General features: G+C 39.8%; 6 protein-coding genes and 1 long non-coding RNA gene across 8 annotated transcripts; 5 read left to right on the top strand and 2 right to left on the bottom strand.

Moving 5' to 3' along the window:
- Nucleotides 1–3,612: 3,612 nt before the first annotated feature.
- Nucleotides 3,613–4,533, top strand: LOC139433853 (uncharacterized). Its single transcript, XR_011643259.1, has 2 exons — nt 3,613–3,835; nt 4,344–4,533. It is a non-coding gene; the product is annotated as an uncharacterized lncRNA (long non-coding RNA).
- Nucleotides 4,534–11,942: 7,409 nt separating this feature from the next.
- Nucleotides 11,943–15,564, top strand: LOC117446153 (aflatoxin B1 aldehyde reductase member 2-like). The gene is made up of 7 exons (XM_071203265.1): nt 11,943–12,196; nt 13,326–13,353; nt 13,495–13,599; nt 13,884–13,980; nt 14,486–14,585; nt 14,731–14,860; nt 15,018–15,564. Exons 1-7 carry the CDS (start codon nt 11,973–11,975, stop codon nt 15,177–15,179), a joined length of 846 nt encoding a protein of 281 aa, XP_071059366.1. The 5' UTR covers nt 11,943–11,972; the 3' UTR covers nt 15,180–15,564.
- A 7,876-nt stretch (nt 15,565–23,440) lies between these two features.
- LOC117446489 (aflatoxin B1 aldehyde reductase member 2-like) lies at nt 23,441–26,945 on the top strand. The gene is made up of 7 exons (XM_034082689.1): nt 23,441–23,687; nt 24,445–24,632; nt 24,809–24,913; nt 25,016–25,112; nt 25,397–25,496; nt 25,625–25,754; nt 25,934–26,945. The coding sequence occupies exons 1-7, from the start codon at nt 23,492–23,494 to the stop codon at nt 26,093–26,095; spliced, it is 978 nt and encodes a 325-aa protein (XP_033938580.1). The 5' UTR covers nt 23,441–23,491; the 3' UTR covers nt 26,096–26,945.
- Nucleotides 26,946–27,215: 270 nt separating this feature from the next.
- On the top strand, nt 27,216–30,807 carry LOC117446488 (aflatoxin B1 aldehyde reductase member 4-like). Its single transcript, XM_034082688.2, has 7 exons — nt 27,216–27,723; nt 28,462–28,649; nt 28,830–28,934; nt 29,219–29,315; nt 29,821–29,920; nt 30,066–30,195; nt 30,354–30,807. The coding sequence occupies exons 1-7, from the start codon at nt 27,423–27,425 to the stop codon at nt 30,513–30,515; spliced, it is 1,083 nt and encodes a 360-aa protein (XP_033938579.1). The 5' UTR covers nt 27,216–27,422; the 3' UTR covers nt 30,516–30,807.
- On the bottom strand, nt 30,663–33,554 carry mrto4 (MRT4 homolog, ribosome maturation factor). The gene is made up of 8 exons (XM_034082690.2): nt 33,448–33,554; nt 33,151–33,209; nt 32,484–32,587; nt 32,315–32,396; nt 32,156–32,223; nt 31,914–32,065; nt 31,416–31,492; nt 30,663–31,295 (listed from the first exon to the last, which is right to left on the bottom strand). The coding sequence occupies exons 1-8, from the start codon at nt 33,473–33,475 to the stop codon at nt 31,155–31,157; spliced, it is 711 nt and encodes a 236-aa protein (XP_033938581.1). The 5' UTR covers nt 33,476–33,554; the 3' UTR covers nt 30,663–31,154.
- Nucleotides 33,555–34,241: 687 nt separating this feature from the next.
- Nucleotides 34,242–59,288, top strand: iffo2b (intermediate filament family orphan 2b). Of its 2 annotated transcripts, none has more exons than XM_034082864.2 (8): nt 34,242–35,344; nt 50,370–50,430; nt 52,124–52,219; nt 53,670–53,840; nt 54,383–54,531; nt 54,986–55,184; nt 55,330–55,428; nt 56,001–59,288. In XM_034082864.2, the coding sequence occupies exons 1-8, from the start codon at nt 34,869–34,871 to the stop codon at nt 56,232–56,234; spliced, it is 1,485 nt and encodes a 494-aa protein (XP_033938755.1). In that variant the 5' UTR covers nt 34,242–34,868; the 3' UTR covers nt 56,235–59,288. The 2 variants fall into 2 exon arrangements, with proteins under 2 accessions (XP_033938755.1, XP_033938756.1); XM_034082865.2 differs by having other exon boundaries at nt 34,245–35,344; nt 55,013–55,184.
- A 315-nt stretch (nt 59,289–59,603) lies between these two features.
- On the bottom strand, nt 59,604–67,242 carry terf2ip (telomeric repeat binding factor 2, interacting protein). The gene is made up of 8 exons (XM_034083196.2): nt 67,140–67,242; nt 65,896–66,142; nt 63,827–63,963; nt 63,414–63,655; nt 61,308–61,926; nt 61,103–61,206; nt 60,627–60,914; nt 59,604–59,909 (listed from the first exon to the last, which is right to left on the bottom strand). The coding sequence occupies exons 2-8, from the start codon at nt 66,123–66,125 to the stop codon at nt 59,688–59,690; spliced, it is 1,842 nt and encodes a 613-aa protein (XP_033939087.1). The 5' UTR covers nt 66,126–66,142; nt 67,140–67,242; the 3' UTR covers nt 59,604–59,687.
- Nucleotides 67,243–69,990: the final 2,748 nt, after the last annotated feature.

Here is a 69,990-nt window from a genome sequence, read left to right as displayed (position 1 = left end):
AAAGTTTTTCTGTCGCAATATCATTTAAAGGGGACCTATCATGCAAAATGCACCTTTGTACGTCTTTTATACATGAATATGTGTCCCCGGTGTTCCAGGGAACTCACCAAGTGTCAGAACACAACCCTCTCTATTTTCCTCCTTCGCCAAATCTCTAAAAAAGGGGCTGCAACGGATCTGAAAAAAACGGATCCACATTCCAATACTTTTCTACGTCACAAAGAAGTGCTCCGCTTATTGGTCAACTCTCCACCTATCAGGGGAATGAGCCACGGCCACGTGCATTGCCAAACCTCTCATTCGCATCGGCAGGCTAAATAATCAACACCCCAGTCACATCTGTGTTTTTGCCTGCTCTTGCCAGGATGTCTAAGCCAGTTAAACGTTGTGCTGTTGTTGGCTGCAAGACTCGGGACAGGGGACTGCATGCAATGCCATCAGTGGAAAAAGAAATGAATCTGTGGCTAGACTTCATTTACAAGGTACATGTGCCCGAAGACCACGGAATATTTCTGTTTGTGTGTTCCAAACATTTTACCACGGACATGTTTATTAACTTCTCTCAAGTCCAACACGGATATGCCTCCAAACTAATGCTAGACCCGGGATCAATACCAACCATCCGGGACCAGGCCAGTGAGGACACATCCAATTTTGAAGCTGTACGTTTTTATTTAGCGGTGTTTTTCCTGATAAAGCTATCTCTAGCTTGTAGCATGTAGCTTCGCCGCATCAATGTCGCCTCAAACCCAAATAGTAATCGGTTAGGTGTTTATATATTTTTGTAGCATTTTATTTTGTACGCTCCGCAGTCTTTGCTTTGTCATTTGAATTATCAGGCATTTGCTAACATGTTCAGACATACTGCCGTAATGGCGATCTGTGTGAAGGCTGTACAGCCACGCCCTAGGCGATAACACAAGTATGTATTCTCCTATTTATTAGTATTTTGTATCCTCTACAATCATATTGAGTAAGTTATAATAACAAACGTAATCTTCTGTAGGCAAGTGCCGTTTTTTCCAGCGTTATATGTAAACGCTTTTGTGATTGTAGTCTGTAAGAACGCTCAGATATCATCGATCTGTAAGCTACGCTACGCTAATGAGACATGCCGTGTTTTGCAGCGTTATATGTAAAAGCTTTTGTGTGTTTACTTGTTTGCGCACATGAATATAAATGGGAGTGTGTTAGGATACAACACTGTGTATGTATGCGAGGGGGGACACACACCACGAGTAAAACTGAGCTAAAGCCCCGTCGGTCTGTTGTTGTTGACAAGGCCTTACCTCTAGCAACAGGCTAATTAGTGGCTAGCACTCATTACAGTCAGTCTACTGAGCTCAGCCCCTCTCCAACACATCACCTGCATTGAGTCAGAAACACAGCATGCACGTTACGGTTCAAAACTAACTCAGATTGGAAAAGGCTAAGCAAAGAGCTTTGCTAAATAGAGAGCTTTGCTAAGAAGTTTCAGTTTTTTACATGCATATACTAATCTAAACCACATTTTTTGTTGTGCTTTTTTTACCATTGCACAGCCCTACGTGGCCAACTTGATGGACCTCATCTTCGAGCAAGTCTTTGTGGACCCTGCACCATTATGAGCGACCTGACAGGGAGGAGGTCATCGCCGGGTATGCTACACGGTTCAAATTGTCTGCTGTCTGAACCCAACATCGACATTTCACGGATCAGGAAACTCCCTGCGTATCCTGAGGACAACGCAGGCCGGAATCACCACTCTGATCCTGCGTCCAAGGAAGCCCCAGCACCAGCTCACAAAGCTTCTGTAAAAATATTTAGTGTCATTTATACAAAATACAAGTAGGCTACATTTAGTTTTTTTGTATGGGTTTTTTTTAACCGTTGATTTTGACAATAAAGTTCCAAGTTGATATCAAAATGTGTCGTGATTATTCATGTTTGGATGGGTAAAGAATATTCTGATTTCAAAAGCATAAGGTTGTGTGTGTGTGGACCTTTTTGTCGTACACATGGGTGTGTTATGCCATTGCTGTGTAGTATATAATAGTACAATGACGTCGTGGCGCAATTTGCACAAATAAGTCAATAACTGAGCTTTTAAAAACACATGAAACTACACACATTGCTGACAACTGAGGTGTTGTTGGAGTTATACTTTTTATCATCCTAAATTATTCAACTTTCCAACGGTTGTTGCAGGATGTTGGAAGAAAAGGACTGTAAACTATTAAACGCAATGAGGCCATTGTATATATGCTGAAAATATGAATGTCTCCCTTTATAAATATATATATTTATCGCTGTTTTTGCGTTACAAACTGTACACATTGCATTCTTGCTAATTAGCCAAAATATGAACGGAATAAGGAGCAAGCATCGTAACAGAGTAAAATAAATAGGGACAACAGCTTGTCAGCTAACCATTCAGAAACGTCCTGCTGCAACCGAGATTTTTGCACCTCCACCAAAACCTCCGCTGCTTCAGGGTCAGTTTCTGGATCAAATTGATAGTATGCTTGAACACATGCATTGCTCTGAGATGACATGTTTATTCCACACTCGTAATCACACCAAGCATGGTAACGTGACTCTCGCCGGCTCATGCCTGCTCTTCTGCAGGGGGGCGTGGAATAGAGCGAAAATGAGCGAAACGAGGCATGTCTAAAAAATGATCTGTTTGGTATTTTGAAAAATAAAATGTATAAATATACCTTATATAGGTATGGTCATACACTATATCATTTAAATATAGCATGATAGGTCTCCTTTAAGGAATAGTTGAGCTAGCTAGCTAGCTAGCATACATTGTCACTATCTGCTAACGTTAGCTTTAGCCTTCGTTTTCTAATAGTTTTTTTCATAGGCTATAAACAGAGGAGGTATAAGTATAGATCTTGTACTTGATTAAAAGTAGAAGTACTCAGATCGTGTACTTTAGTAGAAGTAGGCTAATCAGATCTTGTACTTGATAAAAGTAGAAGTACTCAGATCTTGTACTTAATAAAAGTAGAAGTACTCAGATCTTGTACTTTAGTAACAATAGAAGTACTCAGATCTTGTACTTGAGTAAAAGTAGAAGTACTCAGATCTTGTACTTGTACCAGAGTGTAGGAATACTCTGTTTCAGTAAAAGTCCTGCATTCAAAATGTTCCGTAAAAGTAGAAAAGTATTCTCATCAAAATATAGTAAAAGTAGCGACAGTAAAAGTAGTCGTTGTGCAGATTGGTCCATTTCAGAATAATATATATGATATGTTTTATAATGATTGATCATGAAAGTGTTCTCAAAGCTGGTAAAGGTGCAGCTAGTTTGAATGACTTTGTATACTGCAGGGTAGCTTGTGTATTTACTCCAGGTGGAACTAAAGTCTGATTTAACACTTGATTATATTTCACATCATTCATCCAGATGTGTGAAGTAACTAAAGGTATTAAATACATGTAGTGGAGTAGAAGTAGCTACACCATGTACCTCTGAACTGTAGTGGAGTCGAAGTACACCATGTACCTCTGAACTGGAGTGGAGTCGAAGTACACCATGTAGCCAGGGTTGGGTTGTAACCATAGACTGTATATATAAATGGACGTAGGGTCCGTGACGTCACCCATAGGATTCTGCAGAGTTGCCGTGAAGCCCTTAGTAGGCGGAGTCGGCCACTAACGGCTCGACAGCGACGTCAGAGTTCAACTCCCGCCTGTTCCAGCCTGCTCCAAATAAGGGCAAAGAGGCGGAGCCGAGGCGGGACCTGCAGCCACCGAGCTGGAAGTTCCAGAGCTAGCTGAAGCTACCAAGCTAAGCTAACATGCTCCCCATCTGCACACTGCCGTCGCATTTTACGTTTCTAAGGTAAGCGGACATAAAACTATTCAGCAAAACTATAAATAATAATCTAGGTTATTGAGTTTTTAGCATAATACTTCAGAATCTTAAAACCCCTTAACGTTTATATGCAATTGTGCTAAATTCAACACTGGAATCAAGCAAATATTAATATGTTTGCATGACATTAGTTATTTGTATTTTGATATCACTTAATTATACGTTTAAGTCAAGCTAAGGTACATGTGATGGTAGCTAGTTAGTGCTCTTACCTGTGAGGCCTCCTCCAAACAGCATAATAACCAGACTGTATCATTAAAACTAAGTACCAGTTCTAGACTGACTTTAGACAAACAATTCAAAAGACAACATGTATTTAAAGACCAATCTTTATTTGAATGTGCCTCTTAACCTGATATATTAGTTATACAGTAATAGTATTGACAATCTAAAAAAACTGAGCAACTCAACAGTCAACTTTATGTTTCTTATTGTCTAAAGCATTTATTATTTTCATTTCCCCTCTCATATTCAGTGTGGTCCAGAGAGCTGCAGAGACTTCAGGGAGAAACCTCCGTGTGATGGACGTCCAGTCTGTTGGTGTGGAGAGGACTGAGGGTCTTTCCTCAGCGAGGAGGACCAGGCCTGATAGAGGAGCCCATGCTGGGCATAGCTGATACCAACTGCACAGGCCTAGTCTGTCACGTTATTTGACTAAATGTGTTTACTTATAAATGTAATAGGTTTACACCTTCTGTCCATATGTGCTTTTTATTTAAAACATTTGATTAACTTTTGGTTCACATTTCAATAAATTTTATTTGTATTTGCACTCCTTTCGTCCATTATTCTTACTGAAAATGTTAGATTACACATTCACATCTGACTGAAGATTGGCCCCATTAATTTGTGATGTTGCAAACTCTGCGGTACAAGGCACAGGTGATGTGAAGCTCATAAAGTGAGGCAAATAGAAATAATCAGCTGATGGAGTGTCTCATAACATCAGCTTTTAATGTTCCTCTTGGATGCTCTTCTTGACCCTCAGAGAAGGAGAAAATGTCGTGTCTTTCAGGCATGTCCTTTCCTAACAAAAATGACAGGAAACATAAAACATATTATTGCAGAACAAGTGTGTTATTTATGAAAGCGTTGTGTTTGTGTGTTTAGGGGCTGTAGATATAATTATTTTGTAATTGTAATGGTTTTTTGTTTTTTTTAACAGTGAGCAATCAGATTATGAATGAACAGTATGAAGTTCATCAACATTGAAATATATGTTATTATCAAAATAATATTTAACTGTTACAAAACGTAGTGCAACTGTAGAAGCTTGCTCTGTTGTCTCACTGAAAGAATCACTTTTACCACGTTTTTACAGACAATATTGAGAGATAAATAGTAGCAGTTCTCACCGTGTTAAATATCTTTGCCTTCAATACATTAAATTAGAAAGCTGACAAAGTCATATTGCTAAATATCTAAAATGTAACTTTTTGCATGGAAAAAACCCTCAACTTAACTGATGTGTAGGTGATCGAGTATTTAGTATTGTTTAATGGAATACATATCAGTGTATTAAAGTCAATACTTCATTTATTTAAACCAATATCTTTCTTGATTCTTTGTACAGTATGAAAAAAAGAGTCTTTGTACCTGTGCTGAAGTTCACTGCTGTGAGGAGTCCAGTTCTGTCTCTCAGGCTGCGGCCCCACGAGGACGAATTCGGTCGTTTGCGTTACTGTTTAGTGTCATATAGACCGTTCGGCCACACGAGGACGACCGAATATGGCACTAAACGACTGAGGAAACGACAACGGGTCCCAAGGTGGATAGAAATGCATACGCCACTCTCTGGGGGGTCAAACAGCTCCGTGTGTGCGCCCTATACGGACATTTTCAGATCACTGATAGTGATTGCGCAATAGCCCCGCCTCTCCCCACCTCTTCTGCTCACCTCCGCTTACCCCGCGCCAGTGCTGAAGTGTTTCGCCACCAACAACAACAACAATGGCGGATCGCAGAGTTGCTATCGTGCTCCGGACGCTATTGACCATGCTACAGTTGTTTGTGCAACATCTACAGCAATAATGATGAGGCAATAGCCCCGCCTCTCCCCACCTCTGCTGCTCACCCCCACGTCAAAGTAAACTGCATCCTGAATTCAGATTATTTATCTTTCTCTCGCGAGTGAAGTCTAATCTGACAGGACGGAGACACGCAGCTCTGCCCACCTACAGCTCTTCCCGCTGCAGCAAAACACACACTTCAAGTCAGATCATCACCCTTAGCTATTTTAATTACCTCTCAAACTCCCTAAACTAGTTATAAATATGTTTATTTTTTACTGTCGGCCGGGTCACTCATTACTGGATCAGCTGCTGCATGAGACAGACACTGACGCTGTCCGAAGAGAAGGAGGAAAAAGAGAGGCTCCGTGTATTTTATCATTATATTATATAGAGTCGTTATTCATTTGTTTTAAAGCTCAATAAATAACAAAGAAGACCTTTGACCGGCACTTTTATAATTTTGTCCGGAAGATTTCAACTTTAATACACGCTGACTGGCGAAAAACTCTGCCCGGTTCCCTCGGCCCCCACCGCGGAGAATAAACAGAAGGGCAACCATGACAACCATGCTTCTTCGCTGCTTTTGTGGAGGAAGTTACAGCGCCACGTAGAGGCTCCTGCATATGTACTGCAGCTTCTCCAGCGGTTGGAGCTAAACGGAGCGGTCTCGTGTGGGCAGACACTATCCGGATAATTATTGCATGTGGACGGAAGCCGTTTGCGATTGCGTTTGCATTAATCCTATGCGTTTAGCCGTTTTCGTCCTCGTGGGGCCGCAGCCTCACTCTCTGGTCCAGCCTGTCTGCATCACCTGGACACCTTAAACAAACAGATATATGTAAAGTACCATGTGTACAAACAATATGACTGATTCTCTTCTGTTGAACATGTTGGATAGTGTATTGTCCGAGTCAGGGTCCTTTTTATTTTACTGTAACTTTGGAAGTTGTGTTACCAATGCTTACTGTTTATTTGATACCCATTTGGTAATGCAATTAATAAAAACAATAAGGTTTGGGTTCGTTCTTCAGATGACTGACGTTAACGTGTAAGCTCGATAATGAACTCCAGCTCAATCAACCATATTGTAATATCTAAGTAATCATCTTTAAATATGACATTAATAATTGTAATATACACACCTTATTGTGAGGTTGATTTCACATACACGACATTAGCTTGTCTACATACTTGAGCATAGCCAATTTAAATTAACCTTAGATGCATACAGTTCTACCTACATAATAAAATATCTCTAAATTACAAGGATGTAACCTTATTTTATCAACCTCAAACAGAAGCCGTTTGTTCAACAGTATTATCCCACTTAACACTTGTCTATTTCGTTTTAACCTTTATATATACAGTCTATGATTTTAACTTGGAGGCTACGATTAGCATCGTTAGCACCGATGTAGCTACCACTAGCTTACATGCTAACCCAAGCCTTACCATTCATTACGTAGCTGATCATTAACACCAAATCATTAACACATAAATAAAGCACTCGAATTTCACTTACCGCATTCATGCACCGTCTGTGTTAACCGCAGAGCGAGTCACAATAGTCCGATATATAAGCATGAAGAACAAACAACCACGGCCGGCTACAAGTTGTGTTTCCTGGATGAGCTGAGCAGGCAGAGTCCCTGTAGCTAGCTTCACGGAGCAGCTAGCAGAGAGACGAGAAGCTAACAGCGGCAGGCACTTGACAGAGCCGTCACTCAATGTGACCACGCCCTAATTGATGCACAAACTTTAAGACCTAATATAAATAAAAGGGTCGCGTTAGAAAACAATTCACTCTCAGATCCATAATCATGAAGGTGGAATCTAAATATATCGATAATAAAATGTATGGAGCCAGGGGTAGAAACATGTTTTTTTCTGCTGTAAAGTTGGGCATTTTAACATGGGGTCTATGGAAATTGCTCCTTTCTGCAGCCATCGCCTATCGGCCAATATATGAACTGCAGTGTGTGGCACTTCCGTATTGGCTTCCCGGCTCTTCTCCAGAGTTTGCCGCTTGGTTGTAACGGAATACATGTAACGGCGATACGTAATCAGAATACAAAAATCAAGTAACTGTATTCAGCTCGCGTTACATTTGAAAAACGAGTAATCTGATTACAGTTACTTTCGTAAACCTGAAGTGAATACATTTTGGATTACTTATTGGAATTATTGATGGAAAGATTTCCTCACAACATTTAATATTCATTACTAAAGGTACAGCGGAATCATCACAGCGCACAAAACCTATTACCACCGCAGATGGGCCAAAAAAGCGTTTGAAAAAAAATCGCGGTTCTGCTCGCTCTGAAACAATAACAATGAAACATGGAGGAACAAAAGTCTGCGTTTAAATCGCGTGTGTGTATATAGAGGTGTGTGTGGTTAAAACACATCAGCCTGCGGTCGCTCTTTAGCCTTACTAATGATTATTTCTGAAGGTAAACACAGTGAAGGCGGTGCGAAAGGCGGTGCGAGCTCGTCTTCTCAGAGGCTGAGTTAACCCTCCCGCTGCCTCCTGGCGCTACAGAGATGTCATGAAGTGAAGCAGGTTTTCCTTCTATAAAACAGCTGCGGGCAGCAGATACCGTGAGAGTCACAGACAGGAATTCATAGATCAAGGCAGACTGGTGCACACACTCTCCTCTCCTGTTTTGCCGATCAGGTGCTTAAACAAATATAGCTCTACACCCAGGGGCGGACTGGGACTACAAATCAGCCCGGAACTCTCGACCGCATGTAAATACCGCTAGTAAATTGTCGGGGGGGGCAGCAACTCGGTCGGGGGGGGTGCTAGTGACTTACCGCAGAGGTAGACATTAAGGGTAAAATGCCACTGGCCCTCTGTTCATATTTGGTTTATTAAAATAATGATATTGTGGTCATTGTTAACAAAATGTCTGCTATTTTTATGAGTATTATTATTTGTATAATGCGCTTTCTGCCTTCCTGTCATTAGGAGTTAGACATGTAATGGCTATGTAATTGATTTGATTAGAACCTTCATTATCCTAAACTGGTGGGACATTTCGCCAATACCTTTATATTGTCTACTCTTCACTTACTTGTCAGCATAGGTCGGCATTGATGTACAGAGCCGACAGAAGACCTTGTTTATATTGGCATCATATTGAGAGGTGACGCGTCCTAAAACCAGGAAGTAGCTGCTGGTTCCCTCGACAAAAAGCAATGGGATTTCTCCACAGGGTTTTGGAAAATAGCTGGAAATAAGGTCTGTGGAAAACAAACCTATTTCATAAATGCACGTTTTGTTCAGCCGGATAATCTCCACATGTCTACCCTACTTTTATAATTTCCGAATCATAAATCTAATCGATAGATTATAAAAGGGTTTTAGGACGCGTGACCGCACCACTAGAAGCCAACTCCATCGATCAAGCTGAAACTTTCTCTCCCTCTTCTTCTCATGCTCCCTGTCACTCTCCTTTAACTCCTCCAGTGACTTGAAGATTGTTTTTTGCCCGGCGCTTGGCCGGTTACCGCTGGTATTAAAAACATTTTGGCGAATGGTTAGGTGGCGCGATAGCCTTTAGTGAAGGAGCACACTCACAGGAGCCTGCTCGCGCTGCGCTCCGCAGCAAACAGCAGTTTGCTTTTCACCCAACAACGATAACCGACTCACGGAACGCTATGTTGTAGCGTTGATAAACGAAACAATTTAACTAAATTGCTAGTCAAAATACCAATACCACAGGACAATTTTTTTAAGGCAATATTTTTAGTGGCCCGAACGCGGGCAAGTGGAAAGTACGTTATGCTGGCCTGGGGTGTCTTAATAGTGCTTCAGGGCCAGCGGGCCATTTAATGTCGAGCCCTGCCGGTTACCGGCCGGCCCACATCGTCCGACCGGCCCACTTCAATACCGGCCCATCGGGATTCGTCCCGAACGTCCCGATGGCCAGTCCGCCCCTGTCTACACCCCTGGCCGAAATGTCCTTAAAATGAAGTCCGAGTTCGACATTTTAATTCATGTCCTGCCAACACTGGCAGGACAGAAGGCAACACGCCCTTTCTAAGCCGTGTCCCTCACTCACTCCTCACATCCCAAGCTGCATCCCCAACAAGTGTATTATGTTGTTAAATCGTTTCAGATGTGATGTTTCAGTTGTGCTCTTGATAAGCCATTAAAACAGTAAAAACACGTTCAGTTTCCTTTTGCTTTTTGTGTCTCCTGTTCACCAAAACATACCCATTTTAGATGGAAAAAGAAAGTAATCCAAAAGTAATCTAAAAGTAATCTGATTACGTTTTTTAAAGACACGTAACTGTAACTGTATTCGGATTACTTTCAGAGCCATGTAATCAGTAATCAGTAACTGATTACATTTACAAAGTAACCCTCCCAACCCTGCATGTAGCCTACCTCTGAACTGTAGTGGAGTTGAAGTACACCATGTACCTCTGAACTGTAGTGAGTAGAAGTACACCATGTACCTCTGAACTGTAGTGGAGTCAAAGTACACCATGTACCTCTGAACTGTAGTGGAGTCGAAGTACACCATGTACCTCTGAACTGTAGTGAGTAGAAGTACACCATGTACCGCTGAACTTTTTAAATCCCAGCTAAAAACTCACCTCTTTGCACTGGCTTTTAATACTAGTTGAGCATTACATTTTTATATTTGTATGTGTTTTTTATTTATTTATTTTTTATATGTTTCTAGTTATTGTGCTTTTTATTATGTTTTTAATTATTGTTTTTATTATCGTACTCCCATTGGGCAATTCACTATTGTAGTTACTGCCTGCCCTGTACAGCACTTTGGTCAGCCGAAGGTTGTTTTAAATGTGCTATATAAATAAATAAAGATTGATTGAGATTGATTGAACTGTAGTGGAGTAGAAGTACACCATGTACCTCTGAACTGTAGAGAGTAGAAGTACACCATGTACCTCTGAACTGTAGTGGAGTCGAAGTACACCATGTACCTCTGAACTGTAGTGAGTAGAAGTACACCATGTACCTCTGAACTGTAGTGAGTATAAGTACACCATGTACCTCTGAACTGTAATGAGTTGAAGTACACCATGTACCTCTGAACTGTAGTGGAGTCGAAGTACACCATGTACCGCTGAACTGTAGTGGAGTAGAAGTACAAAGTAGCAAAACATTGAAATACTTAATAAAGTACAAGTATCTCAAAACTGTACCCCCGTATAGTACTTGTTGAGTTTATGAACTTAGTTACACCACTGGCTATAAAGATAGAAAGACTAAGCCTTGCACAGAGGCATGAAAATACATTTTCAAAATGCTCAACAGTGCTGCCAGAATTATAAACTGACTGCTACACAATTAAAATAAATGCTTTTATATATTTCTATTAGATTTGACTCTTTGGCGTTTCTGTTATTACCTGCTGCTTTAGTTGTTCTGACTGCTAACATCATCTGTTATTCATTATTTTATAGCCGATATTCCGTGGGGTCGGTCAGGACTCGGATCCTTGTCACCTTTTTCATACCTGATGAGTTTGCCTCCCTGACTACAGTTGCTTCAGCGTGTAGAAGCTAGTAAGCCTACTATTGGATTTGTTTTAGATAGGCACAACATGTTTCATATGCAGACCTTATTTTCCTGTTACATGTTCAAATAAACCATTTTCAGTGGTAATTTTTGTTTGGTCATGGAAAATGAGGTAAAGGTCATTGAGAAGTTATGGAAAAGTCATTGAAAATCATTGGTGAAAAAGTGTATGAACCCTGATCTAATATGATCATTCCAGTAGCCTACATATTATGCAACGAGTACACTTCAGCAAATATGAACTCAAAAACAACAGGAAACGGGCACAGAAAACGAACTTTGCCCTGTCTCAACTACAGCTGAGCAAAGAAGCCAAATATCTCTTCAATAAAAGTAATTGCGTTTTAAAGCTGTGAAGTAACTTTACGACGCTCCCTTATCACCGCTTCCAACCGCTTTGTCTCATTGCTAGCCGCTGTACTGTAGAATGCAGTGGGTAGTAATCACCAGAAGACTGTGCACACTTGGTAAGTGTCACATTAATAAAGACAGTGTGCTTAAACATTTGCCGAGGATTGTGGCTCGTCAAAACATGTCGTCGTCTCAAAGTAAGCGGCCGATTACCTTACTGGGAACTATGGCTTTCGGAGGGCGAGCCGACGAGGAGCTGAGCATGGAGATGGTGAAGACTTTCATGGACAGGGGACACGTAATGGTGGACACAGCCTTCATGTATGTGGACGGGAAGTCTGAGACGGTCATAGGGGGCATGAATCTTCCTAAATCAGGTACATCAGGAGCATTCATAGCGACGCTGCATGCTAACGTTAACTGAGTAGTTGACCCCCCCACTGCAAGCCTGCAGACTGGCCTGGCACCAGCTTTGAATTATGGGTACCAACATTGTTAAAGGAATGGTATGCTCATGACACTCATTTTTAAATAATTATCATCCGATAAAACAGACCAGTCTCTGCCAGTCTTTTTTTTTTTTTTTAATCCGATGACATTATCAGTGATTTTAAACTGATTATATACCGAAATAACATCAACACTGTGGGCGCCGCCATTTTCCGGACGTGACGTAAAGCATGCGTTTGGTTTTCGAAGACACGTTGATCTCCATGTTATTTACTGTAGTTTCTCTCTTCAAATATGCCTCACTGTATCGCGAAATATTGCCACAATTCTGATAGGAACAATCCACGGAATGCTCGGTTCCATCTGTTGCCAAAAGGTAAGCGTAAGAAGTACATTCGGAGGCAGTGGCTAGCGAAATGTGGCCGGTGTTGCAGTATAACGTGAGTCATGACAACTGGCGATATTCTATTATTTTCGTCATAGGAATCCGGGGCGTGTACATTGAGGACCCATTGTTGACTTACCATGTCGATCGCCTCGTTTGTCGTTTACGTTCATCTTTTGCTATATCTGCCTTCCTAAGATCACTTTGATGGACATTCAGTACTCGTATGTGAGGTTGTGGGTGAGAGGTGGATATCGTGACGCTTACAGGGAGGTATCGAACATTACAAAGTAGGTGACTGTGTGGATGCCTGTTCAAAATATTGCAAACTTGAATAAATCATTTAAATTATATATTTGTGTCCGACTTTCATTTGTACATCGTTCTTAATGTGATGTATAGTAGCTCTGATAGCTGTCCATACCTTCAGACAGCCTAAAAGTAAAACACAAGTCGTTTATTCACAGCCCGAACGCTCATCGAGATGACTGGATCACTCATGACAGGTTGTGATCAGCTCCGATTAAATTGTGATATCAATGCTGTAGCTATTCTCCAGGGAGCACGTATTTTTTTATGAAATACCTGTATCCCTCTCATCACAACAAGACTACACTGTGCAGGAAAAACAATTATATACATGAAAATAACCTTGATGAATGGGTAATAAGTTGTATTTATTTCCTGACCAACATTTAGCTGGAAGACTGGGATACACCCTCATTGTGTGAGGCTGAAACCTTTCTTGTAATGTGACACATCAAAGATGAAAACATGTTTGTATACATTATAAGTTACATTCATGATACTGCACCTATTTGTTAGAAACATTTGATTATGTGATTTCATGTTCAAATATCACCCACAGGGAAAGTTCAAGGAGTTTGGCCTTTCAAACTATGCTTCCTGGGAAGTGGCTGAAATAGCAAGCATCTGCAGACACAACAACTGGATTGTTCCCACAGTATATCAGGTATTTACGGCCTTGTACTATCATCAATTGCATATTTTTACACTATTCAAGCTACTTATTATTTATCAATTGTGGATCCATCCATATGAACAGCTGTGTGTTCAAAATCACATTATTTGTACATAAACCTGATCATACAGTATAGGCTAGAACTCAGTGTTTTCAAAGAGACCTGCTGAAACTTTTGTGCCAATGCTAATTCAGAATTGCAGTAGTGTTTGTTGCAGAGATCCACTGTTCGACATTTTGTGCAGCTTAACTTAGACTATTACAACTTTTCACAGGGGATGTACAATGCCACTACAAGACAAGTTGAGACCGAGTTGCTGCCATGTCTGAGATATTTCGGAATGAGATTCTACGCATACAATCCTCTAGCAGGTGCAATATATCTTCCTTCTGTTGGATAGATAGCCTCTGACTTTTCCCCTAGCACCAACTGCAGGTCAACACTTGTAAAATATCTTAGCCTCTACCATTTTAATTGATACAAAAACAAACAGACATTTACTGTATAGTGCCTAAATGACCTAATGTTTTTTGATTATATCTCATTTTGACTCTCGCGCCACCATGAGGGTGTCATTGGTGATTTTGAGTGAAATGTCAGAGCAGCTATAGGTTATATCTATCATGCTAATTAGCACATTTTAGTATACCAACACACTGCTCTAATGATAAATATGGTAATCGCCTGCATGTTATCTTTTAATGTAACACAAAGCACCACTGTGACTATGGCCAGCCTTACCATGGTTGTTTTTTTATCTTTACTGTAACAGTTTCTCAAAATGTAGCTTCAAACTGTTTTGTTTGGTGTGAAGGACAACATTTAGAAGATTGAGATCATTATGTTTTGAACTCTGACTTTATACCCCCTCTGCAGGTGGCCTGCTGACAGGAAAGTACCATTACCAAGACAAGGAGGGTTCCCAGCCTGAAGGGCGGTTCTTTGGTAACAAGTGGGCTGCTGCATATAGGGACAGGTAAATGACTCCTTGTTTACTTTTGAGGTTTTTCCAATAAGAAACTTGTTTTAAGTAGTTTCATGTTTGGGTTGTTTTCTTCATTTTTGCTGTCATGTACATTTACAATTGATCAAACAATTGTGTTTGTCCTCTTCTGTGTCAGATACTGGAAGCCGAGTCAGTTTGACGCAATAAAGGTTGTTATTGAGGCCTTGGAGACAGTTTACGGCTCAGAGAAACCCACCATGACATCTGCTGCTATGCGCTGGATGTACCATCACTCCCAACTTAAGGTACCTATATTGTGCACGTATTTATTAGGTAAAATGTATACCCATCTCAACACTAGAGTCTGAAGGCTGTTTTTGTGCTCACAGGAGTTTGAGATAGTTATACCATATATAACACCTTTTCAATTTAAAATGTACATGTAATTGTCTGCTGTTCCAGGGGGATCTTGGTGATGGAGTCATCATTGGTATGTCAAGTATGGATCAACTTCAGCAAAACTTGGCAGCTGCAGAGGAGGGTCCTCTGGATGAGAGAGTGGTCAATGCTTTTAATGACGCCTGGAATCTCATAGCCCACGAGTGTCCAAACTACTTCCGCTAAAGAGACATATCTGCCAAGTCAAACTTTTGTTTGCCCTCAAATTTAAAGAGAAAAAAAAAACAGCTAACGCTCCTTTCCACTAGTGAAGACCTTGCACTTGTTCTTGAAATGAGCCTTCTCTTAGAAATGAATCAAATGGAGACCCGAATGCATTATGTTTAGAGCACTTGTTAATGTACAAATGTAAAAACAAAAATATTCTTTCAGGGGGAAAAAAAATAACATGTTCTGAAGTCTGCCTTAATTAAACTGTTACAATAAAATGAAAACAATGTTTTGTTCAGAACAAAATGTTTTTGTATTTTTGTACAGATAAAATACATCAAGTCGGTTGGTTCAGCACATGAAATGACATGTGCTTATTTGATTTGGCAAAATACACAACCCAGTCTCACGGCATTTCGTGTTCACCAACACGATTTGCCCCTTTTTTTCGTGTTGCACAGCACGATTTTAAAAGCAATGTATTTCTACTGGTAATGTGTTTCGTGCCTGCAGCACGTCTTTTTCTCCGGTCGGGTCGTGGAAGACCGGAAGCTGTGTGGTTCATAAAAACATGTTCTTACTCAATATCAAGCCACAATTATTGCTTTTATTTTAAATCGTATAATTTCTGACTTTTGTTGCCGTCTGTGAGGAAAATAAATGGGGCTCAGAGCCTCAGGATACTGAAATCTGTATTTTTAAATATTTTTTCCTTCCAATTTGTTATTCTTTTCAAAATAACACAATGTTATTTACTCACCAATAACACACAATTATCCTTGCTTTTATTTATTGGTTTAATTCCATAATCTCGGGCTTTTTTGGTGTCCGTCAGGAACTGAATTTCAAAATAAAAATAACCGGAAACAGACGTAGGCCTATAAGGGACATTTCGAGCATCATTGCGATTGTCAACATTTCTGAGTTTAGGATGGCCGAAGACACTACACTACCCATAATCCCCAGCTATCGTTTAGGACTACAGTCCCCGTAAGGTTACGCAGAGCATCAAACAGCTGTTTGAAATGGAAGGAAACCACGCCAGACTATCCAAAACTGGAATCGAACACCCCCCCAGAACTACACATGCTGTCTATTGTGTTTCGCAAAATGTTCTATGGGACGTCTCTACTGAACGTAGAAGTTGCCAGTATTAAACACATTGGTGTTATCAAATGTAAAACATATAATTAATAAATGGGTGAAAATCGCTTGTGTCCATAATGCGCAGCATTAATATATACCCACATGACAGCTCATTGCTACTTTGTAATTCTACTCCACGACAATTCAGAGGTTAACCTGGTATTTTTACTCCACTGCATTTATTTGAGTTACTTTGCAGATTCTGATTAATTATGTGAAATATAAACAACCCTTAAATCAGACTTTAGTTACACCTGAGTAAAATTCAGGTAAGGTGATTGTCAAGTGCCAACAATCAGGAGAGATATTTGATAGTTGGTGCTTGAGAAGACTAAACATATATCTGCAATTGACATGAATGGAAACAAGTAATAAAGTATATTAATTACTCGTTATTCTCTACTAATAGTTAATTAAAGACTGTATATTATGGCTATTTTGCACATCCCTTTCAAGATTTTCAAAGGTGTATTGACATATCATACACAACTACGGTGTAGTTATGCAATGAATGAAAAACTTGGGTCACAGGTTCCTCAACAGTGCATTACAAGACATCTATCAATATGTGTGTACCTCCACCATTAAACTGTCATATTCTGCACATTTCTTATACTATCTACATACATAAGAGTATAATTAATGTGTATAATACCAGTTAAAATAAGTGCTTCAACATAGTTAACATTGCAGGAAAGCAATATATTAGACGTTAAGTACTTTGCAGGCTTAATATTTATCTGTAGATAGATACCCCCAAAGACCTTAATCTGTTATTTAATGTTTAAATAAAGGTTAATCCGTTTTTCTGTTTTGCACCTCCTCCTATTAATATCTTTGTACATCCTGCACTAAACTGTTTTATTGTAGAGATCACTTATAGTATCTTCTTTTATATTCTATATTTCTATATTTCTACTTTCCCCCTATGAAAGTATGTACTCTTAATATGTTTTTAATCAAATATAACACATAAAAACAATAATTCAATAACGTGCTTTAACCACTAGGACGTGCACACAAGGTACACACAGCCATAATAACTTTGTATTATTAGTGTGTATGTACAACATCTGAAGATGTATAGTTTTATGCATGCTTTCACATAATTTTACAGCATATTGCTATACTATTTCAGACTCAGTATTTACATTCTTACATTAAAAAAAAATCAGTAATATCTTTAAAAACTACAGTCCTTTTCTATCAGCTGTGCACCGTTATGGTGTAAATATAACCTATCTATGAATTAGATCAAATGTAAAAGTCAGCCGAATTAGTGTTGATACTGCAAGGAGACGTATTGTGTGAAGAGAAATTGAAGATGTTGTTTAATTGTTGATATATTTATGATCCACGTCAAGTATTCAGTTTCGGCGGCATTTCTTCCAGTTTTTCCAAAGGTCTTCTCATCAGGGCTCTCTAAATAAAGAACTACGGCAGATCTGTAATATGTAATGCAGCCGAACCGTGTATTACAATGCCGTTATGTGATGACTTTCAAAGAGAAAAGCAAGAGCACTCGGAATTAAGTATTATTTTATTCTTTTAAAATGTTTTCCGGATTTCATATAATATAAACACCAAATCCCAGCATGCATTGCGGCTAACACATCCAATCAGCGAGCTTAAAACCATAGCTGAGGATCTTGGGTAATCGCTCGAAATGCCTACGTCTGTTTCCGGTTATATTTATTTTGAAATTCAGTTCCTGACAGACGCCAAAAAAGCCCGAGATTATGGAATTAAACCAATAAATAAAAGCAAGGATAATTGTGTGTTATTGGTGAGTAAATAACAGTGTGTTATTTTGAAAAGAATAACAAATTAGAACGAAAAAAAGATTTAAAAAATACAGATTTCAGTATCCTGAGGCTCTGAGCCCCATTTATTTTCCTCACAGACGGCAACAAAAGTCAGAAATTATACGATTTAAAATAAAAGCAATAACTGTGGCTTGATATTGAGTAAGAACATGTTTTTATGAACCACACAGCTTCCGGTCTTCCTCGACCCGACCGGAGAAAAAGACGTGCTGCAGCCTGCAGGCACGAAACACATTACCAGTAGAAATACATTGCTTTTAAAATCGTGCTGTGCAACACGAAAAAAAGGGGCAAATCGTGTTGGTGAACACGAATCAATAGATTAAAAATCGTGTTGGTGAACACGAAATGCCGTGAGACTGGGTTGAAATACAAGAAACATCAACATGATAACATATGGTAGATCATGAAGTCTTTAACTCTGGTAATCTGTTTTTACTGAACAACAATTCAGCCCGAAGCTGAACTGGTGAATGTAGGACAGTAGTTTGTTTTGGGGTAAAAAAAGACAAAGGACAGAGATCACAGACTTCAGGGGAGCACTAGCAGTCAGGCTGAATGGTTTTTAGATCAATGTCCCTCTGCTGTTAAAGGCAAGTGTAAACGCTTCTCTTGCCCTTGCAGATGATTTATTCTGCATCTTCATCATCTTCCTCTCCATTATCCATAGGCTCTTCCCCACCTGCAACGTTTTCAAACTCGCCTGTTTCTGAGTTCCACATACATTTGATCTGCACCTTGAATTCTGCCATCTCAATGTTGAAGAGTTTCTATGGTCAGAAAAAGAGCCACAGTCAGTTAAACACAGGGCAGTTTATTGGCCAGAATCTGGTAATGGTACACGTTACGACATGGACAATATTTTCTGTAGTCAACAGTCAAGAACTCACCAGAATACGAGCCTGCTCAGGAGTGAGCACATCTCCATCCTTACAGACTTCATGGTCCTTCAGGAGGGTCACCACGCCTTTAAAAACAGATAAATAATGTGACTATCATGACTCAACCGATTTGAAGAAATTACTAAGTTAAGAGGGGGAGAATCACCTGGTGCCCTCAAAAGATATCTGATCCCTTCTATAAAAGTAGTGACTGTGCTGCAAATGTCCGATAAAGCACACCCTTCTGTGCTCTGGATTTATTGTTTTCAATAAGCCAAAACAGTCATTCACTGACTTCAGTAAATCAAATATGTTTCGGGGAGATTTCCAGAGGTGAATTGTTTTGAACAGTTGAAAAACTATTTAATTAGGCCTATAATTAAAATCTCTCCTGCTGTTTAAATGTGTTGTATTTATGCATCTGAGTTGTTAAGCACCGTTGGGCGGAGTGTTGAAGACAAATAGTGTTGAGAAAGTGACCATTACATTGTTGGTTTTGGTCTTTGAAAAAAAAATGTTGTCAAAAGGAAAAGTAAATAACGCCAGATAATGACCTTTCTTTAGAGCAGTGGGAAGTCCTAATTGCCTCACACTGCGGTACTTTTCCCACAAAGGTTCATGCGAACTTAGTTCATGAGAACTCTTTAGTTCGCATGAACTAAGTACAGATCGCGTTCACACCAGAAAAAGTCCCTGGGGGTGGATTAGGCAAATGAAGCCGCTGACGTCACTTCTTCTTCTTCTGATTTGGGTTTACTGGCAGGCCGCAACCCACTTCAGGCCGCCCAAAGTCCCCGGCCGGAAGTCCCCGGAGTTGGGGACTGGCTTCAGAGTAAATCGCCAGAGCGCCGACACCTCCTCATCTCCACCGCTCCCATGTTTTATTTTGTGTTGCCATAAGTTAGTCTCTCTGCGTTTCTGCGCTGGGCTAATGCTAATAATGCTAATGCGAGGATAATAAAATGGCGGCTTCACAAAACTTTTTGGGAGTTTTACGGGGCGTGGTTTGCAATTCGCCCAGCCAATCAGGAATATATATTTGCAGAATAGCCTACTTTGTTTCCAAAACAATTTGTTTCACTCCTGTCGGTTGGGGGGGGGGCCTCATCTCACAATGTCGCTTGGGGCCCCAAGTTGGCCAGGGGCGGCCCTGGCTGTAAATATAATAAGCCTCTGTCTAAAATGGACAACATTGTTAGGAGATTTAAGCTATAGCCTACTGCGATTCTGCACTGCGGTCAACTCAGCCGCCTCTCGAGTTTGTTTTTTCAAATCAGCTGCTCTTCATTATTCCTGCTATATTTGACGAGTGATACAAATATGTGTTACCATAAGTTCTTAAGGAAACTGACACTGTTGGACTCGGTTCTAGTTTGACTTCTACCAGAAATAAAATGAAGAACTTTTACTGTGATGATAAAAAATATATAATTTTACCATTAGTTCTTAATGAAATTGATACTGTTTGACTTTGTATTAGCCTATTACTATACATTGAAGTACTTTAATGTGTATTTTTGGAGAAATACTCTGTCAAAGTCCCCTGCTGAGAACAAAATCAAGCAACTTCTGCTAAGTTTGATGAGGGAATTCTTTTTTATTGCCATTAGTTCTTCGTGAGATTGATCCTGTTGGACTCAGTACTAGTGAAACTACCCCCAAAGTACTATGAAGTACTTACTGTGTACTTTTCCAACAATCCTCTGTCAATATCCCCTCCTGAGAACAAGAATGCATGTTTCTCTGCTATTTTGAATAAGCATTAAAAAACCTTTCTTCATGAGACTGATGTTGTTGGACAGAGTATTTTAAGAGGATGGTAGACATGATATCAGCAATACTTCCAGTCAGTACTCCGGCAGCAGCATTTTACACCTTGGAAAGTCAAAAAGTCTTTAGAGACTTGCCTGGATAGCTGGTCACAACTATCCTTCAGCACACTGACACACTCTGTCACTCTTGTTGGCCTCTTATGAAGCTGCTGTCTTTTAAAATATGATTATTCACAAACAAATTAAAAAAATTCAGATACATGATTTTCAAAGTAATTATTTTCAATGCTATAAATTCGGTGTCTAATAAAATTCAAATACTTCTGTCTCTTGTTTGCTTCCATAATACTGTGGCAGATGCCGGAAGTACTTGCCACTGCCTGCAGATGCCACGAAATGCGCTTGCTGTCTCTCCAGCATTCAGGGCGTTACCCCCAGAGTGTTTGTGTCTCTCAACTCGCAGGTTGTTAAAGGTGATTCTGGGTCATGACTTGCCTGTTGCCGTGGTGCTCCCCCCCCCCCCCCCTCTCCAAAACCGATACAAAAAAAGCTACTGGACGTGTTGACCCAGATTTTGTGTTAAAGTAGAGCAATTGTGAGGGGCAGTGCAGGTTAAGCAGGACTGTCTGCTTCCCTCCAGGAATGTATGATCTCAGTGAACTCTTAGCTCAATGCAGCAATTGATTGGAGCTTTGTTCAACTTATGTCACTTGAATTCCATAGATGCGACAACTACACATTTTCATTTGCTAAAGGGAAGAAATTGGTAATTGCTGCAGGTTTAAGATAGTTCCTCTCTCTAGCTCTCAACATTCCATCCCATACACACCCATTATAAAATGGTCTGAAAATGTTCTGAATACACATTTTTATGAATAAAAACTTTTCAAATACTGTGACGAAGATGACTTCGTCACGGTGGACTGACGGCTTCGGGCCTTGTACTATTGCACATGTGCTTTTATTTTGAAAAGTGTTTCCCTTTCCCCATGTCTGTTACTCCTGATTGTGTTCACCTGGTGCCCTGTGTTGTCTCCTCCCCCCCCCCCCCTCACCTGTGTCTTGTTGTGCTGATTACTGTGTAGGTATTTAGGCTCTGTTTTCCCTGTCTGTGGGGGCTGGTAGTGTGGGTGAGATCCTTGTGGCTGGTGACTGTGTTCACCTGGGCAGCAATATTGAGGCTGTGTATCCTGTACCACAGCGATGAATAAATGCCCACACCGGGTTATATTTGAATTCTCTGCCTCTGCCTCCTTGCTTGGTCGGGCCGCTCAACGGTCAGCTTCACAAATACAGTATATCAAAAAGATGAATACAAGTATTGTCACCTTTTAGCATCTTCAAAGTGGAGTATATTGCCTTCGTGGTATTAAATTAGCTTAATATTTTTATAAAAATATAAAAGGTAGAAACAAGCAAAGTGATTTTGATAATGAATGGTTTCTGAAGATAAAAGATTTGGAGTGTGGATGCTGCATAATCAGCCCGTATTTCCTGCTGATAATAGATGTGAATGATGGAAACTATAAAAACCTGTTGCTTAACTGAAAAATCACAAATGTGAAATGACTTGAATGAAAAAAGCCAAAATGCAGGATTCTGAAAAGGTTAGCAACAATGTATATGTAAGCGGTGTGGTTAAGCGATCTCTGCGTTGTGTTTTTAATGGACGAGACCCGAGCCAGTGTAAAGTTGAGACGATCTCTAATTACTGACAACAGATAAAACGATCAGTTTTACATCAATTTCCCTCACAGTGACTCCTCTCACGTGGAACATTTTCAAAAAGGGAAGAGGAAACGTGAGGGACACAATTAGGGGGGAAAGTCCTCACAACAATAAACTCCTGAGCACAGCGACCACACTTCAGAGGTTCCGCCCACTGATCTCCGACCTTGCCAGGTATTTAACATTCAATAAAATGAAGAACACAGAATAAAATAATATAAAACACAGAATTTTTTGTGATTATACAAAATTAAATTAAATAAACCCCACTGCATATTTACATCTGTTACATATAGCTGTCTTAAATATGTATGAAAAGAAAGGAGTAAAAACCCTTGGGAAATGGGTTGATTTGGATTAATAAAAGGCTAAATAATCCCACAATAATCCCACAATGTTTCATATTTGTAAAAAACTCCTTACGTATGAAAGATGTTTAAAGGTTCGATTGGAGTATGACTAGATTAAAGTAAAAAAAATGCATGAAAAGGCAACCTGAGCTGTATGGAAAGTTGGAAAAGGGCTAATGACAGATACACAAGAGATGAGGCAAGGAAAAAAGTTGACATTGGACATGTAACTTGAGTATACTGTGAAAGGTTATCATTATTTATCTTTGTTGGATTGCAAAAAAAAACAAAGTCAGCTAAGGTCTAAGCCCTCCAAAGCTTTGAAATAAAACATGTTGAATCTAAAAAGAAAATGAGGTCTCCGTTGTGCACCATCTGATGCTGCAGGGATTTCATGATCTGAATGAGCTTTTACTATCTGGCTACAATAATATTATCTCTCACATGAAGTCACGATAAGAGCACACTGATTTCTGACGTTCCTGTTTAGCAGGTTCTAACCTGCTGGTAAACGCATCCTACAGCACCACGCCCATTTTAATAACCATAGACTGTGTGAACTTTGGCCGCGGAACTCTTTTAAAGACGTGCATTATTTTGCAGAGGTTTGTGGCTCGTAGCAACATGTCGTCGTCTCAAAGTAAGCGACCGGTTTCCTTATTGGGAACTAACTCTTTCGGTAGTAAAGCCGACGCGGAGCAGAGCCTGGAGATGGTGAAGAGTTTCCTGGACAGGGGGCACGTGCTGCTGGACACAGCTATCATGTACGCGGACGGGAAGGCAGAGACGATTATAGGGAGCATGAATCTTCCTAAAACAGGTAGGCTACATGAGATGCGCCAATATAGAAGTGGTGGATAGTAGCCAAGGGAAAGTACTGTAAGTACACTTTTGTACTTGCATGCTATTTTATACTTCTGTTGAACTACAGCACAAAGGGAAATTTGATTTTGTTTTAACTCCACAACATTTATCTGATCATTGCTGCTGATTAGTACAACATATAAACAAGTATGTAATTATTATGTGGTTTGTATAAGAAAAAACGTTATTTATCCTTTGTGGAAAGTAAACAATGTAGATAAAGTATATACAGTAGCAGTAGTAGCTCCTCTTTAAAGTGATGAACGCATTATGCATCATTAATCCAATAATATTATACACACTTTTCTGACCTGGCCGATCCTGCATGTTCAGTACTTTTTTACTTCTGGTGAGTATATTTGGAAGCACATTTTTTTTTATGATTGAACAAAAAAAATTGGAATGCAGGACTTTTACTTGTGACATTGCATTGGGGCAACGAAAGGTGTAATGTGAATCCTGAAAGTCCTGCGAATAAATAAATTATCTGTGTACTTTTATGATTATCATGTTTGTGGTTTTGCGAGTAGTGCAGTACTGTAAGACAATATTAGAAGGATATTCAAGAATGATAAACTCATTGCAATAAAATTACAAGTCATATGTTTGCATATAAAGACATGGGTAGTTCTATAGATGTATGGGGATCTGATGAACATAGATTTATGTTTGCTGAGAACATGCTGTAAATGACAAGTGTTTCTGTGGGACAGTAAGCATCGCTACCAAGGCCAACCCCTGGAATGGGAAGACTCTGAAGCCAGAGAGTGTGCGCTCTCAGCTGGAAAGCTCCCTCCAGAGGCTGCAGACAGATTGTGTGGACCTTTTTTACCTCCATATCCCTGACCGTCAAAACCCCATCCAGGATACACTTAAGGCCTGCAATGAACTCCACAAAGAGGTAAATGAATGGGATGATTTATATGACTTGTGTGTTGCTGAAATCTTTCCTGTAACATGACCAGTGTTTACAACATATTTCCAACACTGTTTTTATCATAAATGACATCCAAGTTACTATTCCCTATTAAGAATATTTGATTAAACTATGATTTCATGTTCAAATATCACACACAGGGAAAGTTCAAGGAGTTTGGCCTGTCAAACTATGCTTCCTGGGAAGTGGCAGAAATCGTCAGCCTCTGCAGACTCAACAACTGGATTGTTCCCACAGTGTATCAGGTATAGATGCTAAAACAATTGCGCGATTGCATAATCAAGAACTAAAAAAATACAGATTTGTTTATCATTAAGGAGAGACTTATACCCTACAACTTTTCACAGGGGATGTACAATGCCACTACAAGACAAGTTGAGACAGAGTTGCTGCCATGTCTGAGATACTACGGAATGAGGTTCTACGCATACAATCCTCTAGCAGGTGCAATATATCTTCCTTCTATAGTACACTTTATTTGTGTTTCTGTTAAAAGGATACTCACAATTGGTGATTAATGTGTCTCCTGTTGTGGAGAAAAATACAGTTTGTCAGCCCACCACTTGGGTCGAGACTAAAATACCTCAAAAAATATTGGCTCGATTGCCTCTGATCTTTCCTCTAGCACCACCATGAGGTCAAAGTTTCACTCATCTTGTGAAATGTATGTCAAGCAGATGGATTAATACAAAAATACTTGAAATTCTGACACCGCCCCTCTTCTGCAGGTGGCCTTCTGACAGGAAAGTACCATAACATAGACAAAGATGGTCCCCTGCCTGAAGGACGATTCTCTAGTGACATCTGGGCCGCAGCATACAGGGACAGGTGAAAGATCTACATTTAAAAACGTTTTTTTTATTATGTTGCATGTTAGGTATTTATGTTTGTCTGCACTCAAGTACAATGCCAACTGATATGCCCAAAGTAATTGTGTATGTCCTTTTTTGTGTCAGATACTGGAAGCAGAGTCAGTTTGAGGCAATCGATCTGGTTATTGAGGCCTTGGAGACTGTGTACGGCTTGGAGAAACCCACCATGACATCTGCTGCTATGCGCTGGATGTACCATCACTCCCAACTTAAGGTAACTATTGTGCATATATATTTAATGCATATGTATATCTGACATCAAAACTATAGTCTGAAGACTGTATAAGGGCATACAGTAATTAGAAAATGTTATACCATATACTTTATGTGTATTTAATTATAATGCATCCTCCTAAAAACTTTGTATTTAAACATGTATGTCTGCTGTTCCAGGGGGATCTTGGTGATGGAGTCATCATTGGTATGTCAAGTATAGATCAACTTCAGCAAAACTTGGCAGCTGCAGAGGAGGGTCCTCTGGATGAGAGAGTGGTCACCGCTTTTAATGACGCCTGGAACCTAGTAGCCCACGAGTGTCCAAACTACTTCCGCTAAAGACACACAAATCTGTCCACTAATCGAGCACCCTTCAAGGGTCGAGACACACAGCATGTTGTCTGAATTATATCAAGCATCAGACATACCGATGTTAATGTCAATACTGAAACAATGTTAATGGAAACACCAAAATAATTATTTGTATGTTTATTTCTGGAACCAAATACATGAATTACCCAGTTGATTTAGTTATTTTTCAGTGCAAATTCCAGAACAAAAAGGTCCAATTCATAAAATTACCAAAACAGACAAACACAAAGTGTCAGTTGATCACTTTGTCCTGTTGGCAATCCTGTATTGAATCCAAGAATCCTTTAGGTACAAAAGCTACGATTTGAAATAGCACTACCAAACATAATGGAATAAGCTCCCAGATGTATATGCAGGCTTTCCTTTAACCACAAAGGCAACCTTTGCCTCGTGAAAAAATACAAATGTTAACTACAGGAAACTCCAGACCCCCATGGACCCTTCAGTTTGCGTGGCAATTATAGCATTAATTCCAGTAAAACTCCTTTTTCACCTCAATAACAAGTTACCTTTCAAAAGGACATACAAATAAATGCCTCAACAAATAACAGGTTAAGCCACATTATATGTATGTATGTTTCTCATGTCTTTCTAAGAAGAACCTCAAAATGTTTTTGTTTATGCTGCTTGCTTTGGTATCATGATTCATGTCCTATATATTCAGGTTATTTCTCTTAGTTTTTAAGTTTAATTGTAATTATTTGTCTGTTACTAGGTCATCCTTAACTTTGTTTGTGTATCTGTTTAGCTTTTCTTTATTAGCTTGATGTTGGTATTAGAGTATTTATATATCAGAACAGACAGCCACATGCTTCTATTGGGGATCTTTCAATAAACAATAAATAATCAAATGAGTGGTTCTTTAGTCATAATGCACTGAAGAAACCATGTAATTACTGTCAGCCCAGTTTATCATATCTACAGTAAGTATGGACTGTACATATCTGGATTGATATAGGAGAAACCCATGAGCATAATGTGATTTAGAAAAAAATAGATGGTGATTTGCTGACACTTAGTGGTTAAAACCAGAACTACATCTAATATGATCAATCCAGTAGCCTACATATTATGCAACGAGTACACTTCAGCAAATATGAACTCAAAAACAACAGGAAACGGGCACAGAAAACGAACTTTGCCCTGTCTCAACTACAGCTGAGCAAAGAAGCCAAATATCTCTTCAATAAAAGTAATTGCGTTTTAAAGCTGTGAAGTAACTTCACGACGCTCCCTTATCACCGCTTTCAACGACCTTTGCACTTTGTCTCATTGCTAGCCGCTGTACTGTAGCATGCAGTGGGTAGTAATCACCAGAAGACTGTGCACACTTGGTAAGCGTCACATTAATAAAGACAGTGTGCTTAAATATTTGCCGAGGATTGTGGCTCGTCAAAACATGTCGTCGTCTCAAAGTAAGCGGCCGATTACCTTACTGGGAACTATGGCTTTCGGAGGGCGAGCCGACGAGGAGTTGAGCATGGAGATGGTGAAGACTTTCATGGACAGGGGACACGTAATGGTGGACACAGCCTTCATGTATGTGGACGGGAAGTCTGAGACGGTCATAGGGGGCATGAATCTTCCTAAAACAGGTACATCAGGAGCACTAATATTCATAGCGACGCTGCATGCTAACGTTAACTGAGTAGTTGACCCCCCCACTGCAAGCCTGCAGACTGGCCTGGCAACAGCTTTGAATTATGGGTACCAAAATTGTTAAGGAATTGCTGTGCATTATATTGTGCATTGCCCCAATGTGCTTTTATTATTGAGAATATTGATGATGGGTTCACTTGCATTGGAAGAATTGGATGTGTCCTGGAAATTAAAACATTGTATACAATGTGCAATGTAATATTATAGGTTAAGATAAAACTTTATTAATCTGTGGGCGGAAATAAACATGCTACCCATCAGATAAAGCATATCAAATTTCTGAAAATCGCTCACATCAAAGTGATGAACACAGCCGTTCTGAAGAGTCCTTTTACTTTTAGTGCCCTTAGTAGGCCTATATTTACTGTACCATACTACTAATTACAAACAATGAAAACAATATAGGCTACTGTAACAGCGCAAGGATAAATTGCATATGATAACAATGACATGATTTGAAATTGATAATAATATTAGTGGAAAATGAAATGAGCACATTCTGATTATATGATATAAGAATGATTAACCTATTGAAATAAAAGTATAATGCTGTATATGTATATGGGTAGTTATATAGATGCATGGTGATTTGATGGACAAAGATCACTGATTGCCATTTGCTGAACACATCTCATAGATGACATACTTTTATATTGGGTGTTTCTATCTGACAGTAAGCATAGCTACCAAGGCCAACCCCTGGGATGGGAAGACTCTGAAGCCGGAGAGTGTGCGCTCTCAGCTGGAAATATCTCTCCAGAGGCTGAGGACAAATAGCGTGGAACTTTTCTACCTCCATGCCCCCGACCACCAAAACCCCATCCAGGATACACTTAAGGCCTGCAATGACCTCCACAAAGAGGTACATTAACCAGATGCTCAATTTTCTATGACTTGTTGTGTGAGGCTGAAACCTTTCTTGTAATGTGACACATCAAAGATGAAAACATGTTTGTATACATTATAAGTTACATTCATGATACTGCACCTATTTGTTAGAAACATTTGATTATGTGATTTCATGTTCAAATATCACCCACAGGGAAAGTTCAAGGAGTTTGGCCTTTCAAACTATGCTTCCTGGGAAGTGGCTGAAATAGCAAGCATCTGCAGACACAACAACTGGATTGTTCCCACAGTATATCAGGTATTTACGGCCTTGTACTATCATCAATTGCATATTTTTACACTATTCAAGCTACTTATTATTTATCAATTGTGGATCCATCCATATGAACAGCTGTGTGTTCAAAATCACATTATTTGTACATAAACCTGATCATACAGTATAGGCTAGAACTCAGTGTTTTCAAAGAGACCTGCTGAAACTTTTGTGCCAATGCTAATTCAGAATTGCAGTAGTGTTTGTTGCAGAGATCCACTGTTCGACATTTTGTGCAGCTTAACTTAGACTATTACAACTTTTCACAGGGGATGTACAATGCCACTACAAGACAAGTTGAGACCGAGTTGCTGCCATGTCTGAGATATTTCGGAATGAGATTCTACGCATACAATCCTCTAGCAGGTGCAATATATCTTCCTTCTGTTGGATAGATAGCCTCTGACTTTTCCCCTAGCACCAACTGCAGGTCAACACTTGTAAAATATCTTAGCCTCTACCATTTTAATTGATACAAAAACAAACAGACATTTACTGTATAGTGCCTAAATGACCTAATGTTTTTTGATTATATCTCATTTTGACTCTCGCGCCACCATGAGGGTGTCATTGGTGATTTTGAGTGAAATGTCAGAGCAGCTATAGGTTATATCTATCATGCTAATTAGCACATTTTAGTATACCAACACACTGCTCTAATGATAAATATGGTAATCGCCTGCATGTTATCTTTTAATGTAACACAAAGCACCACTGTGACTATGGCCAGCCTTACCATGGTTGTTTTTTTATCTTTACTGTAACAGTTTCTCAAAATGTAGCTTCAAACTGTTTTGTTTGGTGTGAAGGACAACATTTAGAAGATTGAGATCATTATGTTTTGAACTCTGACTTTATACCCCCTCTGCAGGTGGCCTGCTGACAGGAAAGTACCATTACCAAGACAAGGAGGGTTCCCAGCCTGAAGGGCGGTTCTTTGGTAACAAGTGGGCTGCTGCATATAGGGACAGGTAAATGACTCCTTGTTTACTTTTGAGGTTTTTCCAATAAGAAACTTGTTTTAAGTAGTTTCATGTTTTGGTTGTTTTCTTCATTTTTGCTGTCATGTACATTTACAATTGATCAAACAATTGTGTTTGTCCTCTTCTGTGTCAGATACTGGAAGCCGAGTCAGTTTGACGCAATAAAGGTTGTTATTGAGGCCTTGGAGACAGTTTACGGCTCAGAGAAACCCACCATGACATCTGCTGCTATGCGCTGGATGTACCATCACTCCCAACTTAAGGTACCTATATTGTGCACGTATTTATTAGGTAAAATGTATACCCATCTCAACACTAGAGTCTGAAGGCTGTTTTTGTGCTCACAGGAGTTTGAGATTGTTATACCATATATAACACCTTTTCAATTTAAAAATGTACATGTAATTGTCTGCTGTTCCAGGGGGATCTTGGTGATGGAGTCATCATTGGTATGTCAAGTATGGATCAACTTCAGCAAAACTTGGCAGCTGCAGAGGAGGGTCCTCTGGATGAGAGAGTGGTCAATGCTTTTAATGACGCCTGTAATCTCGTAGCCCACGAGTGTCCAAACTACTTCCGCTAAAGAGACATATCTGCCAAGTCAAACTTTTTTTTGCCCTCAAATTTAAAGAGAAAAAAACCCAGCTAAAGCTCCTTTCCACTAGTGAAGACCTTGCACTTGTTCTTGAAATGAGCCTTCTCTTAGAAATGAATCAAATGGAGACCAGAATTCATTATGTTTAGAGCACTTCATTGTTAATGTACAAATGTAAAAACAAAAATATTCTTTCGGGGGGGGGGGAAATAACATTTTCTGAAGTCTGCCTTAATTAAACTGTTACAATAAAATGAAAACAATGTTTTGTTCACAACAACATGTTTTTGTATTTTTCTACAGATAAAATACATCAAGTCGGTTGGTTCAGCACATTAAATGACATGTGCTTATTTGATTTGGCAAAATACAAGAAACATCAACATGATAACATATGGTAGATCAAGAAGTCTTTAACTCTGGTAATCTGTTTTTACTGAACAACAACTCAGCCCGAAGCTGAACTGGTGAATGTAGGACAGTAGTTTGTTTTGGGGTAAAAAAAGACAAAGGACAGAGATCACAGACTTCAGGGGAGAACTAGCAGTCAGGCTGAATGGTTTTTAGATCAATGTCCCTCTGCTGTTAAAGGCAAGTGTACACGCTTCTCTTGCCCTTGCAGATGATTTATTCTGCATCTTCATCATCTTCCTCTCCATTATCCATAGGCTCTTCCCCACCTGCAACGTTTTCAAACTCGCCTGTTTCTGAGTTCCACATACATTTGATCTGCACCTTGAATTCTGCCATCTCAACGTTGAAGAGTTTCTATGGTCAGAAAAAGAGCCACAGTCAATTAAACACAGGGCAGTTTATTGGCCAGAATCTGGTAATGGTACACGTTACGACATGGACAATATTTTCTGTAGTCAACAGTCAAGAACTCACCAGAATACGAGCCTGCTCAGGAGTGAGCACATCTCCATCCTTACAGACTTCATGGTCCTTCAGGAGGGTCACCACACCTTTAAAAACAGATAAATAATGTGACTATCATGACTCAACCGATTTGAAGAAATTACTAAGTTAAGAGGGGGAGAATCACCTGGTGCCCTCAAAAGATATCTGATCCCTTCTATAAAAGTAGTGACTGTGTTGCAAATGTCCGATAAAGCACACCCTTCGGTGCTCTGGATTTATTGTTTTCAATAAGCCAAAACAGTCATTCACTGACTTCAGTAAATCAAACGTGTTTCGGGGAGATTTCCAGAGGTGAATTGTTTTGAACAGTTGAAAAACTATTTAATTAGGCCTATAATTAAAATCTCTCCTGCTATTTAAATGTGTTGTATTTATGCATCTGAGTTGTTAAGCACCTTTGGGCGGAGTGTTGAAGACAAAAATATTTTTTGTCAAAAGGAAAAGTAAATAACGCCAGATAATGACCTTTCTTGAGAGCAGTGGGAAGTCCTAATTGCCTCAACTGGGGCTCCATTGAGTGAGGAAACTGATCAAGGGGTCCCTCGTCCAGTGTCGTGTCCATCAGTGCACGGTTGCCTGCTCGTGCATAATCCATCTCTTTGAAATGATTGAAGTACCTGTTGATGTAGAATACCATTTTGTCAAGTAATGAGCAATATTTTGGAAAATCACTGCAACAACATTGCATTAAGGAAAGCTGTACTTACTCTTGTACCTCTTCCTTTGTTTTGTTAGTGAATAGTACTCCTACTTCTCCTCGCAGATACTTGGTGACCTGCACATTGACGGAGATAATAAAAATGTCATCTCTATGCAGTATATTTTTACATTTTCTGGATTAACTGCACACCTTAGAGATCTCTTACCTTGTGCAAATTATCTTTGTATTCATCTGTTTCTCCTTTACCCAAGGCAACCGACATGACTTTATTTTTGCCGAAGAAGAATCTGTAAAAGAGCGGAGAGTCAAACATCTTGCCAACAACACGAGCTTAATTCATATGGAAAAAATAAATAAATCACCAGGCTTATTACCTGCTGTGTTTCCATGCTGTCCTGATATCTTTCAGTTTGTTATTCCTCATATTAGCCACAGAGAATATGAACAAGTTTCTGTACGTGTCCACACATTTCCGTAACTAAAAGGGTCAAACAGGTGGAGAATGAAGTGTTACTTCGTGTTATCCCTACAATTAACATTCTTTATAATACGGAGTATACATAAGTGTTATATATAGACTATAATATCCGTTATGCAACAATTATTTTTAATATTGATTAATCTGCCGATGATTTTCTGCTTTAAATTACTATTCTGATTATCATGTCAGAAAATAAAGCCGAAAAAGATATTCAGTTTGATGTGACATAATAAAGAAAATAAAAGACATTTAATCATACTTATTGTTGCTCCAATATCTTTTACTATCCCTACTAACAAACTGTTATGTTATTGACGTGATGAGGTCACAGAAACGTGTACCAATAGTAACTTGATTATTGTACTAAAAGCCTTAATAATGTTTTTAATTCAAACTAACTAGCATTGTTATTCACTTCATTTGTTGATGATGAATGCGTTGATTTATTTTAAAATCGTACTTTTGCTTTGAAAACATATCAAATGCCATGCCAGTAAAGCCTAATGGAATTTAAACATGTCTGCAGCTTGTTAGCATAGCATGGTTGACGCAAAACTCACCTCCTCGATTAATTTCTGTTTCGTCTGCAGTCCTTTCTTGGCTGTTTTCGTTAACGAAACTGTGGGGAAGACGATGTTAATATCAGTCAGTTATCTATGAGTTTAAGTGTCAAAGCAGAATCCCAATGTACGTCAAACACTTATTCCCCCTTGTGGAGAAGCTAAAGTTAGCATTTTAGCTAACGTTAAAGTTACTTTTCTACCGTCGAGGACAGCTGCTAGACACAAATAACCAGTTGATATCGTTATCCTATGAATTTGTTATACATTTCACAATTTGAAAGGCTATTTACTCACTTTTCTTGTCCCTCTTTGACTTCGGCATGGTTCCTTCTCACGATGCAGAGTAGCGGACGCACACGTGAAATGAGAAAGGACCCCAAATGTTTCTGTTTGGCGGAGCAGCTGACCACATGGTGCCTGACTGAAAATAAAACTTTTATTTTATAATATTTATAACTCCAACTTGCCTGACTGGGAACAGCTTGATGTACATTGCGGAAACATGTGGTGGGTAATAATGTGTGGGATGAGATCATGTGGTTGCCTTTCAGAATGTTAATCTACAATAAATAAAAGAGTGACAATATAATCTCTAACAAGCTGCCATATTCAACCTTTAGTAAATTACACAAACATTAACTCGCAAAAATGTAAAACTCTTTTTACACATTTTCACAACAGCCTACAACTAAAAGGTCAACAGGTGGAAGCAAATGCTCTATTTATGATGTGTTTCTGTTGCACTATGTCCTTTTGCCTTATGTTTTCTAAAGCACTTTGAACAACTAGAATTACATGCCTGGTAGGAAATGTCTATGACTCTAAATGAGGAAGTGGTTCAGTCGCCAATATAATAATAAAATATAATAAATGCTGACATTTGCTAAAATAGCCTAAAATGCATTGATCAATTCCTCGTCATTATGTTGCACACTATGGTTGCTCACCCTATCTTATTTAAATATGACATTAAGATAGAAATATATGTAGAAATATATCACATAATGAATAATATCTTTTAAACTACATTCATTTAAAATGCATTGTCATAGTCTATAAATTGGTCTCTTAAAATATGCCTTGAGCCAGTCTGGGATCCTCGCCCTAAACCAGACGCGAGAGAAAATAGGGAGGGAGGTGGGAGGGGCTGATGCTGCTGATAGTGCCTAGTTTAGCACTTTGCAACATGATCCGCGCACACCACGAAGAGGCCGGGCTCTGCGGTGCTACGTCCTGCAAGCCCATCGCAGCACATGGAGACTGGAGCCATCGTTAACGGGGAATGACAAAAGGAAGAAGGTGGACCATCTTCCGCTGGCTATATGAACCAGCTCAGCTTCAGCAGCGACTGACAAAGCAAAGGGAAACAGAGATGAGGGTGACGGGAAGTGCTGCTGGTGTTTATTTCGATATGCGTCAAACCTCCTACAGAAGATAATGCCCTCGGTGCATCTGAAGGGAATTTCTAGGTTTCTTATTTACGCAGGGGTCCATGTCATTATCTCGGGGTAAACACCCAGCAGGGACAGTGATGGTCACCCCGTCTCCAGCAACCTCACTCTCAGCATCTGCATTGTAGGGTGAAACTCGTCCTGGGGGGTGGGCTTGTGAAGGAATATGCTATCCAGAGATAACAACTAACATTTATTTTGTCGTTGTTGTATACAAACCAGGCAGAGCCATAATTGGATTACCGGGTGTAGTTGTCTGTCAACATGAACTCGCTGTATTTCTCCGACATTCCGCCTGGGCCGGTGGGCAACCCTCCGGCCGGGTCGGGCGCAGTGACCAGCGCCCTGCGAAATGACCTGGGCTCCAACATACATGTGTTGAAAACACTCAACCTACGTTTCCGCTGCTTCCTTGCCAAAGTCCACGAACTTGAGAGAAGAAACAAACTGCTGGAGAGCCAACTGCAGCAAGCTCTGTTTAAAACGCAGTACCGACACCTTTACTCCCGGGAAGTTGCAGTGCAGACGGACGGTCCCGAATCTCGGTTACCGGGCACCATCTGGAGTTTTACGCATGTCCGGAGGCAAGGGGAGCGCTATGAGACCGTGCGGGGGCCCGGGGTCTCGTGGTCGCACCCGGACGGAGTTGGGGTCCAAATAGACACCATTACACCAGAACTGAGGGCTTTGTATAACGTGTTGGCCAAAGTCAAGCGGGAGAGGGACGAGTATAGGAGAAAGTGAGTACCAAAACCAGACTGAGGTTCATGTTGTTGTATGTGCTGTGGATACTTTCTCTTTCAAATATTTAAAAGTTTCAGACTTTAACATGCAATCATCATCGCCATAGTTGACAGGTTAGGGTAAGGGCTGGGGTTATATTAAATGCTGTCATAACATGCTGTTTTAATTCCCCTAAACATGGAAATGTCTTGTTTTATATCATATTAAACTGAATGTATTTGGTTTCTCATCTTGAAAAAAAAAGACATTTAAGGACATCACCTTGGCATTTTGGAAATTGGGATGGGCCTTATTTCTTTCTACTATATTTGCACGGGAGTAGCAATAAATAAGGCCATGAAAAATGTTGCTTGTGGCCACCTTTTTTTTTTTCTGGGCCTCTATCATTACTGCACAGAGCACACTCATTAGCTACATAGAAGTACAAATGAAGCTGATAATAGGTACACAAAGAAGACTATCACAGAAGCACTTATTGTAAGAGTATTACAGGAATATTCAAGTGATCTCATCTTATTCCTAAATGATGGCCCACACTGCAGTCACGAGAACTTGAAGGGTTGGCTCAATGAATGTAGACGTAACGTTTAAAAGCGGAGAAGTTGTCGTAATGTTGTGCTACATTAAATCAAGACGCCACAAAATCAATATTGCTCTCAAATATAGGATGTCTTAGTTTATGAAGTTGTTCAAATGAGAGCTGAATACGCTGATTGAATAAGTTGTTTTTTATAAACACAAATGTTCTTCAATGTGAAGATTCAGTGATTTTCTCAGTTTATCTTTGAATATCTGAGTATCTTTTGGTGTTGCATTGTTGGTTGGATAAATCATGAGGCTTGAAGACGTCACCATCGTCTGAGGAACACTGCGAGGAGCATTCTTTTCAGGTATTAATATTTTAAAGGCTGTGTGAATTTTTTTATAAACGCAGTACCGACACCTTTACTCCGGGAACTCACAGAAATTAAATCTGTGCTTGTTTTCATCTAAACATCACTGTGTGACTTCCCATTAATGTGCTTCCCATGTGGGTAGGGTTAGTCAATGTCACCAGATGCTCATCTGACGGTATGATGAAGAGATGGCAGACATTGCAGTGATAGAGTTACATTTAAGGTATATCACATGAAGGATGTCCGATCCAAGCTTAGCATTTCACAGATATTTTTTGCCGGCATTGAACATCTGCCTCTCACAGTGTTAGGCTATTCCTTTACATTACTTAGTTCCCACCAATTGTTTTAATTTAGACACATTAATTGGGTTTCCTTGAGGAATCATTGTAGAAGCCCTGGCTGACTCACGTCACTGCTGGCCTGCTTGGCTGGCTACTACAGTGAGACATGCCAAGCAAACGCCTGCTTCTGTTTGCTGCCATGATTTAAGCCGAAAGGCATTTTAACAGGCCTCTGTCTGACCATGAGGTCGGCTATGACGAACGCTGACTTCCCTGTGAGTGCACTGACTCAGTGACACAGAATGTGCGTGCTCTCCCACTCCTCGGGGAAACTGGATATCCTGCCCAGTCATTCCCTCGAACACCAGCATATCCTTTTTTGTGCACTTCTTCTCGAAAAGATGGACGGCAGTGACTGGGACGTCAGCCAAATGAAAAACTGCTGCAGCTCAAGTCCAAAATTGTAGATCTCAAAATGGAAGTCTTGACTTTATAAGTGATTGAATCATCCCAGTTGCTTTATAAGAAATACAAAAAGCTAATGCACTTTGCATCTTCACACATCAAACCTCTATCATACCTCCAATTGGCTGATGTTGACTTATTGTTAGACTGGTTTTCTATAGGTTTAATTAATAATCAAAAAAGGGGTGGTGTTTGTTTACAAAGGTGTCCAACATGCTTTTTTATCTTTTCTATCGCTAGAGAAGTGTTGAACGAGACACATAGCCTCTTTTTATTGACCAAAAACCTGGCAATCAATCTGTTTCCTTGCCTCTCACGTTCCTTCTGTGCTCTGAGCTGAATAATTGCATCACTGCTGGGTTCACCTCCCAGTTGTTTTCTCTCCATCTCCCAGTCCTCACGTTTTACCATTCAAACCCCAAGCCCCATCCTGCCAATCCTTTTCTGTTCTGCACTTTGTGTTCAGCCATTCCTCCATCCTTCACTCCACCCTCTTTAGCCCCCTCCACCCCTTGGCTCCTGTCATACAGACTGCTTTGTAAGGCATCCTCAATCCTGACGGAGCCCCCCTTGTGCTGCCACACTGCCCCACTGATTTATTAAAGCTTTACAAATGTGGACACACACAAGGAGATGGATGGCAAGCTGTTCCGTTTCTGATTTGGTCGCTTGGAATTATACATTGATGCAATCGGTTGTTTACTTTTTGCCTCTTTCTCATCAAGAGACGATTGTCTAAACTTTAAGCAAAACTGGGTGATTTGACATACGTTGTTGCTTGTAATGAATACATGAATAGGCTCAAATATAAAAGAAGAGGTAGAACAGATATTATTTGGACCAAGGAATTTGAAAGACTAGGAGCCAGAATTGCAAAAGTGCTCCTAAGATGAAACTTATGACATTGCGTAATACATTTGAAAAGGTTTTTCACCTCTTAAACTCAATTCTTTTAAATAAATCTCCTCTTCAGTAGCTTTAAACCAAAAACAAAACACAGATGCAAACAACTGCTTAAATCTGCTCGTAGACATAATACTAACTAATGTTTAGGAAAAATACTTAAAAGCCATTCTGTGTGCCAATCTTTCTCGACTTCCACCTGAAGACCTTAGTTACAAAAATACTTTTTCAGATGAGTTGGTTTTCTTTTTATGTTACAGTACTTTTTGTAATATCTCTTGCCTTAAAAGTGGAAAAAGCAGAGAAGATTGTTTCAGTTGGAATTCTACAGTCACATAAAAGTAGAAATAAGGTTCTGGCACAATATATATTTCTGTTTAGTTATGCCCTCAATCATCTACAGTTATTAGCCATACTCTGGAAGAGAAAAGTTAATTGCTACAAAAAAATCAGCTATTCTACATAATGAAAAATCCTTTTGGTCGAGAATGGTCTTGTTCTTTCATAGCTACAGGATGTATTTGTGGATCTGTAAAGCTCTTTAACTGATTAAGTCCACATTCTTAACTAATTTATATAATTGTTCGCCATTGAACACAAAAGTGTTCACGCACACAAACACAGTTCCTCTCTCTGTTTCTCACACACAAACAGCACAGAGCTGTCATAAATCAGACAGCCTGCTTACATGAGCGTCCACTCAGTGCCACAGTGTCTGGACTGTGGGGTTACACACCTCTCACACAGATAAATTACAGAGCAAGGGAAATGGGTAAGGTCAATGCCAGTGGCCTCATTTACAGTGTTTTCATCCCACTGCCTTGCATCACGGTGAAATGTATCACTTGGGCTTTACAAGTCTCTGTCAATTGCAATTTGCCACCAACATGAGAGAGCTAAACATGCCAAACACTCACGAAAGTATTTGTGTCTCTGCAACAAACTGTATATTCACTGAGAATCGAACCCGCAGCTGGCTGTGACAGCTATCTTGTTGTGGCCAAGGAGGCTGTTTTGTCTAGTATTTACATGTAATACTGTTCCTGGAAATGTTGCACACAGCTTTATCAGATTACTGCGCAAGCTCAAAGCCAGCATACCAGTGATAATATGTTAAGGAATTTTCATAGAGCTGTACCAATAAAGATAAGGCTAGTTATTTGCTTATTCCAAAACACCACAAAGATGAGAGCCCAGTATACAATTGACTGTATTTACATGCATATCTGTGGAATACACGTGATGTTCTTAAGAGATGATTGCACAGAAATAAAAAAAAGAGAAAGCGAGAAGGACAATTTACAATTTGTATACCATATATTAAGGTGCAATGCAGTGTTCTAGACATACTGTAGTGCTAAAGGACACACAAGGCCTCTCCTAATTGGTTGTTTATTACATCAGTGATCTGAGGCCAAACTTCTGTCCAGGAAAGTGACAATGGGGGCGATGCTGAATGTATAGTGAACATTCTCTGGGCCTCCTGGGCATGTTCCTTCTGCGTGAATAATTCATGTCCAACTGAATTTAGCTGTGTGTGGATCAATGCAAAGAGAATTCACAAAGTTCCTCTTTGAGACGTTGGTCTTTCTTTCTGTGAGTAAGAGAGGTGAAAGTCAGAGCTCGGCATCTCTTTGAAAGTATGATTCGAGATAATTACAGGGTGAGGTGGACTGTAAATCCAAATCTGAACGCAGCATTGTGTTTCAAATCTCTTATTACCTCACAAAGATGGACGAACTGCGCTGATGATGATCTCTTCAGCCTGTCTCTGTCTGTCTGGTGCTGACCTGCCCTGCGTGTAATCCAGGCCGTCTATTCAGGAGAGGGATTTTCTCTAAGTCGTCACCTAGCACCAAGTCTCCAACTTTCAGCCGGCCCTGCACCACATCCTGGCACACAGCCGCCGCTGTGAACTGGGGCCTCTCGAGTGGTCGACTCCCTGCTGCTGACATACACAGAGAGCTCAGTTCACTCAGACCACTGAACCCCAAATTACAGCCTATATTGTTTCTCCCATATGGGGTTCACATTGTTTAAATTCTTGGGTATTTTTAAAGGACCTATTTTTAGCATTTTGTAGATCATTTTCAACATGCTGGATTGAGCTTAGTGGAAACATCCAACCAGATATCTTGTGTAGTACCTCCATTGTTGTTCAAGAACACTTCAAGGAGCCACACCACTGCACTTTTTATTTATTATGATGAACACAGGCCTTCAGTTTATTTTAAGTGAATCCAACATACAGTACACGGTCCAGATCCTAGGGGTCAGGGCCTCTCAGTGGATTGCAAGATAAATCTCAGGGGTCCTGAGATGACTGTTGTTAGAAAACAAAAAAAGAAGCTCATTACTGACACACAATTATTTTCTGGCTTCATCTTTGTCTGTTTTTTTATGAAATGGAGCGTTTCACCAATTTAAGTAATTTACCAAATTGTAACATCACTGTAATCGAACTGCTTACATCTCAAATACCTGTTCAACTTGTGTTATCATAGGCGATGTTTGGGATCACTGCACTAGATCACCAAATGTGAATTAATCCGCTTAGATTTCTTTACAATCTTCATAGGGCCCAGTGGGCTTCAGCCTAAGTACCACAGAAAGGGCAGACAATTAGGTGTAAAGTGTTGAGAGATACATTAATTGTGTGCTGTGTTTTTAGGAGAATGTATCAATAGAAGAAAATACAAAACAATACCAGACTGTCCATTGAATCAGGTCATTATTAAGACAAGAAAACAGAAATGTGTTTTTTCTTTAACTCTCTATTGATCTAATTGAAAGGGAAACTGTGTGATCTGTGTCATGTGTGTTTCCACCTCTGCTCCATTGTACCTTTTGTTCTCTCTGTGCTCTTGTCTGGAGCTGCTGTGCGGTGCAGCTGTGGTTGATTATTCATGGGTATCGATACATCTGAAAGCAGTGGCTCGTTGCCATGTTTAAAAGTGCAGAAATGCACCTGTCTTCTGTAAGCAATGAATGCATAGAGAGAGTGCGCTGAAGGGCTGGTGGGTGTTTTCTTTTTTAAGAAAAGCACTGCTATAGCTTTTTTTGTGGCCTCAGGCAAAGCAGGAGATGACGTACGGTTATATAGGTCAAGTACATCTAACTAAAGTCCATACTCATCAGAACTTATCCTATTCCTAACACATTATAATTGAACAAGTGTCTTAGCCTTTCTGTTGAGACCTGCTCCGTCTGAATAGCTGTTGCACCTAAAGGTCTAGATGTGCTGACACAGCATCCTGACTTAATAACAACTGTATTTCAAAAGCTTGTTATTCCAGGGGGAATGATGTTTTGCCAGGCACAACAAATACACATAACTGAGCAGTATATAATGTATATGTGCCAGATAGAAGGATCATATGGGACATTCTTGATAGGCTCTTAAATCTCCGGATTCCTGCATGCTTAACCTTAACCTTAACCTGTGTCTCCTCGGAGCTTCTTGAAAGTCTTGATTTAGTGACAGATGAAGTGCTTTAACCTCCTGTGGCACTCATCCTGTGGTTTTCATTATAGTGCTTACAGAAGCAAAAATGGACAATCTGTGTCTTACCAAAGTTGTTGTGCCAACAGAGGATTGTAACACATAGCTGTTGCTCCCAACGTAATTGGCTTACTGGTTATTTATGTTTCCTGATATGGAGGGGGGAAGTCTGTTTGAAATGTTTGCATGTATCTGGATGTGAAATGGATGTGCATATATGGAGCTAAACATTTGCAGATAGAGTCTTTACAGTTCAATTATTGTTGATTTCCAGTGAACATTGGTTCCACACAAAATTGCGACTACAAAATCAAAATTCTTAGGTTCCGCTGGACAGGTTGGCTTTTTTTTTGTACTAATGCCTTCGCACCAGGGAAAGGCGTGGCCGAAGGCTTTCTGTTTTAGGGTTGTCTGTCCTTCCATCCCATTCTCGTGAACAGAAAACCTCAGGAACGACTTGATGACAAATTTGTGAACTTCTTTTTAGCCAAATATGAAGAATTCACCTGCGAATTATGACAATTTTACAAAAATGTAAATTCTAATATTATGACATTTTGGACACACATTGATGTATACGAAAACTTTTTTTTACAATACATGTTAAGTTAAGGAACTTGTCATTCCCTCTCCTCTCAATTGTACCCAGCATAATGCTCCAGTAAATTCATAAAATTGTTTTCCTTAAGCCTCATCCTAACAGCTGACATTAAACTAAACATGAACAAAATAATCAACTGTCCACCTTAACCTTTATTTTGGGAAAACCAAAACCATTAAAATGCACATTTGAGTGGCTGGAACATGATAATCTTACGAGTCTGCTACAGTAGTTGATTAATAGACTGGTTCAAGAAGTAGAGTGGGTCAGATCTGCGAGGTTGGTTCCACCTCGTCCTTGAACACTGAACCCTGAAGGTCAGTGGCCTGCGTGGCAGCTCACTGTGCTTTGTGGGTAAATGAGAGCCACATTGTAAGGCACATTGATAAAGGCACTATATGAACGCAGTCTATCTATCACAACACTCAAAATGGAAAACAATTCAATCTCAACATGTGGGGGAACTGGATGTACTAAAGTAATTAAATAATAACTGTGGTTTAGAAACCAGATTTCCTCACAGTACAGAGGCCACAGATTTAAAGTTACTCCCGGGGTTATTGCTTCAGGTGTGTTTACCCAGCGGTACAAAAGACAGCAGTGGTGATGTCTCATTGCTCTCGGATAATTTCACTGAACACACCCTGACCGGTGAGGACTCTTCACTGTCACTCCCAGGGCAACTCCACCCGAACATGGCCTGGGCATGCAGACTGCTGGTTGTGCTCCGATTCTTGTGCACTTCCTATAGGAATCTCACAAATCTGTCATTTGTCAACCACAACATCTAACTCAAAGCCCCTCTGTGAAGTGCCTTTACAAGTTAAATGTCCTAACATTGTACTGTGTGTGTGAGTCAACAGCCAGGGATCAGAGCTATTATGATCGACCTATAATTTGGATTGCAAAGACTGAAATAAATTGAAAATAACCGCAAGTTATCCGCACAAAAGGGTGCTTTGATGGATCAGGGGTGGGGTCATTTTGCGTTGAAGATTAATACCCCAGGAACAGCTGATTTTCACCTCTGTATAATATAATAGTTGATCATTGATTATTGATTGATTTATATGATAGTTGTTATTTTACTACAGTGTGAATGATTTGTATACGAGTCAAACATTATTTTTTAAATCTAACTTTCCCGTTGCTTGGCAGTCATTCTTAGTAAGAGCGGTTGTTGACATTCACTTTTTTTTACTTTATGCCAGTTTTCCCAGCAGAGACATTTAGCTGTCAATCATTATAAACATAATAAACCATTACGTTTTGGGCGGTTTCACCGTGGCAACACCTTTGCATGTTTCGACAAAGATCTTGTCACGATCTGTGTTGTGTTTTGTCTTGTCTTGAACTGTCTTTGGTTTCCTGTTTTATTTTGAAAAGTGTTCACCCCCCCGTCTTGCCTGTTGCTTTCTGTCTCTGTGTTCCCTCCTGCCTGATTACCCGATTGTGTTCATCTTGTGCCCCTGTGTTTTCTCCTCCCTTCTCACCTGTGTCTTGTTTGTGTGATTAGTCTTGTGTGCATTTAAGTTCTGGTTTTTCTGTCTGTCATTGTTAGATCCTTGTTGTTGTTGACTGTGTTCACAGGGGAGAGTTCTGTATGTTACATTTAGCCTTAAAATAAAGGTATTATCTGTTAAACCTGCATTTGGGTCCTGCCTGCTTCGCTCAACCCTGACAGATCTACCATTAACAGTTGTGCCATTATCAACACTTACATAAGTTCATTTGAAGTCAATTACCCCAACATTCTTTCATTTAGCCTTTTGGTCACACCTTAAAGTAGCAATCTTACTGTACATGCAAAAATTACCACATAAACATCTTTCTTCTCTAAAGGTCTTGACATCCCTAAGACAAAAGTAAAGAAACAGACTTTAGGAGCATTGGGCTATATGACTAAACTTTGATTGATTTAGTAAAGCAATAAGATAAAGCATGTGCGCATTGCAAACAAGTCAATCTTACACCCATATTGTTAAGGGAAAATCAGTTTGGCAATATTGTGGAGCTGGGTCACTAGGGAGGATTAGACAAGTTACAACAGGTGCTCAATTATCTGTCCGTTAAGAGAGGATCTGCCAATGTTGTACCAAACCCTTCAGAGAGATGCTTTGATCAGTTAACGTTAAACCGTTCATTATAATCACACCTTGTCCCAAATAAAGGTCAGGAACATGATTTGTGTTCAGGTTATATATATATTTTTTTTGTTAATGTTGCTGTGTTGTGTTTTAACTAGTCCATGTTATTCAAGAGTTCATTCTGCCTGAACTTGCTTCTCAAAGCTCCTTCAATGTTGAAATGGTTCCATTGTGTCAGGATTTAGAGTAAATGTCATACATTAAGTCGTTTTAGTCTGCTAATGATGCATGCAGATCCCCTAACACAAGTGCTGTTTGTAGAAGCTTCTTCCCTGTTTAAATGCAGTACAAACATATGGCTGTGGCAAGAACTTTAATTAAGGGGCCAATGTCTGGTTAAAGAACATTCATCAAACTAAAAGATGACATTTCCCAGGGTTTATAACCTGTCACCCTCAATGTTAATGTCTTTTGATCTAATCTGTTAAAACATACATTACATCCCAGACTTTGACAGGGGCGTACCAAGTGATTTGTGCTGCTAGAAAAGGTGGCGGCTTGTCTAAATGTGATTCAATGCTGCACTTAGTAGGACTTGAAATAAAAAGTTGAGTAGAGAAAATAAAAAAGTACAAAACTACGAATTTGTATTGAAAAAAAAGAAGCATACATTTGTATTTGCCAGCAAATCGGCATTCACAAGTTGAATGACCTGGAGGAATGTTCCCCTATTTCGCAAAGCCCAATTATTCATCTGTTTCCTGTTTCCCTTCTGAAGGAACCATGCCATAAAGGGAAAATACTCCGTGAGAGATATCTCTACAACTTTGTAATCCTTTGATTGAAGGCAAGCTGAGCAGACCGATAGAGAGAGATGCAATTAAATGATGATGAATTCAGGATGCTGTCTTCATATTTCATAGCAAAGCTGAACTGATTTGGTCATCATAGTCATATTTCACAACACCAAGGTCTCAACCTGTCTGTTCTTTTGGGAGGATAGCCATCATCTGGTCAGGATTTGTGTTGGTTGAATTCTAATGACAATCCTATCAGCCTCAACTGTACTTTTATTTAATGCTAATTAACAAATGATTGCTTGCTTACATACAAAACTAAAATGGTAAATATTATACCAACTAACCAACAATATGTTGTTATGATTTATGAAGCAGTTAGCATTTAGCTAGCATGACATAGTCTTGTTGCTGCCGTCAGACCTGCAGCATAAGATTCTATGTAATCGAGTCGTCATTCAGAAGCAAGACAGTTGGGAAGCAAAGAAGGTTTTTTACCTATTATATTACATTGATCAATACCTACCTCTTTCAGGAGTAGAGCATGTTCTGTAAATATATTTAAAATGTTTTTGTACTCTATGAAGTTACCACACATATTTAAACTTCTCCTCTTGGAAACAGGATATAAACTAATTCAATACAACATTGCAACACAAATCTGTCTATTAGCTATTAGCATAATTTACTCCCTCCCACTGTTAATGGTGGCTTGGGAAAATGTCTGCGGTCACTTAGCAACATGAACATACCTCATGCTCGGCCTGCTGGTGTCTGTGTCGTGTCTGGGATGGGATGGCTATATTTAAGTCTCCCCATGCCTGTGAAACACAAAGCAGAGGAATAGTCCGTCAGTGAGGTCAACATCTCTGTGCACAGTTTACATGATTAAGTGAGACAGAAACTCATCTGCATGCACTTCCAATCACACGGTTTCCATGGTCACAAGATGGCTTGAGAAGATTGGGAGATAGAGGATAAATGTGTAGTGTGTGTGCGGCTGTGTTATGGATATGGCTTGAGGTCATGGAAGGAGGTGGAGCAGGGCAATGAAATAAGCTTTGACCTTGGTGGGTTGTCTCGTCAGCAGAGACCCTCGATGTGATCCATTTCACATCGCTGCATCATTAGCACGTCACACTGTGTCTCTGTGGAGTCATCGGGGCGTTCAATCGATGACCTACTACACACATATCTCCCCCTTTTTTATCTCTGAGGAAAACCTTACATTGCTTACTCTTTCAGATCTCTGTGCCGCAGATGCTACTTCCCATCACGCTCCTCCTATCCGCCCAAAATTGTTGGAAGAATCTGCTCTGAGAGTAAATCATGGGTTGGCTTGTGCGGCGTATAATTGCACACAGGGTGGGGAATGCTGGAGTCATGGAGAAGACATTTTATAGGCACCTATGGGATCCATGGGAGGAATTGAATCACTCTGGACTCTCACATATGATTTGTCAAAGCTGTCAGAGGCTTCATTTCATACGAGCAGCTGAATGGATGTTTGTCTTGCATGTAGCCAGATATATTGATCCTTCAATCTGTTATCATATAACACTTCCTGTTTTACTATTGCCTGCCCTCGTGAGATTGAATTGTAATGGCCCTCAAAACTTATTAAAGTGTTTAGACGTTTTCTATTTTATGGGGCCTTGCTTTAGAAAATGCACATGACTGTTTGTGTCACAAAAAATAACAATTAATAAGGGCTCAACTGACAGAGCTTTGTAATTTGAATTATATTATTATAATGTGTATTCATATAGACTTTAACTGATCATCATTTGTTTACAGTATACTCCACTAACCTCTGATTTTGGCCAAACATTACAATCCTATATCACCTAATAAACCCTAAGGCTTATACACAGTTTAATCTATAAATAACAAAGACATTACCTGTTATTTAATTTTCAGGTATTTATGAGTGTATGTAGGAATTTATTTTTGATGTTTGTCAGGAATATGGCCAAGCAACAGTTTAATTTATGTACATAGCTGCCAGTTAAAAAGGTACACCTAGCATAAACTAATGCAGTAGAGATATGTTGATTGAAATACTGATTATTTTGGATGCTGTAGATGCTGTTGTAGGTGTATAGCCTATAGGTGCAGTTACTTGTTATCACATGATAACAATAAACATTTAGATAGCATAAAGTTGTTAAAATCATCTTGAGGGGGAAATGTAATCAATTAGAAGTAGTCTAGTAAGGTCTCTTAACGTTTAAAGATGAATCGGCTCTAATGCATAGGATCAGTTTTGGAGCTTGTAATGTATGGTTACTGAGAAATTCAACACAGCAAGTAACACGCTTTAGTATCGCAGAGTTTAAACAGGGTGTTGTCCTACTCACTTTTTTAGCGCAATAGAGGCTTTGTGGATTGATATGCAACGACACCTCAACGTTTTCCCTGAGCTCCTTTGGTATTTACCGCCTATTGCATTCGGACATCATATACAAATGTGATCATCAAAAAAAGAAGCAATCATGAAAAAGCAACCTTGAGATATCATGTTTTATGATTTTATATCTGGAGGCTATAAATCAACCATTTATATTAAATAATTATGGAAGCCATGAAAATATCACTATGAGTCCTGTAATTAAAAAGTATCAAGCAAGCACAGGAAATTAGTACAAAAGATTTGGATGTGTGGCACAGCGATGGGAAACCATTGAGGCAGCCTGCGTGCAAACTCCCAGACATACCACACAAGGCAGGGAGTGTTCCTTGGCAGGTGCTGCAGGAATGCTATTGTCCAATAGACAACAAATGTATGAGAAAATGTCAGTTTGGTGTAAGACACTGTATTTATCTCCCATACTGTTGCATTTCTTTAACCTCCTAATTCACCATGTTTCATTAATCAAATAAAATGTCGTTTTTTTGCTTCCATCAATTCTTTTTTCAATTATGCTTAAGCGCTACTGCAGTTAATCATGCGTCTCTGAAGAAAACTATTCCCTTATTAGATTGAGTAGGAGGAAACATTACCCAACCAATAACCCAACGTTATAATAGAGATGATTTGTTCTGTACAGGACTTTTAATTATCCCAATGATAATTAGATAGTATATATTTATGTTGATTCAATTTTGGATCTGATTACTATCTGTTTAAGGATATTTCTGCTTCCCCCAAAAGGAAAGGAAACCACTGACTTTTCCATTCAGTGTGCTTTGCAGAATGAATTAACACATCTGTAAGACCGCACAGTTATTTTTTGATTTATAAGAGCAAGATTACAGAGGATGTGTCTGGCGGTAAACAGATGTCTATGAGTTGACACCATAGGTTGACACAGGCTCCAACCCTCCTTCTGTCTTTGTCCTTGTAAGGAGACGCCGAATGTGATCGTTTGACTAAGTCACGCCAAAGGTACAGGAGAACCAGAACCACAGCTATGTCACAGGCCAGAATACTTTTGCCGTCTTTGTTTGGATAAGCTATTTTAATATGGATGCTCGAGAACAGTCGGTTGTTTTCCATTAGACTTTTATGGTTTGCTGAATTGTAGCTGCTCTAATAGCAGTGGCTGCTTACTTCTGTCAATGACTCTATTACCTTTGATAGATGATATAAGTGGCTTTGACATATTGTTGACGAAGGGAGGCTTTCCCTCTATCAGTAGGTCAATGTAATCATCTTGTCCAGTTATCACCCACGGCATTGAAGACAAGGGTGGTGGTTTCTGCAGGAAGTGACAACACAAGTGATGCAGATGCTTTCACAAATGGATTCCTGTCTGCAGAGGATGTGATGCAGTCATGAACGCCAATGACCTTAGCCAGAGTCCTGCGGCAGACAGGCAGAGTGTTGTGAACACAGTGAAGCAGCTCTGCCAGCATTTTTATAACAAGGCTTCAATCCCAGTGCGAGCTGGCCCGCCCTGCCAAGGAATACTTCTCCCTAATTAGACAGTATATATTCAGTGTGTCCTGAATGGAAACAAGGCTGCATTTTGTCGAGAAAGTGATGCATGTTGTTGTTTGTGTAGCTCCATGGTAAAGGCTATGTGATGTCCCAGAATGCAGTAGTGGTCATCAGATGTCACCTTTCCCTTTTACACTTAACACATATATTATAGACACAAATCTTCCCACCAGTCTCACACACAGAACCCCCCTCTCATGTTATCCTCTACTGTCCTCATCATGTGTCCCACAGTGGCTCATCCTCACATGGGTGGTTGACACTGTGCGACTACTTCATTTTACTGAATGAATTCCTCCTCCATTCTGAATCTTAAACTCTCTTTTGGGAAGCGCCTGTGACTCAGCATGCCTGATGCCTCATATCCAAGGGAACAAGATGACTGTGTATTAGGAGCGTGCTGAACTGAACGATGCAGCGTTCTGTGACTTGTGTACATTACGTACTGCAAGGCAATTATAGACGCTCCTAATTCTGTTTTTACATAGCTGCCATGGTGCAGATGAGTGATATGGCCTGTCAGGAAAGGGAAAGAAAATGGTATGCTAATTATAGCTCGCAGTCGGGGGTTCTGGCACCTCATTTTTGCCATGCTAGCAGTGTGGCTTTCACAGTTGGTCTGGCACTTTGATCCAGACTAAAATATCTCTGTTGGAATGATTGACATGTTCCTGATGAAATGTAATCCTTTTTGTTACTCCTTGACATTCATGCCTAAGACGCTAAATTAAGACGGCATACATAGTTAACATCGATGTCATAGCATTGTCATTGTGGCATTAGCTTTTAGCTCAAGGTTTTGCTGTGCAGCCTCGCAGAGTTGCTTGCACGACTGTAGACTAACTTGGGACTTTTTATATTTAAAATGAATGAATCCAATAATATGAGCTGCTCTTTTGAGGGTGATTTATCTGCCTAAATGGCAACTACAGTATAATGTAATGGGAGATTCAGTCTACCTTATCGTCTAGTAAATATTGTAATTGGTAATGGTTTAGCTTTAGCACAATGGTAGGTGGTGTTAGCACGTTAAGCTCTATTCGTGTAGGTTTTATCTTTGTCAATAGAATGACGAAAGATTTACATTTCCTTTCAATTGTCATCACTGAGATCTTGTAACTCACTCCTGAGACTTCAAAAGGAGAGAAACAGCTAGTCTGAAGGAATTCAGTCTGCAGCAGATATACAGATATACTCCACCCTGTTGGTTTTGCTAAAGCTCAAATGTCCCTCTGTAGTCACCCAAAGGTTAAAAAACGATATCTGTGTTTGGAGAAGGAGGGATCTACACTCTATAGTTTTTGTTTGAGTCAGTGGGGTTTTTAAGATGACTGTACAAAGGAGGGAAATAGACAAAAGATTGTAAATGGGGGGGAAGTGGGCGTGAACCCACACTGTCGAGGGCATTTTGTAATCAGAGCTGGAAGTATTATCCCCACAAAGGTACCATGAACCATGGCACTGCCATGAACCAGTGTGTTGGCCCTCAGGGGATCGGGCCCAGCAGTAACTGTCTGACCCACCTCTGTGCTCTGTGTTGCAGATGGGAGGAGGAGCTGTCCAGACGAGAGCAGCTGGAGTCCACCGTGGAAAACATGCAGCAGGTTGGGAAAAACCACAATGAAATATGTTCCACTAACACGCACAAGCTATTTGAGGCCTTGTCAAGAACCATTTAACAAATGCCACAGGGAGCGCCAATACAATCACAGGAACAAAGCATGTATAGAAATACATTTCCAAAATGCTATTCAACTCATTTACATTTGTATATAGGTCAGTGCTGGTGTTTTGTTCTGTGTGGGATCAGCCAAACTGGACTAGAAGCAGGAGAATGTGTTAAATCAGAAAGAGTCTGTTGGCCTCAAAATGCTTTTAAACATCAAATCTCACCAGCAGTCAACAATTATGTTTCTGTTTATAGCCGGCAGAGGAAGTAGATGTAGAGGCTAAATCAATTTAAAGTATCCCACCTTCAGGCTACTAGGGATGCCAGCGATTATTCGATTATTCGAATATTCGTTACAGTCTCCATAATCGAATATTATTTTTAAAAATCGATTTTATTTATATATTTTTTTTATATATTTTTTTTTTATTATTTATGTATTTTTTTTTTTTCTGGCTTAGTTTCAACCAAAATATATGCTAATAATAGTAATAGTATTAATAATTGTAAATGGCCATTGGTCACACCACCAGTTTGTTTTACTGTAAACTTGGAGGAAGCCTGCGTGCAGAGCAGACTGCTGCTACTGTCTTGGATTCTGGGTCAGCAGAACCTCAGGTAGAGAGGTGGAGTGCTCTTACTTTTTAGAGCACACAGAGGGATGCCACTGTGTAGGCAAAAGCTGTAAATCTGTTCGGAGATAGTAAATTGTTCAGGGCTCAGAGCCAAAGGGCTGTTACCATGTGTTGGCATAATGTGTAGAGCACGTGGCACTCCAAGGGACATAATACAGTCAATAGGGTTAGCCCTCCTTTTTGTTAATGGCTGGGAAACAGTTAAGAAGCTAAATAGAATTTTAAGGATTGGTTTATTTTTCCAGGCGTCCAGTCAGAGGTCTTGATAATGAGTTTAATGGCAATATTTTAGGCCCTCCATAGTGAGGCTGGACCATAAAAGTGATCAGTACCGTTTGAGTGTTAAGAGTTAAAGAAGTTGTGAATGTAGTTTAGATGAGAATGGGTTAGATGTTTTGTAAAGCCACATTTTAAGTTTAACCTCAAAGAAAAAGCTAGTTATCTTGGTTACCACGTTTTTCGCCTTCTTGCTAAGAGATATATGTGAAGACCGATTTCATTTGTCTGTACGATAAATATAAAGCTACATGTAGGCCTACATCTGGTTAGCTTAGTTTAGCTGCCATTGTTGCAGGTGAACTAAAATGGCTGCAACAGACAACATTTACCCTGTATTGGGAAGCAAATACCTGCATGTAAGTATTCCAGATGGTTTCCCTAGATACCTTCTGCACCAGTTTCAAAACAAATTGACTATCTGTTAATTATTTCAGTAGCAGTTATGTAAATGTAGAAAGGAAAGGAAACTATGACCTCTAAGCACTGATCATAAAAAGATCAAACAGTAACCAATATGGAAATGTTTAACATGATAAAAGCTGTATTTGATTAGAAGAGCATTACTATCTGAATGCAAGACTTTGAGCTACCCAAATGTTTGTCACAGTATAAAGGGTTAGGGTTTGGGTTATTTTACAAGTTTAACGGGGTAAAGCCCACTCCACTAACCTTAATACTGTCTTTTTTAACTCCAACACTGTCACATCCTTCTAGAGTGCCGAGGAGTCCACCGAGGTGCAGGATGAGCTGAGTGAAAAGGTGGACAGGCTGAAGGCTGAACTTGTGGTCTTCAAGAGTCTGATGACGGATGTAAGTATTAGTTCAGTGCTATGGAAACTATCTATTTGCCTTCACAGCATAGACACAGTGCTGTGTTAACTCCAGGTTAACTACCATACTTGTATGCAATCATGTAAACCATTCAATCAGCAGTGCTTAAAGAACATACACATTTTTCCCAGCACATTACTAAGCGTCATTCTGATAAAGGCTGTCATTCATACAGGTTCAAACAATAACACCAAACACACACCCTTCCTTCTTTCCTTCCTTCCTTATTTGGTAAGAATATATACTGCCAGAAAGCTTCCAAGACAAGCATTCATTGAAAACAGCTCAAATAGCAGCTGTAGATCAAGAGCACTTCCTGTTCTGTACTGCCGGGTATTGTTCTGTGGAAGGTCTGCTCGAGTGTGATATACAGTTATAATATGCTGCGCTGGGTCCATTCACAAACAGTGCTTGCTCAGGGATAAAGTTAGATGTTGTTGTTTTTCTTCTTTGTAAAAAGCTTTGTTGATTATCTTGCTTCTGTACATTGTAGATCTTTCATATTATTTTCTGTCTTTAACTTCATCCCCTATGTGTGAATCCAGAGACGGGTAAGTGACTTAGAAGAGATCTCTTAGACATCTCATATCTTGTGCTCTCGATGTTGTAAACCTCTTGTCATTGCTCCTTTTGTTAAAACTTCCATTCTAGCATGAAGAACAGTATGTGACAATTTGCATGATCCGAAATTGTTAAAACTATTTGGATCGAGTCTTCAGTTTGATTATTTTTTCAAGCGAATATGTAGTACATTTACTATCTTCGCGTTAACGACAATATCATTTATTCTTTTGGAAATCCTGATCGACTTTCTTTATCACTTCCTGACATTTTAAAGACCAAAAAAGAGTTTAATTGAGAAAATAGGACAAATGAATAGAGTAGTATGTGTGAGTTGCAGCCCTATTGCATATTGAATAATGCAAACCAGTGTAGTGTAAGTAAGTATCTTATTCAACCTTACGTTTTTTTGTTCCTGGACAAACTGGGTAGCAGTAACAGTCAAAACAGATAACACAAACTTCTCAAAGCGTGAGTTAAACGAAAAGGCCATTATTATGTTATGAATAAAAATGCTAATTTGAATTATATTACAAAGATGCATTGTAAACATAAAGGCAAAATTAACTCTTAAAAAAGGGTTTAAAAAACGTTAAAGTAAACATGATATTAAAGGTAAACATTAAGATACTAAATACTGTATATGACATTAATTCATTGGCTTTCAAATACACTAAAACTGCAAAAAACTCAAATGGAAATTATTTTACAAACACTCAATTTGTTCATTAATGGTGACGATCAACTGAAGGCGGTCAATATGAGTAAATCAGTACGGCAGTAAATCCACTTTACGCCCTGTACGTGTGCATGTGGTGAGAAGGTGTCTGACACATGGCATTTAACACATCTGTCCTAACTCACGCAGCAAATGTCTGACCTGGACACCAAGATCCACGAGAAAGCCCGGCGAGTAGACATGGACATCTGCAGGAGGATCGACATCACGGCCAAACTGTGCGATGTGGCCCAGCAACGCAACTCAGAGGACATGTCGATGATGTTCAACGTCAGTCCGGCCCGGTCGCTGCCGGAGAGGGTGGGTATACATCTGCTGTTTCACTGTTTGACAGTTATCTCAGGAGAAATATGAAGTATCTTGTGAAGACAACAGTCAGCACTCTGTTAATGAAACCAGAGCTGCCGGGGGCTGAATCTGTATAGTGTGTCGTTTCTTTCCCCCCGGCTGGTAATAAACTCAGTGACCCAAAAGTCGCAAACACGCACACAAACATACACAATAGTTATAGTAGTTACTGTTACATACGTATATGCATGCACATACACACAGTGAAATGTGGATAATCTTTGCGCACACAAGGTTATCTACGCGGACAGGGCTAGCTAGAGCCTGAGTATACTGTAAATTCACTGTGAATCAAGCTGGTGGCTCCTCTTAATTTAAACAGACTAAAGTAGATCCTGAAATGAGCTGAATCGAGAATCAATTCTGAATTGAATCATGACTCCAAGATTTAAAATGGAAATACCGAAAGACTCACACCTCTACCGATGATGATTAGGCATCAGTAGTTCACATCAGCAGGCACATTTTTTTGATAAACTATTTGTGTTTCTCAGGGTGCCGGGGCCAGCTGCAGGAGGAAAGAACTTAAAGCCATGTCTGACGAGGAGATGTCAGAGATGGATGCAGAGCCGAGCCCTTCAGAGGAGGACGTCCCCGGGTCGCTCAACATCACGGACGAAATGAAACGAATGCTCAACCAGCTGTGAGCAACACATACACGCAGCAACAATGCACACAGACCCAAAGAACTGCATCAACACCACACCAGCAAAGATGATGTTTTGATGAAGCACTGTGAACTCCTTCATCTCCCTCTAGTGCATGTATAGAGTATCACAGAGTACACCATGCAGATATAGCTGAAATCAGCAGATACAAATATTATGAACATTCATTTGCTTTGTTAAAGTCATATACGTTTTGTTTTGATGCTCCTTAATGGTTTACACTATGACCAACATTGGCCATTTTGACCGCTAAATATTTTCAAAAAGAAAGTGACTGCTCTGTGTTTCCGTAAACTCTTCCTTCCATGTCTTTGTCTTCTTAGTAAGCGCATCCTCCTCTTTGCTTGTGTCCTCTGCTGAATCTGTGGGCCATTCTACTTTCCTCTCTTCCCCCTGTTCTTTCCGTTCTCTGTCTTTGTCCCTATGCAGACATTCAGATAACTCCTTTGTTGCCAGGCGCGAGACGTTTGATATAGACGACGACTGCGACAGTCTGACGTGGGAGGAAAACGAGGAGACCCTGTTGCTGTGGGAGGACTTCACAAACTACAACGTGCCGAGCGCCTTTACTGCAACACCCGGCACGACCGCCAGCTGCTCCAATGGAAACGGTGAAGTGGCTGAGCCAGTAAGTCCTGTCTGCATTCATGGACCTTTTGCACAGTACATGTTTTTTTAAACTAATGCAGGGCAGTGTGTAGATCATTGCTATGGTGCTGTGTCAGACATTTACTAATGCATGATGTATGAGACTTCTGTCTGTGCTCTTCAAGGACTCCCAGGATGGAAGTCTTGGCAGCCTGATTGATCAAACAGAGTCCCTCTTTAAGACCAGAGAGGAGCAGTACCAGGAGACCATCGGCGAGATCGAGGTAGTGTGTGTGCGTGTGTTGAAGAAAGACCTTGTGGGCACAAAGCCTGAATAAGGCGTATTAAAAAAACAATTAGTGATTGTTGGACATTATTTTCCCACCTTGCCATGTAAAGAAACATGGAAAACATTTAAATGTTTTTTAAAGTTGACTTGGTAGTTAAAAGAAAAGAAGGTTGATTGGCAACTGATGTGTTGCACATGTATATGTAATCATCATGTTACTAAACTGACTGCTAAAAAATGATATATATAAATATATTCATTATGTGGAATATAGATAAGTATGTAGGGTTAAGGTCATTACATTCAGTTATGTCTATGTTCAAATTGTATGGCATGTGTATAGTGAGCGTAGCCTTTTTTTCTATCTTTGGGGTGGTGTTTTTTTATTTGATAAATCCGTAAACAAATGCATTCCTTGAACGTCATTACGTACTCCCAACAACACTGTGTGGAAACCAGGAGTAAAGCCACGAAAGGCATTGCTTCAGTCTATCCTCCTCCCAAACACCGGTATTTTTTACCCCCTCTCTTACATGCTAACTCTTTTTAAACCTTTCCCTACTTTAGTTTGAATTGGCCACAGCCAAGAATGACATGAACCGACATTTGCACGAGTACATGGACATGTGCAGCATGAAGAGAGGCCTGGATGTGCAGATGGAGAGCTGTCGGCGGATGATTAAAGGCGGCAGGAACTCTCCCTCCGTCAGCTCTGTGGCCAGCAGCGACTCAGGGAACACAGACGAGATCCAGGACGAGATCTTGGACAAGGACGCGGAGCCTGAAGTCCCCGTTAGTTGATGCATGGTAGGGCGTTGTCCCGTCTCTTCCTGAACGCTACTCATCGTCACAGGGGTAACATGTGTATAGAGCTAAACCCTGCTAGAGGTGGAGCAGCCTACATCTGGGCCTGTTGGATCTTTTAAAGTTCTGATGGAGGTGCTTACTGACGCAGACTCAGAACTGGTGCTTTTATACTATATCTGTTGTTTAGGAAGTGGTGGTGGGGGGGGGTTGTCTTTGCTTCACATAAAGAATGGGTGCAAAAATAAAGTCTGAGCTATGCTCTCTTCCTCACTGCTGCCTCGCTGGATCCTTGTCCAGAGCTTCACTTCATTTAAGGGGAGAGAAAAACTATTCTCTAAGATTTTAAACTGGCTGAGAAGTATTTTGTACAAGTTCTTCCCCTATTAATGTCCTTTTATTCTAAAGGAAATGAAAATAGTACATATTGTGCTCCTCCACATAGCATTCACAAAAAAGAAACATCCATCTTTAGATTTCTTTATATATTTTGCTTGCAATCCAGATTAAACTGTTTGGGGTTTAAGTGTCTTCTGCCAAGGAGACAGAGCAAGGAGTGGAGAGAATGGTGTGGGAGTTCTGTCGGTTTCTGAGGGAACTCTGCAGAGCTGCCAAAGTCGACAGAGGAAAGGAGCACAGTCCTTTGAAGCTTTAGAGCACTACTGAAGTTCTATGCAATTTAGCCGGCCTTATTTTTGGACTGGCTTGTACCGTTCCTCTCCAATACGATTCGCCTTTCAAAGCAAAGCAGGGGTTTTCTATGTATTACTTTGAGATGTATTTGTTGTTGGTGTGCGTGTTTGAGCGTGAAGTTACCTTAGACTTTGTTTTTCATGGACATCAAAAGTTAAAACTGGAACAGTGCCCCCTCAACAAGGGACAATTCATCTTTTTTTTTTTTTTTAAAGAACTATAATTATCAACATCTGCCAGATGTCCCTACTTCTGAAACGCGCAGGTCACTGTCTTGATTCTGATGCACTCTGATCAACGTGTATTGTGCATCACATAATGTTATTTTAAACGGCTAAAGTCCAATATATTTATATTTATATAAGTAAATCTAATGTGAGTTATCAAAGCCAAACAATGCCCTCAAAAGTCATAAGAAAAACCAAAGGACACATCATCTCCTGACATCTTAGTTTTTTTATTTAGATGAACCTGTGGTGTATGTGTGTTTTGATTATGAGCTGTCTTCTGCTGTCCTGCAGGGGACTCTGTTCCAGACGGGTTGTACATCCTGCTTTGGCTCTCCTGAATTGAGGCTAAAAGTGTCAAGACTGTACATAACAAGCTGTAGGCATGTGATCGTATACCCCAGAGGCCTTTTTATTCATCACAAACACTTTGCAACAGAGCGAGAAGTCTCACGATTTCTCTTCTCAATGCTCCCACAGGATAACCGTAGCAAGCGATCGAAGCATGGGGACATAAGTGATATTTGTATCACCTCTTTGTATTATAATGTATGTACGGTTTGCTGGATCAAAGAATAAGTGCTACTTCTATACTGAAGTTTTACAGATCAGAATGTTAAAACGCAGGCCTTTTGTTTCAGCATGTTTGTGTGGAGAAAGGGAGCTATGAGTCTTTTTTTTTTTAAACTTTATTTTTTTAACGTAATAGCTGCAATGCAGACTTTGCGTCAAGCCTAATCAATAATAATTATATTTGTGACATATAATGCATTTTTCAGTTTTTTCTAATTATTCTGTTAACCAAAAAGTGTGTTATTGTCACCATACTCTGCTTTTATTGATTTTTCAACATTATTAAACAGACGATTCTGTCAATTATTGACCACATCAGATCACCCATAATAAAAACTACATAAGAAAAGAGTGAGGAAGTGTCTCACTCATGGAGATCCTTCATATCCTCTTATGAGTTGATGTAAAAGCAGCCTGATAAATAACAAAGGGCCATTATGTTATCGCCACTGTTCTTTTTATCAACATCAAAGGCATATATGTATTGATTCAATGACTGTCTTCCAGAAACAGCAACACAGTTCGCTCTTCCTTGTTAAAATTGGAGCTCACACCACCATCACACGAACCAGCCAACCAAAGCAAAGTGTACAGTGAAAGGACAGAGACATACATCCAGCTATAAATCCTACTAACTCTCAGTGTTTGTCCATGCATACCACCACACGTGTGTTTTCAAACTTCTTGCAACAAGTCTTGCATTAAGTGCATCGTCTCCATTTACTTCTCTCAGATCAGGTCACATTCAAACGACATGCAGTCCACATAATTGTAGCAACCCTCCTTAATGAATGTAGCTTGATTGGAGGCATGTTCTAAAGACCTCACATGTAAAAGCTGAGCAAAAACCATGTAGCTGTTTAAATCCAGGGACATATGGTGTGCTGTGATTTGGAGACCTTGGTATGGGTTGCTTTACTAAATGGGTTCTTACCTGACCGACTTACAGTGTGCGGCCTAGATGTATGTGACTTAGGTCAGAGTGAATGTTTCATATTAAAAATGTTTTTTAATACAATTAGTTTTTATCAGCGTGCGCTAGGAATACACGGTTGTTTCAACTAACAGTTGTATATGTTCATGGCATACCTGTTTGCTGTTATAAGTCATTATTTTTCTGAGATCTTTTATTTCATAAACAGGAGATTCAAGGTGCAGCAATACTTGTGGCCACATTAGGGTACATCTGTATGGATTCTGGTCTTTGTGTTTCATTTGCATTACAGGAAGCATCCTGTTTGGTTCATGGTTGATTTGTCTGCTTTAATTTAATAGTTTTATTTCTCATTATTTTTGTTTAAACTATTCATAAAATGTTTTCATGTGGGTTTGGGGCAGATTGTTTCAAAATGACGAATGTACTCAATTGTTTTTTGGGGGGGAAATGAAATAAAATTGTGGTTTGGAAAAGAAAAATCAAGGCTGTGTTTTTTTCTTAATTCTTTTCACTCATTCAAAAAGATTAAAGAGGTTTCCGTGCCATTATAATATACTTTAATGCTCTGTGAAAAAGTGCATATGAATGTAGAGACTGTATGGTTGTATTGTTCATCAGTAGAAGATTCAAGGATGTACAGTTATAATACTTGAAAAGTGATATCCGTAATCAAATTACTACAATGTAGTTCAGCGAAGATAAACAAAAAGTCTTAACTGTAACCTGTGCTTTTCATTTTGCTGAAGTGTGTGAACTTGGCTGCAGTCATTAATGTAGTAAAGTCAGTTCAGCAACTCTTTACAGACATCTTATCTGCAGGTGTTACTGATAACACAATGGTTCTTTGCTGTTAGAGTTTTTTAGTGAGTGATGCATGCACAATACCAGGACCCTTACTAAATGAAATAATTCCAACATTCATTTTATTATCTTTATCTTTATTATGTGCTTTTTGGAAAATGCTTATTTAAAACTGATTTTTGTATTTATCTGCCACCACAAGAGTTCCTTCCAGCACTGTCACCTCTCTACCTCGAGGAACGCGACTCTTTTGGCCACGCCCTCCTCGCTGTATTTCTCCTGCAGCTTCTGTCGGACCCCGGGATCACCTGAGAGCAAGAGACCGTCGTCACTGCGACACCACAGGGGTCCCAATGTGGAGGAGGGGTTCAAAAGGTGCTCCAGAGCAGCAGAGAAGTCCCCGCTGGTCCTCAACAGGGCTTTGGTCACACTGATCAAGTCCTGGAATAAAAATAGTTGGGGGAGTTCAGAAATGCCCAAAATATATACAAAATAAATAAGTTGTCAAATTCACCGACAGCCAAATCCAGTTTTTGTTCTTAAGCATTTTGAACATGCATCAGGTCTACACTTATTGAGTAGCTTTGGATAAAAGCGCCACCTAAATTAAATTAAATGCAATGTAACCTACACGATCACATGACAGCTGTAATAATGAACATATTGGTGCGATTCGTCACTTTTACTTATAATTAATGCTGTTAAGCGATTTATAACATGTATTCAATAATGATATGCTTAGGGACATTCATCTAAATGAATTGCATATATCAATATTTGCTTCGAAAAGTTATATTATCCAGTACATTAGAATCAGCTATATGAAAAAAAACTTAAAAGCTTTATCGCGACACAAGCGTTGGCATTAGAAGTCAATAAATGGTTTTATTTTCAATCACTTGCGGACAGGGGGCTTTTGCTGGGTGTGCTGCTCCTTCAGCCACTGCAGTCAACATGTTGATGTATCCTTGGACAAGAAACTTAAGACCAAATTGCCAATGTTGTGAGATGTGTGAGAAAGAATGTGTGTGAATGGGTGAATGGTGACTCGTGTATGTGTGGTATTTGTAAAGGCGCTTTGAAGGGTCGCAAAGACTGCGAAAAGCGCTACAACAAATGCAGTTCATTTCCCATTCCCATTGCATCATCAGTCCTCACCTGGCCGGTCTGCTTCATCAGCTTTTTGATTCGCTGTTTGTCCTCCTCCAGCTGGACCTGAGTCAGGGAAAAGGCAGCATCTTTGTTCACCGCTGCCTCTGGTCGGGATGGAGCTTCTCTGCTGGGACCGATGACAGACTGAGAGTCTTCCTCCTCCTCCTGAGTTTCACTGTTGAATATGAACAGGTGGGCTTTGGAGGAGGAGCGGACCCCCTCAGCTGTCGCGGGGGGTTGTATCGTTGGTGTTTCGGATGGGTTTTGGAGGTCTGGAGCTACATCCTCATCCGACTGAGAGACAGGAACACAACGGTTTAATTAAATAAATCATAACTAAGGATTCTTTCATGGGGAGTATGGTTTTTTTGGAGGTGATGAAGAAAAGGATAACATCAGCGGATACAATTCAAGGATTCCTTGATCGAAAAGCAACCTCCTGACAAGCCATTTTTATTCATTATGAATCGGTTTTGTCTTACCTCACTTTCATCTTCAAACTCCTTTATAGCCAACTCTAAAATCCCCAACTTTCTCTTTTCTTTTTTCTTCTCCACTTCCTGTGGCTCTGAATTAGACTCTGAATCTGCAACATATCATTGGAGGTTGACAAATTAGAGAAGTGAAGATCCTCTATTACATAAAAGCTATAATGATTGGTCCCACACTGGGAGACGTATAACACACCTGTTGGTGCTGTTTCAGAAACAGGAGCTTGTGCGCTCTCCTCCTGCGGTTCCTCTGGCACACTGCTTTCTCTGGCTTTCTTTGAAGGCGGCTGCTCCACCATGTTGTCTTTCTTAGGAGAAGACTTAGTGGGAGATTCACTTTTCTTCGAGAGCTGCGGGGATAATCCATATCGTCTTGAAGGAGCTGCTGATCTGAGTTTTTTACCATATGGTTCAGGCGACCCCTCCAGCACAAGATGCCAGCGTGTTGGTCGTCTCTGAGGTTGTTGGGGCTTTGGGGAGGCCTTCTGTTTCTCTTTAGGCTTTTTCTGAAGAGGGGTGCCTGGCAGGGACTCGGGCTGAGCTGGAGGAGAGTCCTCTGGCACCATTTCTTTCTCAGGAGAGATGATTGTTTCAGTGCTCTCAGCTTGGATGGGCTGAGCATCTGTGTGTGGGTCCAACCAAGGTCCCTCGTCTTCGGGGGGGTTAGAAGTTTCAGCTTCTACCGTCTCTACTAGTGTGCTTTCAGCTTGTTGCTCATCAGATTGTGGATTCGCAAGTTGGACTTCTTTTTCGGGAGAGATGGATTTTGGAGATTCTGGTTGTGTGTCTTCAGCTGGTATGGGCTGGGCATCCATCTGTTGAGACACCAAATCTGTTGTGTTCACACTTCAGTTCAAGTCATTTAAATTGCTTATCAAGGGGCCAGTGTGTAGTATTTAGGGGTATGATTAGCAGAAATGGAATATAATATTAATGCTTTCATTCGTGTATAATCGCCTGAAACAAAGAACTGTTGTGTTTGTGTTAGCTTAGAGTGAGTCCTTCATGTCTGCGCAGGGAGGGGGTCCTTTTCACAGGGTCTGAAATGTTTTTGCAGTAGCTCTGAACACACAAACCAAACTCTGGCTCTAGAGAAGATCTTTTCTGTTTTTACATTACCTTAATGTTCTCGTAATTCTCAGACACGCTTGTTAAACTGCTTCTAAAGTAGTGTTATTCTAGGGATGGTGTCTAAAGACCTAAAGATTAGATAAGATAGGACTTTATTTATCCCGAAGGAAATTGTTGTGCCAGAGTTGCACAAATAAACACAGCAGCATAATAATAAAACTGTAAGCTAACAGTGCAGTAAAAAGATACCCAGGTGTTACCATGGCACTTCAATTGACAACTCTTTACCTTAGTGTGGTTAACGGAGGGGTGTGTGGGGGTACAATTTGCAACTGCAAAAATAGATGACACCAAATCCCATACAGTCCCTACAAATCACATTCAAACCTACTAAATGTTTTAACTGTGGTGTTGGTTGCAGGCAGTGAGTTAAAAAAAGAAGGTGGCATTATGTGTACGTGTTTTATGGTTACTCTGTTACTTTGAAAATGTTAATGTTTTTTTGGCACCACCGCTGATATTATGAACAAATATACTAGCACCTATCTGTGGTTTACATTTTAGTTTTACTTTTACGTATGCGCCACAACACCAAGTCAAAGTCCTCGTACGTGTCAATCTAGCTGGTAATAAACCTGTTTCTGATTCTGACCTACAGCCTCCAAAATAATCAACCTAGGATTTGTTATTTTGCAGCAATGTGGGAACTTTGGAGTTCATTTGACCATTTTACATTAAAAAATTGTTTTCAATACATTGTCGCACTAAATGGTGGTGATATGATGTAACATGAACATTATTTTTTGTATCTTTGTAACTGTGCGGAGAAACGTTGAAATCATGACAGCCCTCATGTCCAATGAAGGTTCAATAAAATGTTCACACCCTCCCTGTAATAACACCAGAATTGTCCCTGGTATGACTCATATATTGCTCAAATGAAATACCACACATGAAAGATACATTTACTCATCTACTCGATAAAATCATCTTTCAATATTCTGTAGAACAATAGACCACTAAAAAGAAGAACACCTCTATTGACAGCCTGCCAACCAAACCTGAACATTAAAAGGTTCAATAATGTTGGGTTTATTTCAGGACTGTTGCATTGAATAGGTTTAGGCTGTTAGACAGTAGTACTGTATTTAAAACTGCCTCTTATGTACATTCTGAAAGAAATATAGTTATACAGAGAAATATATAGCTAAATATCTTCAAAGTAAATTACCTTAAAATCACCCTCTACTGATTTTGTGGCTTCCTCTGCTTTCACCTCCAAAACGTCTGGTTGTTTATTTGCCTGGCGCACTTTATAGTGGCTTTTCATTGACTGCCAGGTGTGGTTGGTCACAAGCTGGTTCTCCATCTCTTGCCAAAGCCGGTTCCCCCCAACCTCGTTCTGGCACTTGCTGACATAACTCGAAATGGCTGCATCATCTTCAGATGTGTAGGGAATCCTGCCTACTTTTTCTGAAAGAATGAGAAAGTATTTGTCAGCAAATGTAAACCTAATAAACAGTGTGACATGAATATTCATGTGATAATAAAGGCTAAAGCTAATACAAAACGACTGCACACTTTTTACATCTTGTTATGAGTAAACTATGCTCCTTACAAGAAGGTCAGCTCATAACATCATACCTCCTGAGAGACGACGAGGGGTCTTGTTGAGTCTAGGAGACTGTCTCGGGGCAACTTCAGGGTTTAACCTGTAGTCCTCTAAATGCAGCTGTTCCTCCTTCTCAATACAGTCGTGAATGTACTGGGTGGACACGTAACTGAGGAATAAACAGACAGCACTTTCATTTCATGCTTTAACCATGTTTAAATATAGTTACACAATAACAATGTTGTCAATATAAATTACACTCCTTATCACCTACATATACAAAGAGTTACGGCCCCTACACACGGCGACGTGCGTTGACGCTTCAACACTTCTGCCCATTAGTGATGTGTCGGTCGCGAACTACGGGAGCCGTCTCGCCCCCCGCGAACGAGCCGTTTTTGTTTTTTTTGTTAAGTAATACAAGACAGAATGATGATGATGATGATCTCCGCGCTACAGCTGCTCCGTGAATGCATGCAGTGACATGTAATATCCAAGGATTAGAGACTGTTGGATGCTGCTGTTTTGGGCATTGCAATATATTTATTTTCTCTATGTTATTTATTTATGATTATCCTTAGGCTCAGCAAAGATTTGATGTAAGCTGCTGCTGTCTTTTTTTCTATAGTTAATGGTTACTGAAATAGAGCCCTGCTGTTTTGTCAGGGCCTTTTCTTTAAATATAATTTTAAAATGTCCATACAGTAGCCCCTTTTTTTAAATGTCTATGCTTAAGTTTGTATAGGTGTTGCTTTGTGTAGCGTGGTTCTACAAGCAAGTCAGTGCATTCATTGGGTGCTATCAGAGAGTTACACGGGTCTGTAAATGCAATGAAAACATTTGGCCACAGCAAGTCATTTATATTAAACATGTAATTTTTACTTTTGAATACTTCAGTACAAAGGATGTATTGAATAATGTAAGTGATATATGTGTACACATATAAATCATTCATTAGTCAAAACATGGCTACATTTGATTTAATTATAAAAGGTATAATATGTGGTAAACTGAAGAGCCGTTTGGGAGCCGAAAGAGCCGGCTCTTCTTGGTGAGCCGAGCCAAATGATCCGGCTCACCAAGAAGAGCCGGAATTCCCATCACTACTGCCCATTCACTTTGAAAGGGGTGACGTCACGCTTCGCCGAACTGCATTGTAGGAGCAAAGTGTAGCTTTGCTCACGTTGCTCGCTTAAAAAGTAGAGCAATGTTCTACTTTTCGATTGGCGACGGAAGCGCCAGCCAATCGAATCATATACCAGTGCAAGCTCTAGCCAATCAAACCGCTGCTTGTGTGCCCGGGGCGGGAGGTTCAGGTGATTGGTTGTTGGTCTAGCTTCAGACATGCCCGCCGGCAAGCGTCAACGCACGCCGCCGTGTGTATGGGCCGTTACTGTGCTAAAACCTAAAAGTGCTCGGCCATTAGAAAGGATGAATACAAATGTATATAAGCCATGAAAATAAAATGCTCTTGTTTTTTCCAATAAACAAAATGCTGTTTAATGATCCAATAAGGGTAGGCCTTATTTTCAACGAGCCTTAAAAGAGTGAACAGTTAAAGGTCAATAACAAAAATGTTCATATGCTTACGTCCATACATTCATTCTTGAATTAGTGTTTGACGAGACAGACAGCAAAGGCATGTTTGGAACATTGTGAGTATTTCACTGAATAAATTAGACTTGGGCTGTGGTTATTGTGTGACAGTTTGTGAACTGATATGTTGATATCGTTTTGCTGTTTTTAAACGCAGCCTGCCCTCTACCTACCTTCATTTATCAAAATTGTCTCTGTCTTTGCATGCCTCAATTCAAGATTGAGGCATGCAAACAAAAGTAAACATTTCTATAATAATTCATAGTTAGACAGGGTAAATAATGACATTCAAAAAGGAAATTTGGGATGAAGTATTCTTTGGATCTAGATGTGTGAATGTTGGGCAGAAATATTCTTAAACTATGATTATTGAATGGCTCAAAATAACCATCAAAGCCAAGAAAGGTCCTTACATGGTATGGTCATGTTTTATCAACTGAAGAGGCTGAACAGTATTTCTCCTCACATAACACACTCCCTAATGGCATCCCAGCCTAGCACCTACCAGTGAGCAGTAGTTTCAGGAATAGAGCCGTTTTCTTCGGGGTCAATGAGCAGAATGGCCCCTGGCCGCTGCACATTGCTCAGGATCCCTCCTCCAGCTGCAATGAGCGGCTGGAGCTTGCATTTAACAGGACCCGGTCTCAGGAAGAAGGACATGGGTTCACCGTCAACCGTCATGAACAGAACTGGGGAGATGTCAGATATGGCCGCATCCTGCTGTGTGGACGCCATGCTTTCAAATGTTTCACCTAGTGGAGGAGGGTCAATTACAGAAAAGACAGCCCTTCAAACAAATGAAAAGTTACTGTAATACATACAGATTTTTATAAAGTAAAACATGGACTACATTGAAATAAATTGAGGAAATCTAGGGTAGGTTAATTTGAATAACAATATTTAAAATGATTATCCCCCAATTATTTTTTTAGAAGTCCTAAAATCCAATTTAAAAAGGGTGTGTCTTATTTGTCTAGTTCCATAATAATATCTCATATGGATTGAGAGGCAATGGCTTACATAAACACTTAATTTATTAAAGTTTATTCAACTTGTCTAGTATGTCTACAGTAAAAAGCTGGACTCAAATCCAACAAAGAGAAGTGTTTTATATGACAGTGTAGTTAGTAACACTATGCTGCATTGAGTCACTGGCTCACATGACATGGAAGTTGATGATATTCTAACACAATGTGTTTGATAAACCAATTAATGGCACATCAGTAATCAGTTATTATAGTAATCAGTAATACTTATATATTTGTAGCAAGTGAAACCATTTGATTAAGAGGAAGGGCTCTGAACGTCCACTTTGAAACTGAAGAAGAGGACTGGAGTGAATGCCTGTCAAATATCAAGCCAAAAAACAACTTCAACGCAATCTTTAAAGAGCATAGAAATATGTCTGACATAGAAGAAGTTAAGTAAAAATTAAAAGCAAGCTGCATTATCTGATCGATATCTTATTCAATCAAAAATGTGGCGTTTAGTTTATGTTAAAATACTGTTCATTTTGGAGGAATTAGTTAGCGATGCTTCTATTCAATTCATGGAACTGATCAGGTGTTGTCCAAACCAGTTTTATGAATGAGTGTTTGCACATGCATTAGATACATTTTAGTACTACTTTTTCCCGTTGCTTAGGTTACAGTAGCCCGTTTAACGGCAGAGCATTAAGAGAGCTTTGCAGCCAGATTAGCTGATTTAATGACTAAACAAAATACATGAGACATTGCACTTAATTCTTACCATGTAATTTGTTTACTTCGTTCTTATGTGAGCTTTCCCGCCGCGAAAAAAACCAAAACAGATCAACCGGCTACTTCCGGGTCTTATTCTTCCTCGCCGGATTGATTCCAGGTAATGTTGCATAACTGCCCCCTCTGTTGGATGTTTGTAAGTATAACATAATATATTTTTCTTAGAAAACTGTGAAAATGGTACTGTAGGTCAGCCTGCCCTGAGCCTATACAAATCTTAAGCTATTCATTTTAATGAATTGCTTATGCCCATAAAAGTTAATCATTAGAATAATAGTTGGGTTTCTTTCTGCAGGAAAACCATGCAAGAGGGGTAAATTGAGCCAGTGGGTAAATTGAACCACCCCCTGTAACCAGGCAACGCCTTATAGTTGTAATCCTGTGACCAGAAATTATTCAAGCTCCTCCCATTTCTCCTTGCCTGTGAAAGAGAGATCCTCATTGTGTTCTGGTAAGTAAACATTTTTAGAAAAAAACGTTTTTTGCTTGTCAAAGTACATTTTCTAGATGTCAGCTATATCGGCTGTCATGTCAAAAAAAAAGTATCCAGGTTTAAACACTTATATTGTATATGTTGATGTGTTAGCAGCGTATTAAACCATGTGAATTTGAATGCTAGGCTATTTTTTCTAAAATGGTGGCTAGGGGGTAAAGTGAACCATGGGCCTTGGGGTAAGTTGAGCCAGTTTTTCAATGGAGAAATGAATGAAAGTAGGCCAAGTTGATAATAAGAGCTCATTGTAGGCTACATTTGAAGTTGAATTTACCCTGTCTTTGATTGGTATGATGTATGAAATTGTATCACCATTTGTATGATTACTTTTCCTTTTAACATGTTAAGAAAAAATCAATCAATTCAATCGAAATTTATATTAAAAATATTTGAAAAACTAAGCTTGTATTTGGTTTGTTATTTATTGTTTATAGTTACCTTTAAGATTTGTTGTAGGTATGCCCAGGTTTGAACAGATATGCCCAGGTTTGAACCGTGGTTCAACTTTCCCCCTGTCCTGGATCAACTTACCCCTACACTGGGGCAAGTTGAGCCACAACACTTATTTTTTTTAAGAAGTAATATTTTCACTGCCCTTGATCAAATATTAATTCTTATCATTGCCATTGATAGGAGACATCCTGAATTATAGGTGTGTGTTTTCATTTTTACTATGTGTCATTTATCCTTGCTTAGAGGACAGCATAACTAAAAAATGGCTCAACTTACCCCACTCTCCCCTATAACACTTGCTCTGTCTCTTTTGCTAGCTATGTTATTTAACAAGAACACTCAACAAATGCAGTTCCTACTTTGGTAATACATTGTTATACATTCCAAATAGACATAAAACATGTCCCCTTATGTTGTGTTCGGGTCTCCCGTGACCCGTTTCAAGTTAAAATTATATAATAACTACGCTCTTGTTTTTTTTATTTGAACAAGGCTTCATTATATCCTCCACAACAACTATATAAACACTACAAAACTGATTTTGACAAAGTCTGAAGGTGTATAGCCTAATTTGGTGTTCGGGTCTGGGTAGACCCAGCAGCATTGTTGTGGGTGACTCGAGGTCAAATTTGGCCCAATCAAGATTCATCTTTGACTTTAGACATCCCAGCCCCACCCCCTTCATTCACTGTAACAATATTTTTTTCGCAACATGCACCTAGTCTCCCATCCCTCTGGCCCCCTTCCCCCACGGGAACTCCACCTTTCTCAAAGAATATGTATACTAACACTTGAAACTGAACACACACATGCACGTGTGCAATATGTGGTGTAATGTGTTTTGGGGCCATACAATTAAATTACAACAGGATTGTACGGTTATGAATGCATAATAAGTTAGTTATGATGTAGTTAAAACAATATTGGATGATAGTCATTTTTTTGGTGTGTTTTGGATTGAAATAAATCATGGGTAAAAATGGACCCGCGAACACCATGAACAGTAACAACACAAGGGTTAAAATGTAACACTATGTTGTATTGCATGGTTGTTAGCTACTTCACCATAATATAGAATATATTTTTTCCCAGCTTCTCTGATGCTTGTGTGCACGTCTGAGCAATGTGGGAGAATAGTGTGCGCCTTATTTAGCATGCTCAAATTCAGGGGCGGCGCCAGGGGGCTAGGGGGGCTGAAGCACCCCTCAGAATTGCCAAAGCACCCCCAGGAAATATATGCGTTTTTAAAAAAAAAATTATTATTATTATTTTTATTAAATTACATTAGAAAAATGATTAATTACATCAATGCAAATGTGAAACAAAATGATTTTTGACCAAAAACATAAAGCCAACACAGGTGATATGATTAGGCCAATGGCCAGCACAGTGAGTTTCCTGTTAGCTAGAGCGCCAAATTATTTGCTAACAGCAAAGTGAAAAATGTATCGTTTTTTAGTCCTTAAACGGGGATTCCATAATCAGAATCGGGGATTCCATAATCAGAAACATCCGACCATGCTCTGCCTCCCTGGAGCCACCGTCCCGGTTATCCTGGAGAAACTCCCGGGGCTGCTGCACTCACTCCCGTCCTCTGTCAATCGTCTAATCGTCCATGTGGGGTCTAAAGATACAGCCCGCCAGCAGTCGGAGCTGACAAAAAAGGATTTTAAGAAACTTTTAATTCTTTTACGGCTCTGTGAAAAGTCGGTTTTTATTTCAGGTCCGATCCCAACGCTAGGCCGTGGAGCAGGGCATTTCACTAGGATCCTCAGCCTTCACACCTGGCTCCAATCCGCCTGCAGAGCTGACCATTTTGGTTTTATTGACAATTTCAATCTATTTTGGGACAGACCCACCCTCTTCGGCACTGATGGAATCCACCCGATCAGGC

Source organism: Pseudochaenichthys georgianus, chromosome 5 (genome assembly GCF_902827115.2).
Source record: "Pseudochaenichthys georgianus chromosome 5, fPseGeo1.2, whole genome shotgun sequence".
NCBI classification, from domain to species: Eukaryota; Metazoa; Chordata; class Actinopteri; order Perciformes; family Channichthyidae; genus Pseudochaenichthys; species Pseudochaenichthys georgianus.
Note: the sequence above shows the minus strand (reverse complement) of the source record. Positions and strands in the feature narration are given on the sequence as shown.

What these genes read in the sequence shown, in the direction of transcription:
- LOC117446153 (XM_071203265.1), top strand. Translation starts at nt 11,973, where the DNA reads ATGTCGTCGTCTCAAAGTAAGCGGCCGATTACCTTACTGGGAACTATG. An exon ending in TTGTTCCCACAGTATATCAG is followed by an intron (nt 13,600 to 13,883) that starts GTATTTACGGCC and finishes AACTTTTCACAG; the next exon opens with GGGATGTACAATGCCACTAC. An exon ending in ACCATCACTCCCAACTTAAG is followed by an intron (nt 14,861 to 15,017) that starts GTACCTATATTG and finishes CTGCTGTTCCAG; the next exon opens with GGGGATCTTGGTGATGGAGT.
- LOC117446489 (XM_034082689.1), top strand. Translation starts at nt 23,492, where the DNA reads ATGTCGTCGTCTCAAAGTAAGCGACCGGTTTCCTTATTGGGAACTAAC. An exon ending in CATGAATCTTCCTAAAACAG is followed by an intron (nt 23,688 to 24,444) that starts GTAGGCTACATG and finishes TCTGTGGGACAG; the next exon opens with TAAGCATCGCTACCAAGGCC. An exon ending in ACCATCACTCCCAACTTAAG is followed by an intron (nt 25,755 to 25,933) that starts GTAACTATTGTG and finishes CTGCTGTTCCAG; the next exon opens with GGGGATCTTGGTGATGGAGT.
- LOC117446488 (XM_034082688.2), top strand. Translation starts at nt 27,423, where the DNA reads ATGCAGTGGGTAGTAATCACCAGAAGACTGTGCACACTTGGTAAGCGT. An exon ending in TTGTTCCCACAGTATATCAG is followed by an intron (nt 28,935 to 29,218) that starts GTATTTACGGCC and finishes AACTTTTCACAG; the next exon opens with GGGATGTACAATGCCACTAC. An exon ending in GCTGCTGCATATAGGGACAG is followed by an intron (nt 29,921 to 30,065) that starts GTAAATGACTCC and finishes CTTCTGTGTCAG; the next exon opens with ATACTGGAAGCCGAGTCAGT.
- mrto4 (XM_034082690.2), bottom strand. Translation starts at nt 33,475, where the DNA reads ATGCCGAAGTCAAAGAGGGACAAGAAAA. An exon ending in ACAAAGGAAGAGGTACAAGA is followed by an intron (nt 32,066 to 32,155) that starts GTAAGTACAGCT and finishes CTACATCAACAG; the next exon opens with GTACTTCAATCATTTCAAAG. An exon ending in CTGAGCAGGCTCGTATTCTG is followed by an intron (nt 31,296 to 31,415) that starts GTGAGTTCTTGA and finishes TTCTGACCATAG; the next exon opens with AAACTCTTCAACGTTGAGAT.
- iffo2b (XM_034082864.2), top strand. Translation starts at nt 34,869, where the DNA reads ATGAACTCGCTGTATTTCTCCGACATTCCGCCTGGGCCGGTGGGCAAC. An exon ending in AAACGAATGCTCAACCAGCT is followed by an intron (nt 54,532 to 54,985) that starts GTGAGCAACACA and finishes GTCCCTATGCAG; the next exon opens with ACATTCAGATAACTCCTTTG. An exon ending in AGACCATCGGCGAGATCGAG is followed by an intron (nt 55,429 to 56,000) that starts GTAGTGTGTGTG and finishes TCCCTACTTTAG; the next exon opens with TTTGAATTGGCCACAGCCAA.
- terf2ip (XM_034083196.2), bottom strand. Translation starts at nt 66,125, where the DNA reads ATGGCGTCCACACAGCAGGATGCGGCCATATCTGACATCTCCCCAGTT. An exon ending in CCTGAAACTACTGCTCACTG is followed by an intron (nt 63,964 to 65,895) that starts GTAGGTGCTAGG and finishes TTTATTCCTCAG; the next exon opens with TTACGTGTCCACCCAGTACA. An exon ending in CCCTCGTCGTCTCTCAGGAG is followed by an intron (nt 63,656 to 63,826) that starts GTATGATGTTAT and finishes TCATTCTTTCAG; the next exon opens with AAAAAGTAGGCAGGATTCCC.